This window comes from Suncus etruscus, chromosome 3 (genome assembly GCF_024139225.1).
Source record: "Suncus etruscus isolate mSunEtr1 chromosome 3, mSunEtr1.pri.cur, whole genome shotgun sequence".
Classification (NCBI taxonomy): Eukaryota; Metazoa; Chordata; class Mammalia; order Eulipotyphla; family Soricidae; genus Suncus; species Suncus etruscus.
The window spans coordinates 13,999,531-14,071,208 of record NC_064850.1 but is presented as its reverse complement, the minus strand read 5'-3'; the positions used below and the strand labels follow the sequence as shown (position 1 = coordinate 14,071,208).

Here is a 71,678-nt window from a genome sequence, read left to right as displayed (position 1 = left end):
AGACAAGGGTTAAGAATGGCCCATTAGGGCCCGGAGAGATAGCACAGCGGCATTTGCCTTGCAAGCAGCCGATCCAGGACCAAAGGTGGTTGGTTTGAATCCCAGTGTCCCATATGGTCCCCCGTGCCTGCCAGGAGCTATTTCTGAGCAGACAGCCAGGAGTAACCCCTGAGCACAGCCGGGTGTGACCCAAAAACCAAAAACCAAAAAAAAAAAAAAAAAAAGAATGGCCCATTAGGGCCCGGAGAGATAGCACAGCAGCATTTGCCTTGCAAGCAGCCGATCCAGGACCTAAGGTGGTTGGTTCGAATCCCGGTGTCCCATATGGTCTCCCGTGCCTGCCAAGAGCTGTTTCTGAGCAGACAGCCAGGAGTAACTCCTGAGCACCGCCGGATGTGGCCCAAAAACCGAAAAAAAAAAAAAAGAATGGCCCATTAGGGGCCAGAGCAATGACTCTATTGTAGGGCATTTGCCTTGCGTGCAGCTGACCTAGGACGAACCTCGGTTCAATCTCCTGGCACCACATATGGTTCCCCAAGCCAGAAGCGATTTCTGAGAGCAGAGCCAGGAATAACCCCTGAGCGTCACCGGGTGTGGCCAAAATAACAAAGCAAACAAACAAACAAAAAAAATGGCCCATCAGCACCAGAATTAACAGGGGTAAAGACCTTCCATGCTGCTAACCATGGCTGGATCTCTTACACCACATGTGATACTGTGAGGACCACTAAAGTCGATCCTGAGTACAAACTCAGGACAAGACCCTAAACACATGAGGAGTTGGGGGAGACACCCTAGGTGTGGAACACTAATGGACAGAGGAACCACCTTAACCTCTTGGTCTTTAATCCAGAGACTGCATGGGGTTGCCCAGGGCTTCTCAGCATGCACCTACCAGGATGATGAGCTCCCTTCCTCTGGCACATTTATAAGTCTGAGGAAGCAACTCAAGAAAACAAGAGAAGGGGCCGGAGAGATAGCATGGAGGTAAGGCGTTTGCCTTTCATGCAGAAGGTCATCAGTTCAAATCCCGGTGTCCCATATGGTCCCCCGTGCCTGCCAGGAGCAATTTCTGAGCATGGAGCCAGAAGTATCCCCTGAGCACTGCTGGGTGTGACCCAAAAAAAAAAAAAAAAACACAAAAAAAAAAAAAAAAGAAAACAAGAGAGCTTGGGGTTAAGACTGACAAGAGAGGCAAAAGCATTTTTCCCACCTTGATTCCACTCTCTACTTGCTCCCCTGTACAAATGCTCAACGCAGCGCTTCTACTGACAAAATCCTTTTGGGGGGCCATGTCCAGCCGTGCTCAGCGGCTATCTCTGGATTGATGCTGGAAGTCTGTACAATGTTAGGAACTGAACCAGGAACTCCTGCATGCAAAGTATGTGTTCTAGCTCCTTGAGCTCTCTAACTCTTTGCATTCAGAATCTTCTAGACTTCTTCGATTAAATTCTAACCTGCATTTATGGAGCCTTGGAAGCAGCTCCCACAGAATCCCGAAACTTTGGGGAGCACAGTTGGGCATCTTGGGCTTCAAATGTAGTTACCTCTGGAAATTACGGCTTTTGCTTTCATCGTTGTGCTTATCTTAATTCTGTGAGCATTCTAAACTCCACTGTACCACTTGTGCCACTTTGTTTAACTGGAAAGAAAATCAATGTTATGATAAAGGACTCTGAACCCTGTGACACTCTGCCCTGGGAACTTTAGTCTCTCCAGGTCTCTGAATATTTGCTTACCTTTACCAGTAGTAGCTGGCATTTCTAGGGTAAAGGCTACCTGCACTTCCCTAGCCAGCCACATTATCCTCAGGTGTGTGCAAGAATGTAAGCAAATTCCCTGGAGGAATAAAAGACCTCAAAGCTCTGAACACCTGGGAAGGGCGGCCGGCCACACATGGAGCGATAGTACCTGAATTTTTTGTAAAGGGGTAGTGAGAGGGTGATGGTCAGGAAGCCTTAGGCACCTGGGGACCATTAGAGCCGGTCAGAGCCTTCTCTCTCTTGCTTGAGGCCCATGCTGGCTCAGCAAAGGCCTTAACACTCCTCAGTCTCCAAATTCCCCAAACAGACAGCTCTGGGCTATCACTAGAAGCCACCTGAATTTCAGCATCATCATGAGAGCTGGCTGCTGTCTCCAGCCCCCAGACAGTGGAAGCCCGGGAGCTGGTTGTTCCTTCTAGAGCACCTGAGAGCTGCTCTAGCCCCTTTCCACCTGTTCACATTCAAACTGAGCAGGGATTTATCCTCCGAGTGACTAAAGCCAGTAAATGTCGTCCATAATGATGCTTTTCCTAGCTTGTTAGAACTGATCTCAGTAAACATAAACCAGAGAACATGCTTTCAATCCTCTCTGAACACCTTCTCTTCACCACCCATTCTCTGGCAGGTCACACCCACATACTGAAGGTAGCACTAGGATTTGGTACTAGGATCTGGTAGTCACTTTGTCCAGCGCCCCACTTGACACTTCTGGAAAATGGTTATCACTCCCAAGGCACATTATTTCTATTTTTAGATTTAGAAATTAAAAATTGTCTCTGTGTGAAACCAAAAGATAAAGTTGTTTGGCCAATTCTTCAGTTCCCAAACAAAATGCTCTGTAATCTGAGGGTTTTTTTTTTAGTAACTGTTTACTGAAAAGGGAAATCAGCCCCCCCCCCACCAACCTTGGCGGGTGTTCCACCCTTAAGGAAGTCGTCACTGCCTCGGCCCCACCTCTACCCCTACCTCACGAATCATTGGTGTTATCGTAGCGGAAGTCCAGCCCTCAAGGACTCTTCTTCCCCTCCCACTTCCCATCCTATATAAGGGGGTGACGAGGAACCCACGAGGTCTCTGGTCCCCTTTCTATTCTGGGGGAACTTTGACCCTGGCCATTTGACTGGTCAGTATTAAAGCACTTTTTGAAAGCATCTGCTGGAACTCATCAGCCTCTTCATTTCTCTGCGCCGGGTAACTAAATTAGGACTTTCGAACTTTTCATTTTGGCGAGCCAGCCAGGAGTCCTCATTCCCGGCATGGAGTTATGAACAGGTGTCTGGTGAGTTCTGATGTGTATGTGTGTGTGTGAGAGCGCGCGCTTTGCTCCGTGTCTGTGACCAGCGGGAAGCTGACTTTGTGGCGGTTTGGCTAATGTTATGAGCTCTTTGCTCGATGTGGAAACCGAGTAGAAGCAGACTTTGTTTCATAGGGGGGTTAGAGTCCCCCCGGGTGACTAAGGAATCTTCCATCTGATGCGTTTCCAGGTGTGTGTGGTTCCCCATCTGATGCGTATACCAGGTGGGCAAGAGGTTGACGAACTTTGGCTGCTTAGGTCACGACCCTGGTGGTACCCCAGGGGTTTAGTAAGAGCAGCTGGAAGACGTTCCGAGCTGCTGAAGAGGTTGTCTGTCTGTGATTTTTGGAGCTCAAGAACTTGGTCATTGGCATAGTTGTCTGTCTAGAATTTATTGTGGAATGCAGAGATTACTTGAACGCGTTTTGCTTGGTTATTTGTGGCGCCACGCTGTCTGTTTGTCTGTCTGTTTCTTGTCTGTGTGTTCTATGTTTTTTTTGGTCTGACCACGGGACGCAAGCCCGACCCCCTCTCAAGGGCCGACCCCTGGGGAAAGGGGCCGACCGCCGGTGAGCCCGCGTCTCCCTCGCCCGTCAGTCGTCCCAGCAGCAGAACGCGCGATCCCCGCCGCCCGCGGCGTGACAACAGGGCGCCCAAAACCCGTTCCCCCCCCAACCAGGAAGCGGGCGCGTGCAAGGTCCACGCTAGGGACTTGGCGGGGGGTGTTGGAAATTGCAAATCCCAGATTTCTCAAATGGCCATCGGGAATAAATTTTCCTGGAGAATTTCTGAACTTTGCAATTCCCCAACTATCCTGCCATGCGTTCAGGCCAAAAAGAGCAACTGGCCGTTTTTTTTTTTTCTAGCCGAAAAAAAAAAAAATGCTTTTTAAACTCACCACGTGGTGAAGAAATTCACCACGCCCCAGGGCAAACTATTGTCCTCCTAGCCTCACCTGGCTGGGAAATGTAGGTCATTTACATATCAAAGAAGAATCTAGCAAATGGTTTGGAAGTCAAAAATTTTTTTCTAACTTAAAGGTTTCTTAAAAAAAAAAATTAATAAGAGGATGTTGCAAATTACTGTTGTTATTTTTGTTTGTTTGTTTTTCGGTGCACATGGAAATTTTTAGCAGCGAAACCACTGCAAAAAAATGAGTGGCGAAGCTTAAAAAAAAAAAAAAAAAAGGGGAGGAAAAAGAGAAGGAGCCGAATGGTAGGGCGTTTGCCTTGCATGCAGAAAGAAAAGTGGTGTAAAAAAAATTAAAAATGTGTAATAAAAATGTGTATAATCAATCTAAATAATTATTAATATGTCTCTAGGTTAAAAAAAATGTAAATGTTTTTAAGCATGTTCTACCAAAAGTAGTAAGCATTCATTCTTTCTGGTTTTCAACATTAATTTGTGTAACGTAAATTGCTGGTATTTAGAATTAAGCATAATTAAAATATTATTTTGCAATTTTTCATTATATGTTACCAAGAACATTAATATTTGTATCACAGGAGGTTTTATAAAATTGGTCATGGTTTTATTTAAAAATGTATAAAATGTTTCGTTGCAGAAAAAAATTTTCTAGAATTATCTAAGTAATTCAAGTAATATTTGCTTTTTCTCTTCTCCCAGAACCTTTTAGTACTATTTATGTCATGGCATCATGTTGCTTTGCACAGAATACAAGCAAATGGCTTTTCTCTCTGCATGAGGAGTAGTCCTCATGCAAACAGAAAATCAAAAAATTAGTGAGGGAACCCCAAAAACCTCTTTTAGAGGAATAATTGGAGTTGAGGCGGTGTGACAAGCAGGCACCGGCGAAAAACTGAAATAAATGGCCTGAGTAAGGAAATTGAAGATTTTCCTAGAAGATCATCACAGCCTGCTCTCTCCCTCAAGCTCAGAAGAGAATTCGAGGTCAGTCTCTTCCAAACCTGGAGAGGAGTGGAACAGACGAATCACCTCTAAAATTCCTGCAAAGGGTGAGATGCCCAGCCAGAAGAACCTCATGCTGAACCGACCAACTCATCAGCCAAACCTGAGTAACTGTGAAAAACCTGCAGTGTCCACAACCTATCCTCAGAAAAGTTCTGTAAGTAATGGGGGTGCCCCAGATGGAGATTTCTCCAACAGTGCTGTATATGTGCAAAGGAAAAAGCCAAGTTATTCAAATACCTGGTAAGGTACAAGGTAAAGGTGGAGAGAAAAACCATTTTTGGTAGCTAATTAAAATCCTAGTGGGCCTAACTTAAAACCCACTTCTTTGAAGTAACTTATGTAAAAATGCTCTTACTAGTTGTATTAAACCAGATCATAAATTGCAAATGCAAATGTTAGTCTAACTGAAGTAACTCAAAACTGTTTATTCATAATGCTATTATGCTTTGTTTTCTGTTAATTAATTTGTGCTATCATTACAGACAATAAGAACAGCTATGCCATTCAAGTTGTGCTATTTACTGCTCCAAGGCCTGAGTGGGTTAAGTAATATTCCCCTGTATAATTAATCTAATCCTTTTCAGGTGTTAAAACTGCAAAAGTGAACCAGTTAACTGCTCCTTTAGGGAAATATGAGATTTCACCCTATCTAAAGATTGAAACTGCAGTCCCCTGTCAGCCTGAAGTAGCTACAGAAAATTGATCTTCGACCACGTTCCCTCTAATAACTTCTAGGGTAATGAAATCTCTAAAGCAAAATGGTCATCAGAAAAAGCTATAAGGGAAATAAGGGGAAAAGAAAGGCCACAGGAATTAATAAGCCAAGTTAACTACTAAGAATAACATTATGCCTATCTATCCCAGAGGTTAAAGCAGGTAGCAAAAATTATGCTTCTCTTGGTAATGTTAAAAGTAAAACAGTCATTAATAAAAATAAAATTTCTTCATCTCTGTCTAACCCAGTGCAGGAAAGGCAACTGAAGTTTAGGGCTCTCTACCCCAACAGCTGTTTAAGTTGCAGAAATGAAGAAAAGAAAGCAGAAACCTCCTTATTTTCGTTGTGGAATTCACAGCCTATGTGAGAAGAACTGCTGTCAAGGTGAACTGCATGCTTCCTGGGTTCACGCCTTCCATCTAAAACCTGAAAAGTGAAGCACACTGAGAATCCTCTCAAGATACGGGTCCGGCGGGCACACTTCAGCCCTAATGCACTCACTAACTCTGAAAATGCTCTCCCTGGCACTTGCTAAGGAAGGGCTCGAACTGCTTACCTCCGGTCCTCTACTTCCCATGTGTGTGTTTGGGGGAGCCGGAATGGGTGTGTAAAGCAAAACCTCAGCCTTTGCCTCCCTCTTGGGGGTAGGGGAAATTGGCCTCTGGCTGTCCCTGTCTGACTAGGTAATCTAACCTTTGCTTCTTCTAGCTGTACTTATGTCAAAAGGTAATCCCGTTTAGCTTCAAATCTTCTGTTTGCTATTCATAACAGCACCAAATCTGTAAACCTGGGTCAGGTAAAAGGTACTCAGTGCTTAGAAGTCCTGCCTGCTCCCTCTAGCCCAGGGTATTTACCTCCGGAACGGGTATAAATATGTGGTAAAAATTTGGCTTATGCATCCCAGCATTAGTGCTCCCCAACATTAACATCATCCCAGGAACAGAGCCCATCCCTCTGCCTAGCATACATTTCTTAGGCACTCCTAGGTCTGAGCACTCTACTGGTAGGGCTCAGAAGTTGCAGGTAAATTGGTAACTAGAACTAGCAGGGCTAAACAGAAATAACAAACTCTCACAAAAGTTAATTTCAAATGTGTGGGACAAAATCAAGCACCATCAAGAGTAGCTGGCCAAGATACAAAGCTATTAAATGGTCCCTTATGGTCTTTATGGAATGGAATTCTCCCCTATCTAATACTCCTACTGGGGCCCCTCCTAAGCCTTTTTACTTCTGGTAGCCATTGGCCCATGCAGGGTTAGCTCATGCAAATAATTATGACCAGTAATATCAGAAAGTAAAGGCCCCAAAATCACATTGGCTTCTAGGATTAGAAGCCTCCAGTACAAGAAGTGGGGATTGAAAAGGGAAATCTGCCCCCCCCCACCAACCTTGGCGGGTGTTCCACCCTTAAGGAAGTCGTCACTGCCTCGGCCCCACCTCTACCCCTACCTCACGAATCATTGGTGTTATCGTAGCGGAAGTCCAGCCCTCAAGGACTCTTCTTCCCCTCCCACTTCCCATCCTATATAAGGGGGTGACGAGGAACCCACGAGGTCTCTGGTCCCCTTTCTATTCTGGGGGAACTTTGACCCTGGCCATTTGACTGGTCAGTATTAAAGCACTTTTTGAAAGCATCTGCTGGAACTCATCAGCCTCTTCATTTCTCTGCGCCGGGTAACTAAATTAGGACTTTCGAACTTTTCATTTACAAAGTTTTGTTTTAATCTACATTCAGTTTAATTTACACAAATTAGTTATACTTAATTTCAAAAATTTTTGATATATTTGTGCTTTTCTTGTTCTATTTTATCTATATTAATTAAATTAATCTTAGGATCATCACTAATATAACATCCCTAATTACCTTTCACCTAAAGGTTGGCCAATGACCCAAAGATAAATTATCTTTACTTGGATTACCTATTGCATTAGATGTTTTAAAAACAGTGACTCAGAGGTTAGAGCAATAGCATAGTGGTAGGGTGTTTGCCTTGTGCACGGGTGACCCAAGACAGACCTGTGTTTGATTCCTGATATCCCATTTGGTCTCCCAAGCCAGGAACAATTTCTGAGCTCAAAGCTAGGAATAATCCCTGAGTGTCACAGGTGTGGCCCAAAAACAAAAACAAAAAAAAAACAGTGACTTAAATTTTTGTGTGCTTTTGTATTTCTGGTTTGTGATTTCCCTTCATAAAAGCAATTGTTGCATTCAATTTTGTTTTATTTGGGAGCCAGCAATGCTCTGGGGTCTTTCCCAAGGTTTCTTGGGGGACCATGCAGTGCTAAGGATCAAGTCTAGGCCTGCTTAGGAGCCGAAAAGATGGCACAGAGATAGGGCACTGCCTTGCACACAATTGACTGGGTCCAATCCCCAACATCCCATATAGTTCCCTGAGCATCCTCAGGAATGATTCCTGAGAGCAGAGCCAGGAATAGCTTGTGGGCATCTTCAGTTGTTGGGAACCTTTGCTCTTTTGATTGTATTCTGGACTTAATTTGATACCAGTTATTGCTCCTCATTGAAAGTTCAGTTATGTGCATGAGCTCCTGCAGAAGGGGTAGAAAGTTCCAAGCTTAGCTTGTTTCACTCACCATCAGTAGCCACAGACCTTGGCTGCTTGCTAGGACACTGCACGGCTATATGATGCTACATAACGCACATGTAGAGCATTAAACAAACCAAAGAGTTCCTGCTGCTACTCTTCCCTTTCGGAAGTGGACCTTACTCCCAATCCCTGCTTGGAATCTAGGATCTCTCAGTACCTTATCTGACAAATAGAATATGTTGAAAGCGATATTACTGGTTTCCAGAAAAAAAGGACCCCTCTGGGAGGAGATCAGAGAGGAAGTCCAATAGCCTGAAATTACACTGTTCAGAGGACATAGAGATTTCATGGGGAGATATCCAACCCCCCAAATTGGACACATCTGTAAAGATTTCCCATAACTCAGTCTAAGTTGACAGCAACTGCCTGAGCAACTCCAAGCCAAAGCCACTGCTAAGCCTACCCTGTCCCAGAACTGTGCTCAATGAAAGGAAGCTACTGTGTCTACCACCATGATGATGGCTGAAGCCCAAGCTCCACTGCTCAGAGGAGCTCTCTGGAGTCTGCAATGGCTTCTGCTAACAGCTTTGCAGATTCCAGCTCCTTTGTCATGACAAAGAAGAGATATCACTGTTGTTGAAGTTGCACCGTTTGCGATTCCCTTTGTTAGGGTTTTGTTTTTTTATTTGTTTGGGTTTGAGGCCCACACCCAGCAGTGTTCAGGGGTTACTCCTGGCTCTTAGCTCAGAAATCAGGGGACCATATAAGAGCCTGGGATTAAGCCCACGTTGGCAACTGCCCTACTACTCTCTGTGCTATTTTTATTTTGTTTATTTTTTATTGGGGGGCCACACCCAATGGTGCTCAAGGCTTACTACTACTTCTGCTCTAAGGGATCACTAAGAACACCAATCACTGTCATCTTTGGCTTCAGGACTCCAGATATCTGTGTGATGGTCTGCCTAGTGTTGTATAGTATGCAGTCTGCAAAACTGTATGCAGCAGTCCTGCAGGTATTGCTTTCTATTATAGGCCAGCAGACTCACTAGTTGTCTCCAGTGCCTATGAGGGTATTGAAGGAACAAGGATAATGCCATTTCTTGTCCTTCTTACAACCTCCAAATATGGGGTTGATGATCAATAAATCTTCCCTAGCATCCTGTACTTGGCACTCTGCCTGCCTTCCGTCAATTCTATGCTCCACCACCAGGTGTAGTCCTTATTAAAAAACAAAACTAGAGTCTCAGAAGGACTTCAGGTCACTCCACCAGCTGTGCTCCCCACATCCCCAGGAGGCAGCCTTTCAGTGGGCCTGAGGCACAGTCTATGGGGAATTTAATTAGAAAACTGAAATCATTCATGGTGGCCCATAGAGGGAGCTCTTACAGGCCTCCCCATTATTCCCACTGCCCCTTTTCACAGGAAGATGCTCTCCTGCTTCTTTGGAACTGCCTTAGCAGAAATTTCCTGAATTGCAATTCCTCTTGAAGTAAACCTGCTGTTCTGATGAAAAGAACTGGATTATTTAGGGGGCTGGAGAGATTGTACAGTAGGGGCAGGACGTTTGCCCTGCACACAGTTGGCCCAGCACCCCATGTGAACCCTAGAGCCCTCAATATATAATCCCTAAACTCAAAGCCAAGAGTTGCCCTGAGCACCACCCCAGGTATGTCCCTACAACAATGAAAAAGAACTGGGGGTATTCATTCTATGTAAATTCTATCACCAGTCCTTATCTTTGTCAGAGTCTAAAGAACCTTGGGGCAATGGAAAAGCTTATTCTAAGGGCAAATCTGTCCCACACTCATATAGGTACAATAGCCCTCCCATCTCCCCCAGCCATCTGAAATTCAATACATAAATTTACTAGACTTTCCCTCAACCTTGAGGACATCAAACCAGCCCTGGGACACTTGTTCTGTGGAAGACTGAGCCGCAGACACCCCCATGACCAAACTGAGATAGAGAAGCAGCTGTGTAAGAGTGATGGAAACCAAAGTTATAAAAATAGAATGAATTTCTTGGAAAAATAACCCTTGATAGGCCAGAGAGATAGCACAGTAGGCAGGGCATTTGCTTTAAAAGCAGCAAAGAAGGGCCGAGAGATAGCATGGAGGTAGGACGTTTGCCTTGTATGCAGAAGGATGGTGGTTTGAATTCCGGCATCCCAAATGATTCCCCAAGCCTGTCAAAGAAATAAATAAATAAAAATAAAAATAAAATAAATAAAATAAGAGCAGCAAAGAAGTTTGGTTCCTTTTGCAGATCCCTAACATCCCATATGGTGCCAGAAGTAAGCCTTGTAAGTATTGCTGAATGTGCTCCCCCAAAAAAGGGTATTCCCTTGAGATTAGGCTCTTACCTTCATGTTACTCACCTATATGAATTTACTGCACCACATATATTACACTGAGAACTGTTAGAGGTCACTCCTGAGCACAGAGCCAGGAATAGCCCCTGAGCAACAGTAGTTGTGACTCCCCCCCCAATAAAAATAAATAGAAATATGTTCTCAGTAGGAATCACCACTCCTTTGAAACCTAAAGTGATTTTGTAGAAAAGATTGTTACAAATAAGCATCAATAAAGGCAAGGACAGAGAAGACCAAAAACTCTTTGGAATAGAAGACCAACTGGATTCCAGAAAACTCAAGAAATGTGTGAGTGGGGAGGTGGGTATAAAGGAAGCTTCAGGCTCCAAAACTAAGACCTGGAGAGACATGGGTCTGGAAGCAAACATCAAATGTAGGAAATAATCCACACAGTGAAAAGGTGCAAGAATGGGTTCAGGAAATCCAACACTCAAACCAGGAATCCCTTCACACAAGCTTTCTGATCCTAAAAAGGAAAGCAACTTAGTGGAGGAAGACTGAAGAATGAGTTTCTGCCTTCCTCAGACCCCTGCTTTTATTAACAAGAACCAGGCCACACCCTAGGGTGGGAGAGGAATATTAAATGGGAATAATCCAATAATCCCATCACCAGATCACACCCTAGGTGAAGTATGAATATTTATTAGTGTGGGTTCAGTAATCCAAGATCTCCCAAGAGTTGACTTTATAGAAAAATAAAATTCACATCGGATGGTTCTAAGACTAGGGCAGATGCCTCTAAAGATAAAGTTAAAGGTGCAGGGGCCAGAGAGATAGCATGGAGGTAGGGCATTTGCTTTGCATGAAGAAGGACGGTGGTTGGAATCCCAGCATCCCGTATGGTCCCTGAGCCTGCCAGGAGTGATTTCTGAGCTTAGAGCCAGGAGTAACCCCTGAGCGCTGCCAGGTGTGACCAAAAAAAAAAAAAAAAAGAGATAAAGTGAAAAGGGACATGAACGAGTTAAAAAGTTTAAAAAGTCTCTGCATACACCTGAAAAGCCCCCAAAAGGTTAAGGTGACCGCAACTGAAAATTCACTGAACTTGTACAACCTGTTATTGTATCTGTGATAAATGTCCCAAATGTTCCCTGAAATGTAAAAGTCACTAAACTTCCTGGAATTAACAGTCATGCTGTATTCTGTAATTTTTCCATTGTACTGGAGTGTTATAAGACAATTTCTGAATTTGTGAATATGGCTCCCAGTCGTTATAGCCCATGATGGCCATGCTGGGTGCCCATGCACAAATTCTTGAACAATAAACCCTTTGCTTTTGCATGAACTTCGAGTCTTGGTGTCGTTGAACAGCTCTTCGGTCCTTTTAAAAGGTGCAGCAAAAGTTGAGAAAATAGAAAGAAAACACTTTTGGCCTGAAAACATCAGGGTATTCCTACCCACAAAGAATTCTGCCCTAAGACCACCTATAGACTCCAAGCACACTAATTTGTCTAACCCCAATGTCTTTCTTCAAGGTCCCAGGAAAGGTTCTCTCCCATCACAGTTTTTAATGTCAAGTTCCAATAATTGAAGATATTGGTGTTAGCACATATCCTGTGTCAAAGTCAGGATGTTCTGATGCATCTCCTGATTTCATCTCACTGTTATGTGGCAAGACAGAGAAATCTGTCTTCAAAGCAAATCATTACTGATTTCCAAGTAGTAGTCAGATTAGCATGTTAGCCCACCCTGGGGTAAGTATATGCTAAGACAGTTCCATTCATTCCTAGACAATCTCCAATTTCCCTAGTCCAATCTGCCTTTATAATCTCTCTTTTTTTTTTTTTTTTGGTTTTTTTTTTTTTTGGGGGGGGGCCCACACCCGGCGGTGCTCAGGGGTTACTCCTGGCTGTCTGCTCAGAAATAGCTCCTGGCAGGCACGGGGGACCATATAGGACAAAGGGATTCGAACCAACCACCTTTGGTCCTGGATTGGCTGCTTGCAAGGCAAACGCCTGTGCTATCTCTCCCGGCCCTATAATCTCTTTTTACATGCTAATCACCATATCACTTAGTATTCTAGCCTTTAATATTATGATTGTTTTAATAATGTTCTATGCATATTCTAGGGGTCTTCAAACTACGGCCCGTGGGCCACATAGTGTATTTATTCCCATTTTGTTTCTTCACTTCTAAATAAGATATATGCAGTGTGCATAGAAATTTGTTCATAATTTTTGTTTTTACTATAATCTGGCCCTCCAACAGTCTGAAGGACAGTGAATTGGCCCCCTGTTTAAAAAGTTTGAGGACCCCAATCTAAACCATGAACCCTTTCATGTCAAGGTTACCTAGATTTGGCGTATGTAAAGATTTGAAGGTTGGGGCCGGTGAGGTGGCGCAAGAGGTAAGGTGTCTGCCTTGCAAGCACTAGCCAAGGAAGGACCGCGGTTCGATCCCCCAGCGTCCCATATGGTCCCCCCAAACCAGGGGCAATTTCTGAGTGCTTAGCCAGAAGTAACCCCTGAGCATCAAACAGGTGTGGCCAAAAAAAACAAAAATAAATAAATAAATAAATAAATAAATAAATAAATAAAAATAAAAAGATTTGAAGGTCAAGTCAACAAAATGAGTCAAAAGGTTGCCTTGGGCCTCTCATCTTCTGTAGGACTGTCCTGGTAGGAGGGTGTCTGTTCCATCCCTCTTCAGGGTTGGGAGAGGCTCAGATCTCTGGAACTTTTCTTGATGTTGAAAGCAGAGACCAGACTGTGGCCAGTTGGTGTATATCCAGGGTCTATACTGGGAGAGGGCCGATTCCTGATGCAGGCGCAGAGAACGGTGCTGGATTCAGGGTTCATTGGTCATCAGCCAATGTCCAAGTGAATAAAGCCTCAGTCAAGTCACTATGGCAAGTGTTCAAGCTGAAATTCCCCCTGTAGCAAAAAGTTTCTGCGTTCTCATCCCTAATGAATAATTACTTCTCTTAGTATCTAATATTTTCCGATTTTAATGCACCCATGCAAAAGGAATAGTGCCATAGGATAATATTGGAGCTTAAGGGGAAGATAATAATAATAAACCAGGCAATCCCTAACCTGGTTCTATCAAAAGCACAACAATTTAAGGGTGCTAGATCTCTAACTCCAGAGACAACTGCAACCAAGCAGATCTTCTGGAAATATAAGGGAAGACTATTCCATGCTTCATCCTAGGATTGGGACAAAAACCAACTACAGAAGACTGATTAAAACAACAATGATGGAACAGAACTACTAGAACCATAAAGAAAAACTCCATCCTAGGTTCCATTCTTGGACCTGCGCAAATATAAAAATCTCTAGCTACAGAGGCAGGATTTTATCATCCACAATGGAGTGGAAAGTTTCCAGAAACCCGAAAGGACCAAGGGGAGAGTAAAAGAACATGTATGGAGGCCGGAGAGATAGCACAGCTGTAAGGCGTTTGCCTTGCATGCAGAAGGTCACTGGTTCGAATTCCGGCATCCCATATGGTCCCCCGAACCTGCTGGGGGGCAATTTCTGAGCATAGAGCCAATAATAACCCCTGAGCATTGCCGGGTTGAGACCAACAAAAAAAATAAGAACATGTATGGAGCCTGTAGTTATTCCCATGACAGTATACTTCAAGGGCGGAGAAACCCTGTATCTCTTAGGCCAAGGAAATTCCCTTTCTAATTTCCTCAATATTTACTGTGCCTATGCAAGAAGAGGGAGAGAGAGAGAGAGAGAGAGAGAGAGAGAGAGAGAGAGAGTGAGAGAGAGAGAAAGAGAGAAAGAGAGAGAGAGAGAGAAGTACAAATTAACTTTTTGCTTTGTTTTTGCTATTGTTATTTTTTGCTTGTTTTTTTCCCCCGTGGGTTTTCTTTTCTGTGTGTGCTTTGTTTTGTTTTTTTGTTTTTGTTTTTTATTTCAGGATTGTGGTTATTGTGTGGTTGGTATCTTTATTGCTGTGGTGCTTTTCGAGTTTTTTGTTTGATTTTTTTAAAAAAAATTTTAGTATTATTGTTAGGTTTCTCCCTTTTTCCCTTTCTTCTCTTAAACTGATATTTATAGCCTCTAGAAGGACTTCTCCCATTTTCTGCTTGTTTGATTTTTGCCCCATTTTATTTATTTATTTTATTTTATTCAAACAGAACCCCATAATTTGAACCATCTTATCTCGCCTCACAAATTGAGGGGGAAATAATGGAGGGCACCAAGACCAGACAGTCGTATGAACATTAAGTAAAATAAAAAAAATGACCAGACATGCTAGACACAGAGGGAACCACTTATACTAGAACCTGGGTGGTAAAGGAGGGGGATGTGGGATGCATGCTGGGAACAGGGGTGGAGGAAGACAACATTGGTGGTGGGAATACCCCTGATTCAATATCACTATGTACCTAAAAAATTACTGTGAAAGATTTGTAATCCACTTTGGTCAAAATAAAAAGAATAAAAAAGAAAAACCTTCAAGGGTGCTATCTATATTATCTTCTAAGAATTCCTACAAGCAAATCTAAAGAAAAGGGGGAAAGCTGTAACTACATAATGAAATATTACACCATAGAGAATATACATGTTGAAGAAATACACTTAAGAAGTATACAAAGGGGGCTGGAGAGATAGCGTGGAGGTAAGGCGTTTGCCTTTCATGCAGAAGGTCATCGGTTCGAATCCCGGCGTCCCATATGGTCCCCCGTGCCTGCCAGGAGCAATTTCTGAGCATGAAGCCAGGAGTAACCCCTGAGCACTGCCGGGTGTGACCCAAAAACCACAAAAAAAAAAAAAAAAGAAGTATACAAAGAAGGTATATATATATCCCCTAAGTCTTTTGAGATAGTCTGAGGAGATAATAAATTCTGGATCACAGGCCCGGAGAGATAGCACAGCGGCGTTTGCCTTGCAAGCAGCCAATCCAGGACCAAAGGTGATTGGTTCGAATCCTAGTGTCCCATATGGTTCCCCGTGCCTGCCAGGAGCTATTTCTGAGCAGACAGCCAGGAGTAACCCCTGAGCACCGCCAGGTGTGGCCCAAAAAAACAAACAAAAACAAACAAAACAAAAAAAAGAAATTCTGGATCACAACTTCAGTTGGCTTTTGAAATAGTCTGAGGAGGGAATAAATTCTGGATCACAACTTTAGTTGGCAACACAATCTTGTGGAGTCTGAAAAAAAGACTTGCAGTAGTCATAGATCAGATATGTCCTAGAGCTGAGGATCTCTCCAAAGCTGAAATCAGTGAGCAACGGTCTTTGGTGAAATCAAGTAGGAGTAAGTTGGGGCCGAAGCGGTGGCACAAGTGGTAAGGCTTTTGCCTTGCAGGTGGCTAACCTAGGACAAACCGTGGTCCGATCCCATATGGTCCCCCAAGCCAGGGGCAATTTCTGAGTGCATAGCCAGGAATACTCACTAAGTGTCACCAGGTGTGGCCCAACAACCAAAATAAATAAATAAATAAATAAATAAATAAATAAATAAATAAAATAAAAAAGATTATTATAAACAGAATAGAAATTAAGACACTAAAACATTCTAACAATGAGCACTATAGTGGGAGTTCGTATCCTGCAGCTCTGATCTTGTTGTAAAAACATTAAAACATTATTATAGGGGGCTGGACAGATAGCATGGAGGTAAGGCCTTTGTCTTGCATGCAGAAGCATAGTGGTTAGAATCCTGGCATTCCATATGGTCCCCAAGCCTGCCAGGAGCGATTTCTGAGCGTAAAGCCAAGAGTAACCCCTGAGCACCACTGGGTGTGACCCAAAAACAAAACAAAAAAAAAAATATTATAGGGGCCGGAGAGATATCATGGAGGTAGGGCATTTGCCTTGCATGCAGAAGGACGGTGGTTCGAATCCAGTGGCCCATTAGGTCCCCCGAGGCTGCCAGGAGTAACCCCTGAACGCTGCCAGGTGTGGCTCAAAAAAAATAAACCAAAAATCAAACCAAAAAAAATTATTATAGACATCTCTAAAGAACATTCAGTTAGATATTTGCTGATTTAAACAGCTGTATTCACTGCAACAGGTCTCTTTGAAGTATAAAAAAAGAATATAAGGGATTGAAGATCTTATAGATGAATTAGCTATTTTTGAAACTTCTTGATCATCAAATATAAATCGTTTTCTTGCTGTATTTTTACAATATGCTGTGCAATGACCCTTTTCCATTTCATAGTAATGTTTCAGGGGCTGGAGAGATAGCATGGAGGTAAGGTGTTTGCCTTGCATGCAGAAGGTTGGTGGTTCAAATCCCGGCATCCCATTTGATCACCGAGCCTGCCAGGAGCGATTTCTGAGCATAGAGCCAGGAGTAACTCCTGATTGCTGCTGAGTGTGACCCAAAAACCAAAACCAAACCAAAACAAAACAAAACAAAAAACATTGTAATGATTCAAAACAGAGAATAAATTGTAATTTTTGTGGTTGTTCTTAGTCTGTAATGTACTGTGATAAGTCAAGATTTTCTAAAGGAAAGTACATGTAGGATTGTAGTTTTTTCACCTTCTTGCCATCGTAGAAGAAGAGTTTCAAATATATTAAGAGCACAGATGGTATAACTACCATTCACTCAATTTCTGAGACAATCTTTTCCCCAAACCTTCAAGGCAAGTTCTCTGACAAGTCTGAAAACAGCACAAGGTAGCCTTTTCTGCTTATTTAATTCTGTGTACTCTCCTTCTCCTATCAGCATCTCATAAAAATGAGACTCCTGCAATGATACTTCCAGAGTGATATAGGATATTAATTTTACTCTTAGAGTTTTCAGACATCCACATTTTCCACTGTAAATATTTAGAAGCACTCAAACAAGCCTTTGCTACAACGTTGAAGTTCTGATGGGTCCAACACCCACCATCACTCTAGGTACCGAGAAATTCAACAAAAAATGGAGAGGACCAAGCATGCTTTCTTAAATCGATTGAGGTAATCCATATTTAAACCTTCATAGGTTGAAAATTGTTTTCTTGATGGGGAGAATTCATTTCTGATTCTGTGTTAGTACCAATTTCCATAATAACTAGCCCTTGTGGGGGATGTGGGTTTGTTCTCTAAAAAACTGTGGGGTGGGGTAAGAATCTTACAGATCTGCCTTCTGATGGGCCTTTTGTTTTTGTTTTTTGTTTGTTTTGGGGTCATACCTGGCAGCGCTCAGAGGTTACTCCTGGCTCTACACTCAGAAATCGCTCCTGGCAGGTTTAGGGACCATATGGGATGCTGGGATTTGGACCACCGTCCTTCTGTATGCAAGGCAAATGCCCTACCTCCATGCTATCTCTCCGGCCCCGTGATTGGGCCATTTTAATATCACTTGATTCACTTTTTAAGCCAATATCATTGAGTAGAGACTCTACTGGCTTTGGGCTTGACCACGTGTAATCACCAGAAATGCCTTTCTAATTTTTGGCTTTACAGGCCTTTCAGAAACATTACAAATCGCTTGAGAAAGTTTTAGTGCAAGGTTAGAGTATTCAGCTCGCAGTTTTTGCATTTCACAATAGTGTGAATAAAAAAAAAGCCACCACTAATGCAGTTTTTATGAGGAAAAGCCAAGCTTGGTCCTTCAACCAAAATTAAAGCCTTTGTCACCACTTTGAACAAAATAGACATAAGCTTAAAAATGCAGAATGGGGTGGCAGAGAGGTAGCACAGTGGTAGGGCATTTGCCTTTCGCATGCGGCCAACCCAGGAGGGACCGGTTTGATTCCCAGCACTCCATATGGTCCCCAGCCTGCCAGGAGTGGTTTCTGAGTGCAGAGCTAAGAGTATCAATAATAAATAAAGTTTTAAAAATGCAGAGTGGTGAAATCCACATAAGAAGCCATGAACTTAACATCTCACCAATTGACGGCAGAGTCCCTGTTACAGGTCCCTGTTCAGACATCATCTGTGAGGGAAGCCTCAGGCTCCAAAACTAGGACCTGGAGAGATGTGGATCTAGATCTACACAGAAATAATCCACACAGTGAAAAAGTGCAAGAATGGGTTCAAGAATTCCAACACCAATACCACTACACAAGCCTTCTGCTCCTAAGAAAGAAAGGTTAGTGAACAATGAGCCTCTGCCTTCCTAAAACCTAGGCTTTATTTTTAAATCAAGAGCCAGACCACACCCTAGGGTGGAGAAGGAATACCAAGTAGAGAGGGACTCAGTAGTCCAATCACCAGATCACACTCTAGGGTAGAGTATGAATATTGAGTAGGGTAAGACCCAGTAATCCAACAGATTGTAGGATGACTTCAGCGCCATTACTCATTCACCACACTTCCACAAAGGACCAACACTCACCAGCATCAGGACAATCTGCAGTGGCTGTCACAACCCCCAGAAACAACCAAGTATGGTCAGAACCTGAATAGTACCATGACTGCAGGAAATCACCGAGTCCTCCTTCCTTCCCGAAATACATGAATTTTCTACTTCTAATGAATTTGCCTATTGCTCTATATACATAAAGAAGAAATGTGAAGAAACAGTGCTGCTCCAGGTGCAGGCCCACCTGTGGCCCCTAGGAGTGTGTCTCCTCACTTTCGGAAACATCTTTCTTAGAGCAAGGCTGCTAGTCCTCTCAGGACACCAGCACCTGGCTTCTTGAATGGACAGTCATCTTTGATAAACTTGTCCTACTCTGTTTCTCTGCCTCATACTCGAGTTCATTCTTATGTGGGTCCCATGAGTCAGGGCATAAGGGGGAAATGCAGGATGGCCTTGTACACTGGTGCGGATGTTCTCTAGTTACTGTGGCTGCTCCTAGACTCACAGCCAGTCTGAGAAAGTGAGGAAATCAGAAGACCTTATATTCTGCTTCCTCTTCTGCAAGCCACAGGACTCTTAGGCTGGTGGCATGAAGTGTAGGCAAAAGCAAAGCTTGACAGCCAGGGGTTCCTTGTGGCTACCTTTTTATTGGGGACGAGGGGTCACACCTGAAGGCACTCAGGGGTTACTCCTGGCGCTGAACTCAAAAATTGCTCTTGGCAAGCATATGGGATGCCAAACCACCATCCATCCTGGATCAGCTGTGTGCAAAGGAAATGCTCTGCTGCTGTGCTGTCTCTCCAGCCCTGGGGTTGTCTTTTTTATTCTGTTTTTGGACCACACCCAGCAGTGCTCAGTTGTTACTCCTGGCTCAGTGTTCAAGTTACTCCTAGATCTAACCTCAGGGGTTTCCCCTGACTTTGTGCAGACTCTTAGCAGTGCTTAGGGGAATCATATGGGATACCAGGGATCAAACCTGGATCAGCTGTATGCAAGACCAAGGCCCCTAACCACTCTCCAAACCCCTCGGGGCTGCTTTTTGGGGCAACATCCCTTGGCCTTCCCAGCTGTGGACCTGACCCAAATCTGGGAAGACCATGGTTTCTCCTTGTGCAGGGGGCATACTAATCTTCTCTGTATCATTCCAATTTTAGTATATGGGCTGCCGAAGCACAAGACCATGATTTCTCCAGCAGGAACCACACAGCCTGACTCATCTTTGGAGGTGATCTCTGGATGTATCTCCTCTTAAATCAGTGCCCATTTGGAAACCCAGCAAGGAAAGGTAAAGTAAGCCTGTGGGTTTGGGAGCAGAAGGCAACTCTCTGGGCATAAAGGACTGAATTGCAGGGACCATCCGGTCTTCCCAGATTGCCTGCAGGGAAGGCTCAATGTGGAATGATGGAAATACCCTCTTATTCCAGAAGTGGCCTGAGTGGTCCAGGGGAAAGTGGAAGGTCGTGGAGGTGGAGTCCTTGGGAAGATGGGACAGATAAGGCCCCGGGCTTTGTCCCCTTTGAGCAGCAGCCAGAGAAACTGCACTCCTGTTGCATAATCTAGCTGTTTGCCCAGAGCCAGGTTTGTCCTGCAGCTCTCTGCCCTGGGAAGTAACTGAAAACAGCACCAGTAAAGAGAGCACAGGGGGGAGAAGGCAGCAGGCGCCACAGTGGGCTGCGTCCTGGAGGCACAGGATGGAGGCCTTCAACACGTCTGCACCTCTCAACTTCACCCTGCCACCCAACTTTGGCAAACGGCCCACAGACCTGGCTCTGAGCATCATCTTGGTGATCATGTTGCTCATTATCATGCTTTCTCTGGGCTGCACCATGGAGTACAGCAAGATCAAGGCTCACTTCTGGAAGCCCAAAGGGGTGACCATCGCACTGGTGGCACAATATGGAGTCATGCCCTTGACAGCCTTTGCCCTGGGCAAGATCTTCCGGCTGAACAACATTGAAGCTTTAGCCATCCTGGTCTGTGGCTGCTCTCCGGGGGGAAACCTGTCCAATATCTTCAGTCTGGCTGTGAGAGGGGACATGAATCTCAGGTAGGTGAGGAGAAAAGGGGGCTGGGGTGGGGGGCAGGCACTGTTATGACCAAAGTCACAGAGAGAGGAACCAGAGATGGTGAGGTGGACACCAATGCAGGCTACCCTCCCACACCACACAGTTTATGCTGGCTATTGGTAGGAGCAGGGGTATTTAAATGCCTGGAAACTTCCTAGAGATCCCCCTTACTGCAAGCAGGGTCTCAGGTGAAGTCTGAGTAAGGTCTTACGGTGCTGATTTAAGCCAGAGCCTCCAAAGAGGTGGGCAGGTGGCCTGCTTGGAGTCCCTCGATCTGGAAGGGGAGACAGATTGGCTCCAAACATCACTGTGGAAGCCGAACACAGAAGCACCTTTAATTACTGCAGAGCCAGGTCAGGAGATGTCACCCAGGGACACAGGTCAACTGCAGAGTGAGTTTTATTGCACTGCAGCCTATGGGTCAGGAGAAACCTGGAAGGCATCACATGCTGGCCTAGCAGGGGCACTGCGAATGGGAGCCCAGGGTGCTCTCAGGGCATTGTTGGGCAGCAGAAAAGAATGAGCAGCATGAAAGACCTCAGGGCAGTTCTGTAGTGAGTGACCAGATGCCCCATCTTAGCCTGTGCATGCTCGTCATATCCCTCCAGTCTGGCCTGCATTTGACAATCTTGCCTGCATTTGAGGGGCTGTAAATCCCACCCCCCCCAACAGTTGAGACTCCAGCAATTCAGACCTCAGATTCTCTTGCTCAACAGTCTTGTCTGGACATCTGAGAATTGTCACTTCTATCTACTTCTATCTATTTGCCCTGGCCAGCCAAACTCCCTGCACAATAAATCCTGTCACAGACCCTACTGGCAGGCAGGCGTGACCCTTAGCACATACCAGAATGTGCTGGTAGAATCTGAATTTCAACTGTAGTTCCTCTGCATGTGTAAGACCTTGAATTTTGGACCCAAAAAACGCCTGACAATGTACCAAGCATTTGACCTGCAGAGTCCTCATTCCACTTCCTGCAGGGAGAGCCTTTGAAAAATATTTATGGTTTCGGGGTTTTTTTGTTTGTTTTGTTTTGTTTTGGGTCATACCCAGCAGCGCTCAGGAGTTACTCCTGGCTCTATGCTCAGAAATCACTCCTGGCAGGCTCGGGGGACCGTTGGGATTTGAACCACCGTCCTTCTGCATGCAAAGAAAATGCCCTTCCTCCATTATATCTCTCCAGCCCCTTGGTTGGGTTTTTTGTTTTTTTGTTTTTGTTTTTGCTTTTGGTGTCAATCATCAGGGATCATTCCTAACGGTGCACAGGGAACTATATGTGGTGTGGAACTAGAGTCGATCACTTGCAAGGCAAGTTCTTTAATGCCTGTACTATCTCTCTAGCTCAAGAACCCCAAACTAGAATGAAGAAACTGAGACTTAGACTAGCAAGGTTTGAAGGTGGGAGGCTGATAACAGTTCACATACAGATGTCTTCAGGGTCAGGCAAACACCATGAATGAAATGGCTAGACTGGCTGGACACACAGTTTCCCCTAAAATGGCAGGTAGGGAAGCAGCCCACCTGGTGTTCTCCACCATGATGTTCTGTGAAACCCTACCCCATTACTGCTCCCTGCATCCCACATTTTTTTTGGGAGGCCATACCCGGTGATGCTCAGGGGTTGGGTTACTCGTGACTATTCGCTTAGAAATCACTCCTGGCTAGGGGAACCATACGGGACACCGGAGGATCGAACAGCGGACTGTCCACGTACAAGGCAAACGCCCTACCGTTGTGCCATAGCTACGGCCCCCCACAACTCCACTTTTTAAAATATTAGATCTCGATGTTTTAAAATACTGATAACTCATTTAGAAATGGAAGGACACTCAGGGGCCGGAGAGAGAGCCTGGTGGTAAAGCTTTTGCCTTGCATGCAGAAGGACGATGATTCAAATCCCGGCATCCCAAAGGGTCCCCTGAGCCTGCCAGGAGTGATTTCTGAGCATAGAGCCAGGAGGAACCCCTGAGCACTACTGGGTGTGACCCCCCAAAATAACAAAAGAAATGGAAGGACACAAGCATGTCAAAGTGCCAGCAGCGGTGCTATAAGGCCACTATTGGACAATGGCCCACTTCCCACCTACCTGCTGGTCCATTCCTCCCCTCTTCCCCCACAAAGGGAGCTGTAGTCAGATTTAGTGGAGACACCGCCCCTCACATTCCATAAGCGGGTCCCTCAGTGAACTTGCAGCAGACAGGAATGATTGTTTCTGCCTGTGGGTACCACGAAGTGGGGTCCCTGAAAATGTGGGTGACCCACAGCAAGAGAAAGTATGCTCCCAGTCAACGGCTCACTTAGATCACACAGGAAGTCAATGGCACCCCAGAAAACCCTGAGGCTCATCTGCTCCCACCCACTGCCCTGTATGGAATTGAGATGAGAACCAATGGCTGTGGGGACCACTCTAGACAACCCATGGACCTCACTCCCATCCCAGACCTATGATGCGGGTGTTTCCAGAAGTGTCCCCTTTTACCTCCCACACAGCCTCAAAAGCCATCCCTTAAGCAGGCATACACACGAATGACCAAAAGCATGGAGGATGCAGCACTTATAAGCTAAGGAACTGAGCATGCTCAGTTCCCCCTTCCGGCACCCACCCAGGCAACCAGGTCCACCATGGTAATGAGCAGGCTCCAGCCTCAGAGGTGGACAAGTCACCTCCCACCTGTCCCTCTGGGTCCTGTGAGGACTACATAATAGTTACAGACACAGGTAAGAAGTCAGACACTGTCCTGCACATCAGCCTGTGTTGGGCACACCAAGTCCCAGAGCAAATTCCAAAACTCCTGACACAACAGGCCAAAGTAAGCATGTATCCTCGGCTCAAGGCCACCCAAGGCCCACACGTCATCTGCAGTTTCTCTCCTAAAAAGAGAACAATAATACTTGGCCCTGTATGGTCTGACTTTCACCCCCTACCTCTATCCCCAAGGAAATATCTTAGAATTAGGTAGTGTCTCCCTGGCCCCCCATTCTGACTACCTGTGTCCAAACAAGATGCTCTGTGTGTTTTGCAAAATTCTACCATGCTATACTTATAGCTTGATAAAAGGGCTTTCTTGATGTTGTACAAGCATAGAAATAGCAACTAGTCATTCTTCTACTGGCAACCATCCCTGTGGCTCACTTGTCTTACTGGATTCACTCACAGGTGAGTCTGAAAGTCATACATACAGACATACATATAAAGTCTGAACATGCATTCCCCACATCAGAGGTCAAAGAACCACTTTCTCCACATTTGCACCCATGCTTGGAATAGCTGGGGTGTTTTTTTTTCAGCCCTTGTCACCCAGTGTGGGTCAAGTGGATCACATTTCCTTCTGTGTCTGCCACCTCTTCAAATGTTTATTGGCCATTTAAGGGTCCTTTCAGAATATGCCATTTTTCTTGGAACTGTGGTGGTTTTTCTTGTTACTTTTCAAGTTGTTTATTTTTTGCTATCTAAAGCACTCAAACTTTTCACTTTTTTGTTTTTCTGGAGGGGGGGGGGTCACACCCAGCAGTGCTCAGAGGTTCCTCCTGGCTCTATGCTCAGAAATTGCTCCTGTCAGGCTCAGGAGACCATACAGGATGCCAGATTCAAACCACCATCCTTCTACATGCAAGCCAAATGCCCTACCTCCTTGCTATTTCCCCTGCCCTAACTTTACACTTTAATAATGTCTTATGGTTCTTTTAATTTAGTCAGATTTACCAATATTTTTTTTTCTTGAAGATTTCTCGTTGGGGTGGGGGGAATTTAAGAAATCTTTTACTGACCTCAAGATCACAAAATTCCTTTGCATTTTTAAAGTTCTGTTTTTCACGTGGGCAATGTTAGTCAGCCTAGAACTTATATTTGTTATGATTTAGCTTTATTTTTTTTTAACATGAAAGAAAATTCTCTATCATCTTTCTCATAGCTCCCTGCCTTTTGTAGTCTCTTTGGCTCCCATACAGACTTTCAATTGTATTATTTTGTGCTCTCTCCTTCCCCTTGATCAGTCTTGTTAGCAGTGTCTTGCCTATGCAAACAAACCTGCTGAGATTATCATTCAGGGTCTGATTTTTATTATTAATGTAAATAATGTTAAGGATAAACCCCAAAGTAAAGACATGAGACTTAGTGCTAGGGAAACTATTCAGGACAGGCAGGTCAATGACCATGTAATCTCGAGTTCTCCACAAAGTTGACTAACTCTTGTTACCTAATTTTCTGCTCCACCATTAGGGTCATTCAGTAAATAAATTCCTTGTTTCCACTGCTTTGTTTTTTTCTTTGAATGGTGTTTGAATTTGACTGTTCCTCCTGTGCCACTGCTGTCAAAATATTGTCTCACATTCTAACTCCCCAGAAAGAAAAACACTCCATTTTCTTTTGGCAAGGGAGGTAATGGCTCACACCCAGTTCCTGGGAATGCTCAGCAGTTCATCCTGGCTCTACATTCAGGAATCACTACTGACAATGCTTAGGGACTTTATAGGATGCTGGGAATTGAATCCAATCAACCAGGTGCAAGACAAGCATCTTACTCACTGTGCTAGGTCTCTGGCTTCCAAGGCTCTTCACGTTTTTTTTGGGGGGTCACACCCGGCAGTGCTCAAGGGTTACTCCTGGCTCTATGCTCAGAAATCACTCCTGGCAGGCTCAGGACCATATGGGATGCTGGGATTCAAACCACTGACCTTCTGCATGCAAGGCAAATGCCTTACCTCCATGCTATCTCTCTGGCCCCAAGGCTCTTCACTTTTACCTTCTCAGTAAGAAAAGGCAGTTTGTGCAGCCATTCCCCAGGTGCCAGTAGGTACGTCAGCAAGGAGCTTTTCTAAAATCCTGCTAGCATCAAAGTAAATCTCTTTAAAACTGGCTGTGCTGATGGGGCTGGAGCTGTGGCACAAGCAGTTGGGCATTTGCCTTGTACTCAGCTAACCTCGGACGGACCGAGGTTCTATTCCCCAGCGTCCCATATGGTCCCCCAAGCCAGGGGCAATTTCTGAGTGCATAGCCAGGAGTAACCCCTGAGCATGATCAGATGTGGCCCTAAAACAAAACAAACAAAAAAAAATTAAAAACTGGCTGTGCTGGTAGCAAGTGCACAGAGCAAAATGTTCTCTGCCTTGCCTGCGCTAGCCTAGGACGGACCGCGGTTCGATCCCCCGGCGTCCCATATGGTCCCCCAAGAAGCCAGGAGCAACTTCTGAGCGCATAGCCAGGAGTAACCCCTGAGCATCACAGGGTGTGACCCAAAAACCAAAAAAAAAAAAAAAAAAATGTTCTTTACAGTAGAAACCAGAATGGCTTCTTGGAAGAGTTTGACTGGCCTGGATCTAAATCCTGCCTGTCATTACTACCTAAATGACCCTGGCAAGTCACAATTCTAGGCCCCTCTGCAGCAAGTATGCTTAACTCCGAAAGGCAGAAAAAAAAAATACTGAGGTCGAGGTGTCTAACACATGGCAGGCACTCAATGGACACCTTCATTAATGGCTCTGTACTATCTATTCCTGTCTCCCACCCAGCATTGTTATGACCACCTGCTCGACCTTCTTTGCTCTGGGCATGATGCCCCTCCTCCTGTACCTCTACTCCAGGGGGATCTACGAAGGAGATATGAAGGACAAGGTCCCCTATAAAGGCATCATAACATCACTGGTCCTGGTTCTCATTCCTTGCACCATAGGAATCGTCCTCAACGCCAAACGGCCACAATATGTGCGTTATGTCATCAAGGTAAGAATGAGTCACAGGCAGACAGGAATACCACTACCATCAGCGCAGGGTTTCAGGTCAGTCATTCGGCCTTTGCTGTTGGTTTCATTCCTTGTATATGCAAACAAATGTTTTTCTGTACACTTTGTAGGGTTGGAATGTACATGAATACTTGTGAAAAGTTAGGAGCCAGGTACAAAATACCACAAGTACAAAATGAAGTTGGGGACCAGAGAGATTGCACAGCGGTAAGACATTTGCCTTGGGGCCGGAGAGATGGCATGGAGGTAAGGCGTTTACCTTTCATGCAGAAGGTCATCGGTTCGAATCCCTGCGTCCCATATGGTCCCTCATGCCTGCCAGGAGCAGTTTCTGAGCACAGAGCCAGGAAAAACCCCTGAGCACAGCCGGGTGTGACCCAAAAACCACAAAAAAAAAAAAAAAAAAAAGACATTTGCCTTGTATGCGGCTGACCCAAGACAGACCTGGTTCGATTCCTGGCATTCCATATGGTCCCCCGAGCTTGCCAGGAGTGATTTCTGAGCACAGAGCCAGGAGTAAACCCTGAGTACCACCAGGTGTGGCCCAAAAACCAATCAATTAATGAATAAACCTTAAAAAAAAAAAAACAGATGAAGTTGAAAAATGTTACCAGACTACTGTGAACATAATGCTGAACTGCATGTGATAAAATGGATTCCAATTCTTGTACTCTAATTCTCTTAAATAGTAATGTTAAATGTTAAATAGCATCTCTTAAATAGCAATGTTAAAATGCCACATGTGTATTGGAAGCTAAGCCAATACACATAACCATTCCAAGATAACATGGAGAATTTTGCTTTGGATGAAGAGTCTTAATTTGGAATTTTTGGCTCTTGGATCACATCCAAAAATGTTCAAAGGCTACTCTTGGTATGTCAAAGAAGGGCTTGAGAGACCATCCTGTGGTAGGGATCTAATCTAGGCCTCCTACATGCAAAGCAAGTGCACTAGCTCTTTGAGCTATATCCCTGGTCCCAGATGTTTGTTAAACTTATGCACGTATTTTGTTTGGAGTAGGGTGTTAATTTTCTAAAATGCAGACATGTTTTTTTTGAGGGGACCACACCCGGCGGTGCTCAGGGGTTAGTTCTGGCTCTGCGCTCAGAAATTGCTCCTGGCTTGGGGGACATGAGATGCTAGGGGATGGAACCTGTGTCCGTCCTGGGTCAGTGACATGCAAGGCAAATGCCCTATGATTGTGCTACCACCCCAACCCCAAATATATAGACATATTATTTAACTGCTCTTTGAAACATCTGTATGGCTAAGTGTTTAAAATTCTAACACTGTAACCTCTTAAATATACCAAAGGCAATTTTGAAATGCACTGTAAATTAATTCAGTTTTGTTTGAATACTATTCAAATCTAAATATTTAAAGCAATGTTTTTACAACTTAACTGGGGTAAGACAGACCTGCTCTTTTTTGTTTTGGGGCCACACCCAGTGGTGCTCAGGGAGTATTACTTCTGGTTCTGTGCTCAGAAATCACACCTCGCAGCCTGAGACAGTATGGGATACAGGGAATCAAACCTGGATCAGCAGTGTATAAGGCAAAGACCCTATCCGCAGTGCTATTGCTTTGGCCCCAAGCTGCAACCTCCTGTGGGAGTCCCCCCGACCCTCGGGGGTGTGGAAATGAAGGTTGCTAGTTATTAGTGGGTTCACTCGAGCAGAACCGACCTGTAAAGAAGAACTAGAGAAATTAGTAAGAAGGGCCCTCAAGACAACGCATGCTGTTCAAAAAGGGATTTATTGCTGGGGGGGGGGGGGGCATCAGCTTTTAAGGGCTGAAATACGTCAGAGGGTGTTACAAGTTTTCCACCAATTACAACTGTGAGCACTCATTAGCATAAGCTGGGGGCAGGTAATAGGGAGGGGCAAAGAGGTAGACCTGAGCACATGTTTATACTAAGAGAGTTTATATAGAAAACACAAGATCCAAACAGAGTCCCACAAATTCCACTCAGCAAGCACAAATAAAACATCAGCTGTAATCCTAGTAACCTTTTGCTAACACAAAGACAAGTGGCTCTATATTTTTCTTTCTGGCTGGATGTATTAAGCTGCTTTGAATTACTTAAGTATTTGTCTATTTCCTTTGTTCTCAAGGCATGGGCGCCTTTGGTCACGTGGGTGACCAGATTAGAATTACTGAGGTGTCCTATGTTCTAGGTTTCATTAGCTAGGCTCCCCACACCAAGCCCTGTATTGTTTTGATCCTCTTAGTGCCCATACTACTTCCTGAAACTCCTATGGACTTCCTTTATAGCCAATTCGCAGGTCACTTCAAGAAAGCAAGTGCATGGGGCCAGAGTGATAGCACAGCAGTAGAGCGTTTGCCTTGCATGCAGACAACCTGGGATAGACCTGGGTTTGATTCCCGGCATCCCATATGGTCCCCTGAGCCTGACAGGAGTGATTTCTGAATGCACAACCAGGAGTAACTCGAGCACTGCTGAGTGTGCCTCCCCCTCAAAAGCAAGTCCATCCTTTTCCAGATCCTTATTATTATATATTGAACTATTATGTACCATGATTTGACAGCACCCATCATGTTTATCAGTTTCACTTCAAATGAATCTTGGTAACTTCTGCATGTAAAATTCATTCAAAAATAGAAATCCTGGGCCAGAGTGGTGGCGCAGCTGTAAGGCGTCTCCTTGGGAGCAATATCCTAGGACGAACCACGGTTCGATCCACTGGCGTCACATAAGGTCTCCCAAGCCAGGAACAATTTCTGAGTGCATAGTCAGGAATAACCCCTTACTATCACTGGGTATGGCCGAAAAAGAAAAAAGAAAAAAAGAAATCCTTACCTGTAATAGGGATTTTTGTTGTTTTGTTTTGGGTCACACCTGGCAGCACTCAGAGGTTACTTCTGGCTCTATGCTAGAAATCGCTCCTGGCAGGCTCAGGGGACCATGTGAGATGCCAAAATTCGAACCATCGACCTTCTGCATGAAAGGCAAATGCCTTACCTCCGTGCAATCTCTCTGGCCCCCTATAATAGGAATTTTAAGTATGACATGTTCTAAGGAAAAACCATGTTCCAAAAATATTTACAGCAGTTGGCAGCATTATAGGAATATACAAGCTTCAGCAATAACTAAAAGAAAAGCTGTGCTTGGCCAAGTCCATAGTAACCTGAATTGTTTTTAGCTGCTCATACAGATCTCAAAAATAGGGTTTTTGTGTTTGGTTTGAGGCCACGCCTGGCAGTACTCAGGGGTTCCTCGAGGCTCTGCACCCAGGAACCACTTCCTGGTGGGCTCAGGGCCCACATGGAATGCCAGGGATTGAACCCGGGTCAGCCATGTGCAATGCAGGTGCCCAACCTGCTGTTAACTCTCCAGCCCCAAAGATACCAGTTATTTTTAAGGACCTTTTATCCTTGTCATCATTCACAGGTAGGAACAATCATCACCATTGTGCTGAGTGTGGCTGTCATCGTGCTCTCTGTCCTCAACGTGGGAAACACCATCATCTTTATTATGACACCACAATTCCTGGCCATCTCCGCCATTATGCCTTGCACTGGCTTCCTGCTGGGCTACCTTCTCTCTGCTCTCTTCCGCCTCAATGAGCGGTAGGTATTCCCTGAGTCCAAGGTTAAAAGTCTGATTTAAAGAATCCATTTTTCGGGACTGGAGAGATAGCATAGAGGTAAGGTGTTTGTCTTTCATGCAGAAGGACAGTGGTTTGAATCCCGGCATCCCATACGGTCCCCCGTGCCTGCTAGGTGTGATTTCTGAGCATAGAGCCAGGAGTAACTCCTGAGCGCTGCCGGGTGTAAACCCCACCCCCCAAAAAAAAACAAAAAAAAACAGAGAATACATTTTTCTAGCAATGTGTTCAAATCCATACATTAAACAAGGAATTCTAAACTGTAGAAATACTTGGGAGGAAAGATACTGAAACAGAAATAACCCAAGAGGGGCCGGAGAGATAGCACAGCGGTCAACCTGGGACAGACCCGGGTTCTATTCCTGGCATCCCATACAGTCACCCAAGCCTGCCAGGAGCCATTTCTGAGCAGAGCCTGGAGTAACCTCTGAGCTCCATGTCACCAGGACAGTATTGCTACTATTTTCTTATTTTACCTTCTCTGTTGAGGTGTAAGTCTTGACAATGACACTTGCATGTCATTTTAGCTCAGGGACACTCAAGAGTTGAACTAGGAGTAGGCCCTCTCCGTAATTTTATTCCAATTCATATTGGGGAGGAAATCAGCTTGAGAACCTGATGTGGTTCTCAACTTCATGAACTTTGTTGATAAAGAGCAGTCCAATTTAACATTATCATTTAATCTAAACATTAGATGAATTCCCCTTTATTCCCACAAAACAAGCTAATCTAAGATATAATCCATAATGTCAGTAAGCCAGTGATCACTGTCAATCCGATGGCAGAACAATACATCTAATAACCAAGGCACAATGACGTAGTTGTTACGATGCGCTATGCCAGATTTCTGTTTTAGAGGAATGAGTGGGCCTGTGAGGTTTTTTTTTTTTTTTTGGGGGGGGGGCCACAGGTTGAGCCACAGCCAGAAGTTCTCAGGTGTTCATAACCCTGTACTATCTCTTCAGCTCCTTGAGAGTATTTTAGCATGTGCACAGTGAAGTAAAAATATTCCATTCTGGGGCCGGGCGGTGGCACTAAAGGTAAGGTGCCTGCCTTGCCTGCGCTAGCCTTGGACAGACCTCGGTTCGATCCTCCGGCGTCCCATATGGTCCCCCAAGCCAGGAGCGACTTCTGAGCGCATAGCCAGGAGTAACCCCTGAGCGTTACCGGGTGTGGCCCAAAAACCAAAAAAAAAAAAAAATTCCATTCTTAGAGTGAGTATAGTGTAATGGATACAGCAACTGCTTTGAATGAAGCTAACCCCAGACAAACTACGGTTCGAATCCCGACCTCCCACATGGTCCCCTGAACTTGACTTCTGGCTGAAGAACCAGGAGGAACCCCAGGAAGTCACCCAGTGTGACTCCTAAACAAACAAACAAAAAACAAAAGAAAAAAAATTCCATTCTTGAATCCATAAAATGGAAAGCAAATCCAGGAGAATGTGTTCCCAAAATAGATAATGAACAGAAATCTGGGGGCAGAAGGCTTGCATACCAGGTGGGGCCCAGGGAACAGATCAAACCATAAATACACCACATCCCTGTATTGTCTCCAACACTGAAGTCAACTACTAAAGCATCGTATTCATTAAAACTTTCAAATAGAGGGGCCAGAGTAGTGGCACAAGCGGTAGGATGCATGCCTTGCATGTACTAACCTAGGATGGACCAGGGTTCGATCTCCCCCTGGCATCCTATATGGTCCTCCAAGCCAGAAGCAATTTCTGACCATATAGCCAGGAGTAGCCCCCTAAGCGTCACTGGGTATGCCCCCCCCCAAAAAAAAACCACAAAACCTCCAAATAGAAACTAGGCAATACTGGGGCCCCACAGTTTTCAAGCATTCCTAATGCTGAACTTAATTGTCCTGAATATAAGGCAATAAATATATGGCTCATAGCTTCCTTTCATATCCATCTATTTCTCCAAATTTCAATTCGGTAATTTTTTTTTTTTTTTTTTTTTTTTTGGTTTTTGGGTCACACCTGGCAGTGCTCAGGGTTTACTCCTGGCTATCTGCTCAGAAATAGCTCCTGGCAGGCACAGGGGACCATATGGGACACCGGGATTCAAACCAACCACCTTTGGTCCTGGATCGGCTGCTTGCAAGGCAAACGCCGCTGTGCTACCTCTCCGGGCCCAATTCGGTAATTTTTACAAAACACGTTCATGCTACTCAAAATTCTCACAAAACTTCCTGCCATCAACCTGCTACAAGGTTCAATAAAATTTTAAGAAATGAGTCAACTTTTCCCTTGAAACTATGGCATATGTGCTGGACTGCTCAGTGCCTTAAGACTATCTGAAGAGATGGGCCGGAGAGATAGCAATGGAGGTAGCATCCCATATGGTCCCGAGTCTGCCAGGAGCAATATCTGAGTGTATAGCCAGGAGTAACCCTTGAGCACTGCTGGGTGTGACCCAAACCCCCCCCCCCAAGAAAAGACTATCTGAAGAGCATTTAAGGCCATGCTTCGTGTCTTCTGTTAAAGTACACGGGTTGTTTTCCACCTACACAGGTGCAGGCGCACTGTCAGCATGGAGACTGGATTCCAGAACATTCAACTGTGCTCCACCATCCTCAACGTGACCTTCCCACCTGAAGTCATTGGACCACTTTTCTTCTTCCCGCTGCTCTACATGATTTTCCAGCTTGCAGAAGGACTTCTCATCATTGCCATATATAGGTTCTATAAGAAAATCAAGCCTTCCAAGAGTAACAGTGAGTACTGCAATCATTCCTCTAGTTCTACTCCCTTAAATGTTTTTTTTTTGTTTTGGTTTTTGAGTCACACCCGGCAGCGCTCAGGGGTTACTCCTGGTTCTACGCTCAGAAATCGCCCTGGCAGGCTCGGGGGGGGGGGGGGGGGAAGGGCCCAAATGGGATGCCGGGATTGGAACCACCGTCCTTCTGCATGCAAGGCAAATGCCCTACCTCGATGCTATATCTTCAGTCCCCAATCTGATTGATTTTTTTCAGCAAGATGCTGGCAAAAGTCTTTTGGATCATACTTGAACTCTTAGCAAATCACTGAACCAAGTAAGACCAGAACATAGTAAGGACCGGAACTCTAAGAGCCAAGGATACTTTTGTTTTCTTTTTCTTTTTTTAGTTTTTTGGGCCATACCCAATGGCGCTTGCGGGTTATACTTCTGGCTCTGCGCTCAGAAATTGCTCCTGGAAGCCTTGGGGGACCATACGGAATTGCCGGGAATTGAACCCAGACCCATCCTGGGTTGGCCGCACGCAAGGCAAATGCCCTATCTCTCAGGCTGCACCAAGGCTATTGTCCTAACTGTATTCCACTGTCTTCTAGCAGAGCTGAATCAATTATGGAGGGAGACTGCCTTTGGTTGAAAGTAATTTTTGCTGCTTTTTTCTTTTAGTATCAGGAAAGAGGATAAGGGGATAGTTTTAATTTATTTTGGATTTGGAGCCACACGTGGCAGCCCTCAGGGGTTAGTTACTCCTGGCTCTGTGCTCAGAAACTACTCTTAGCAGGCTTCGGGAACTCTATGGGATGCTGGAGATTGAACCTGTGTCAGACTGGGTAGGCCACGTGCAAGGCAAATATGCCCTACCACTGTGCTATCGCTTCAGTTCAATTTTGACTGACTTACCTAGATAAACTATATAGAATAGTGAATGAGGATTCAAGATAGATTTCAGATAGTTGTGAAATTAGCAGTGCCAAAGGCTTCTATTCACAAGATTCCACTACATTTGCACTCCTCTTCAAGGCTAAATGTATAAAACCAGGTCAGAGTCCTGGAACCAATGGTAACCCGGCAGTGGTCCTCAAACTATGGCCCGCGGGCCACATATTGTATTTGTATCTGTTTTGTTTCTTCATTGCAAAATAAGATATATGCAGTGTGCATAAGAATTCATTCGTAAGTTTTTACTATAGTCAGACCCTCCAATGGTCTGAGGGACAGTGAACTGGCCCCCTGTTTAAATAATTTGAGGACCCCTGATCTAAGGGGAAAAGCTATTAAAGCCATGCAGCCTCATAACCCAGAATTTTTACAAAAAAGGTATCCATGGCTGGAGAGATAGCACAGCTGTAGGGCCTCTGCCTTGCACGCATCCGATCCAGACAGATGATTGTTCAAATCCCTGCAGCCCATATAGTCCCCCCGAGACTGCCAGGAGAGATTTCTGAGCATAGAGCCAAGAATAACCTGAGGACTGACGGGTGTGACACAAAAACAAAACAAAACCAAAAAAGGTTCCGAACAAACAATTGCATAATAAAAAAAATTTAAGTAGATGTTACTACCATTAACACCAAGAAAGTGAAATTCTTCAAAGTCTAACAATTCTTTTTAAGGCCAGAAAACTGGGCCGGAGAGGTAGCATAGAGGTAAGGCGTTTGCATGCAGGACAGTGGTTCGAATCCCAGCATCCCATAGGGTCCCCTGAGCCTGCCAGGAGCGATTTCTGAGCTTAGAGCCAGGAAGAACCCAAGTGCTGCCGAGTGTGACCCCAAAACCAAAAAAATAAAGACCAGAAAACCATACTTCGTACTATATTCCAGGCACTGCAGCACATAACATACTTGAACAAAAGACTAAAGAGAATATACTGTTTCCCATAAACTTATTTGAAGGTCACTTAAAAATGACACTTCTAGATCCCAGGGATTGGTTTAAAACCCTCGGAGAGTGGGGCCGGAAGGTGGCGCTACAGGTAAGGTGTCTGCCTTGCAAGCGCTAGCGTAGGACGGACCGTGGTTCGATCCCCCGGCGTCCCATATGGTCCCCCCAAGCCAGGAGCAACTTCTGAGCGCATAGCCAGGAGTAACCCCTGAGCATCAAACAGGTGTGGCCCAAAACAAACAAACAAAAAAAAAAAACCCTCAGAGAATAATACCATTTTGCCTCCTAGAATTCAGTATCTTATAATAGCAAGATATTTAGAAATAGTAATCTTAATTTTCAAGAAGCCAAAGAGGAATCATTAAGTATCTGAAATACTCCCAAACCACTTTTAAATCTTTTTGCTTTGGGGCCACACCTGGCGATGCTCAGGGGTTACTCCTGGATCTGCACTCAGAAATCGCTCCTGGCAGTCTTGGGGGACCCTATAGGATGCTGGACATTGAACCTGGGTCTGTTCAGGATTGGCAGTGTGCAGGCAAACGCCCTACTGCTGTGCTATCACTTCGGCCCCACTTTCAAAGCTTTTGTCTCATACTACAGTGGAGTATTGAATGACAGTAGCTGGTAGAGTATTTGTGCTGCATGTGGCTGACCCACTGATTCAGTACCTGGAACCCCATAAAGGTCCCCCTGAGCCTGCCACAGTAATTCCTGAGAACAGGGCGAGAGTAAGTCCTGGTCACCATCAGGTATGACCAAAATACAAAATAAAACAAAACAAAACCTGAAAAACACTGAAATTTGGTGCTCCTGCCATACAACGTGTGCCATACAACATACCAAAAAAACTGCCAGACATACAAAAAAACAGACACAGCCAATAGTTTCTAAAGCACCAGGTTCTCAGGTTTGCATTTCACTCCCGGGATATACTAGGAGTCATCATGCTATTAAGAGTAGGGGTCCTCAAACTGAGGCCCACTAGGTGTTTTTGCTGCTGCTGCTGCTTGTCCTTAGCTGCCAACTAGCCCCAGGCCATCAATGCATGTGTGTGGGATGTACACCACTCTCCAACTCACCTCCTTTGACTCCTCCTTTCAGTCTCCGTTAAGGAAGGGGTCATAAAGCAGGCCCATAGTTCCCATTGAAATACTGTGTTTGTTGATGTAATTTTACTTGTTCTTCATTTTAAATAGTTTTTAACCCCCCCTTTTTTAATTTCAAATTATATCACGTGCAGTGTGTGTAGAAATTTGCTCAAAACAATTTTTATTTTTTTGTTTTTGGGTCACACCCAGCAGCGCTCAGGGGTAACCCCTGGCTCTATGCTCAGAAATCACTCCTGGCAGACTTGGGGGACTATAGGGGATGCTGGGATTCGAACCACCGTCCTTCTACATGCAAGGCAAATGCCCTACCTCCATGCTATCTCTCCGGCCCCTCAAAAAAAAATTTTTAAGCTATAATCCAAAAGTCTGAAAGATAGAGAACTGGTCCCATTTAAAAAATCTGAGGACCACTGATTTAAAGGATATGCCTCTGAAGACATAGAAAAAACTTCACTCTAAATGTACTACGAAATGTCAGGGCTGGTGCAATAGCATAGCGGTAATTGGTTTGCCATGCACATGGACAACACAGGACAGACCTGGTTTGAATCTCCGCATCCCTTAAGGTCCTCCTCCGAGCCTGCTGGTGTGACCCAAAAACAACAACAAAACAAAAAAGATCATTGGGGCGGGGGAGGGGGGCTGGAGAGATAGCATGGAGGTAGGGCATTTGCCTTGCATGCGAAGGCCAGTGGTTCGAATCCTAGCATCCCATATGGTCCCAAGCCTGCCAGGAGTGATTTCTGAGCATAAGAGCCAGGAATAACCCGATCGCTGCTGGGCGTAAACCTAAAACAATCAAAAAAAGATCATTTGGGGACGGAGTGGTGGCGCAAACCGTAGGCACCTGCTTTGCGCAGCCAAGCTTAGGACAGACACAGTTCAATCCCCTGGTGGCATCTCATATAGTCCCCCAAGCCAAGGGCGATTACTAAGCACACAGCTAGGAATAACCCCTGAGCGTCACCGGGTATGGCCCCCGTAAAAAAAAAAAAAAAAAAAAAAAAAAAGGCACTACAAAATGCATCTGATGGAAAAAGTTTCCTTTCCCCCACTCTCAGCCAAGATATAAGATGAACTCCCTTACTCTATTGTAAGCTAAAGGTGGCTTCAGCTTTTTTCAGTCCATTTTTTTTTTTTTTTTGGTTTTTGGGTCACACCTGCTGCCACTCAGGGATCACTCCTGGCTTTGGGGGCCATATGGGACGCTGTCGGGGAATCAAACCACGGTCCATCCTAGGCTAGTGCGGGCAAGGCAGATGCCTTACTCTTTGCGCCACCGCACTGGCCCTGGATAAGTCCATATTCTAATGTATGTCATGACTTATACTACCATTAGAGCTGCTGAAGTAAAACACAACTTGTCTTTAGTATTCTTTTTTTTTTTTTGGTTTTTGGGCCACACCCGTTTGACGCTCAGGGGTTACTCCTGGCTATGTGCTCAGAAATCGTCCCTGGCTTGGGGGGACCATATGGGATGCCGGGGGATCGAACCGCGGTCCGTTCCTTGGCTAGCGCTTGTAAGGCAGACACCTTACCTCTAGCGCCACCTTCCCGGCCCCGCCTTTAGTATTCTTAATTTCATACTGACGACTGTTTTCCTTTTTTACATTTCAGATAAAACAAAAGTGATCTATAAAGCTACCCCAACTGAAGAAGGGATTCAAGCTCTGGGAAATGGTTCTCACATTAAGAATGAGCATATTGCACAGCCCTGTCTCCCCAATGGGACTGATTTCAAGTCAGAAGACAGCCCAAAAAGCCAGCGAAGTAAAAATCAAAGGACAGAATGATGGCATGAGAATAATGTCTAGTGAAGCCCCCGTATTTCTCTAGAATTACCAGCAGAAGCCATCAGAAATCTTTCCTGAAGGATAGAATGAGGCCTATCCAAAAAGAAAAAGAAAAACTTCACCTATACCTTATTGCAACTTAAAATTCGGTCATTTAAAAACTACCAAAACTTTTATACTAATAGACCCATCTAGGGGCCAGAGTGATATCGCAGCAGTAGGGCGTTTGCCTTGTACATGGCTGACCCAGGTCGGACCAGGGTTCGATCCCCCAGTGTCCCATATGGTCCCCCAGCCAGGGGCGATTTCTGGGCACATAGCCAGGAGTAACCCCTGAGCATCACCGGGTGTGGCCCCAAAATAAAAATACTAACAGACCCATCTAAAAGGCATGACTAGAGGCCCATACAGCCAACCCAGGTTCAATCCCCGGCAGCCCATATGGGCCCTCAACCCTGCCAGGAGTAAGCCCTAAGCACCAGCAGTGTGGCTCAAAGACAAAAGGCATGGCCAAGCTGCCCTTCCTGTCTTCTCTGGAACAATATATTTCTAAAAGGCATATGACACTCAACTTCTGAACACTTTAACCCTAAAAATCAAATCATCCAAATATTTGACTTTTGTATCCTAAAAGAAAATTGCTGACATGCTTTACAACACAGTGGGTTCTTTCATCTTACTGATATTGAGGGTCAGAGTGATATTCAATGACTTGTCTTGCACAGGGCCCACCCAGATTCAATCACCAGTACTCCCGAAGGGTCCTCCTCCAGGCCCCAACACTACCAGGTATTATCCCCGAGTGCAGAGACAAAAGTAAGCCCTGAGCACCATCAGGTGTGGGCCTCCTCCCTAAATTTCCAGATCCTGGCAAGGCGGAACAGAAAGCACAGTGGGTTAAAATGCTTACCTTGCAGACGCTGACCCAGATATGGTCACCTGAACCACAGATGGTTCCCTCAGCACTGCCAGGAGTGATCCTGAGCACATCTGGGTGTGGTCCCAAAACAGCAAACATTCAGATCCGGAGCCAAGGACAATCTCCAGCACTACATGCATCCATGTCCACTCCCCACCCCATCATCAGTTATATATGGAAGTATGTCGTCCTCTAACCCCCCGACCAGGACAGCCCAATGGTTCCAGGCACTCACAGGGCCAAAGTAGTGCTGCTTTCTCTGACCCTATCAAGAGTAGAACCTATAGTACTGCTTGAGAGGCTGCCCCATCCCATATTAATGTTTGTGTGTGGGGAAGGGTGAATCAGATTCCATTTCTTCCCTTGAGATTATGGATATTAAAATTCTTAAGAATACACAAACGTGGCATTAAATATACAGAAGCAGACAAGTAAAATGCAAAAGCAACAGGTAAAGCAAACTTAAAAGTTCAGGGGGTCGGAGAGATAGCACAGTGGTAAGGTGTTTGCCTTGCACAAAGACGATCCAGGATGGACGGTGGTTTAAATCCCAGCATCCCATATGGTCCCCTGTGCCTGCGAGGAGTGATTTCTGAGCAGAGCCAGGAGTAACCCGAGTGCCATTGGGAGTGACCCAAAAACCGGAAAAAAAAGAAAAAAGTTCAGCCATCAAATGTAAACTACTGAGAAAAACAATCCCAACCACTATCTGCTCTGCCCCCAATGATTAATGAACTTAACTTGTACTATCATAGTTCCTCAATTTTCTTATTTATAAGGACTAAATACAGAAGCTGTTCTGTATTTATACATGTTCATTTCTGTGTTCAATCTGGCAAATGATATATCATATATAGGACTAGCAATCAAGAACAAAACTATTTAAGTGGCCACAAGAGATCACAGCAGGAAACCTGGGTTCAATTACTGGCACCTTATCCCCCTAAACACCACTGGAAATAATACCTTCATTCCATCCCACCCTCAGAGGAACAGAAGATGGAAACAGCACTCTGAAAACTGTTGGTTATGGTCCAAAAATTACCAAAAGTTGCTAACATGCTGCTGGCAACACAACAGTATTTTTATTCACAGCATCTTTTTTAAATAGTAGCTGGCAATACCAGTTAAAAGGAATTAAACAGATTGCTTAATCTTTTTATTTCTTCTTGGATTTGGAGCTACAACTGGCATGGCTCAGGGTTGCTTCTGGCTCTGCACTCAAGAAATCACTCCCGGCAGGCTTGGGAGACCATATTGTATGCCGGGAATCGAACCCGTGTCTGTCCCAGATTTGGAAGTGTGCAAGGCAAATGCCCTACCACTGTGCTATTACTCTGGCTCCTAATCTTTTTTTTTTGGGTGGGGGGAACCACCCAGTGACATGACGCATATTGTATGCCGGTAATCAAACCCGTGTCTGTCCCAGATTGGCAGCGTGCAAGGCAAATACCCTACCACTGTGCTATTACGCCGGCTCCTAATCTTTTTTTTTGGGGGGGGGAGGGCACCCCCAGTGACATGACGCTCAGAAATTGCTCCTGGCTCAGAGGACCATATGGGACACCTAGGTCCGTCCATCCTGGGTCAGCCATGTGCAAGTCAAACTCCCTACTGCTACTGAGCTCTTGACCTCCCCATATCTCCTTTTTGAAGCAGTTGAGGCTAGACAGAAATATTACTACCCTCAAACGTTAAAGAACTAAGCAGAAAAAACATATATACAGAGAAAAGAATGTCTTATCCTGCAAAAGCTGGCCTAAAAACTTTAAGGATTATACATACTCCCTTATCTCTTCTCAAATCTTGATTTGGACACATATTAAAATTTGGAGCCAGGGGCCAGAGAGATAGCACAGCGGTAGGGCGTTTGCCTTGCAAGCAGGACCTAAGGTGGTTCGAATCCCAGCATCCCATATGGTCCCCGGTGCCAGCCAGGAGCAATTTCTGAGCAGAGAGCCAGGAGTAACAAGAGGGCCACCAGATGTGGCCCAAAAACAAAACAATATCGGAGCCAGAACTACAGCACATCAGGGAGGGTGTTTGCTATGCAAGCACTCATCCCAGGTTTGATCCCCAGAATCCCAAATGATTCTAAGCCTGCTGGACACAACAGATTCTGAAAACAAGAGTGTCAAGGGTGTGGCCCAAAAACAAAACAAACAAAAAAAACCTACTAATTTGTTGGTTCAAATCAAACCCCAGCTACGTCTGACATTTCTTTGCATTAAAAGTTTAATTTACGGGGCCGGAGAGATAGCATGGAGGTAAGGCGTTTGCCTTTCATGCAGGAGGTCATCAGTTCGAATCCCGGCGCCCCATATGGTCCCCTGTGCCTGCCAGGAGCAATTTCTGAGCCTGGAGCCAGGAATAACCCCTGAGCACTGCCAGGTGTGACCCAAAAACCAAAAAAAAAAAAAAAAAGTTTAATTTACTTTTTTTTTTAAGTTTAATTTACTGCCTTGCCTCCATGTATAGCAAATATTTGCAACAGTAAAGTTTACCTGCTGACACAATCTATTCAAGACATAACCAGTAGAAAAATCCCAGTTCTGCCTCTCCAGGTTCCTATAAAGCCCAACGATTAACACTTGACTGCCAATACTAAGTATATTGAAAAAAAAAAAAAACTGAGGACCAGGTTTTAAATAAGCTGTGTCTTCCATCCATGTAAGCTAACAAATACATTACTCAAATGCTTCCCTCTTCCAATCAGCCTTATGTTAAAAAAGATCAGCTTCATCTAGTTCCAAGGTTTAATGCAAATGACCAAGCTAAAGCATTTAATTTTGGGGTCATACCCAGAGATGCTATGCTGTACTCCTACATCCGTATGGAATGCCAGAGATCAAACCGAGTTAGCCTCAAACAAGGCTGTGCCCTATGCTCTGTGCTACTGCTCCAGCCCCAACCAAAAGCAATCTTTCCTATACTTTTACTCTTGCTTTGAACTTCCTGTAAAATTGACAAGAGTATATAAAAATCAAATAATATGCCTCAAAGGCTCTAAAATTACCTTTCCTGTATCCTAATGTCAAGTCAAGCCACTTGAGTTTTTCTTAGACCATATTTCCTTTTGTAAAATGGTGGCATTATTGGGCTGGAGAGACAGCACCGTGGTAGGGCGTTTTGCCTTGCACGCGGCCGACCTGGGTTGGACCCAGATTCAATTCCTGGCACTCCATATAGTCCCCAGAGCCTGCCAGGAGCAATTTCTGAGCACAGAGCCAAAAGTGTCACTAGGTAGTGGCATTGTTTACTTTTTTAGTTCTGAAGACTAAAGCAGCACTTTAAATTATTTAGATAGCACTTATTTCTATACCAAATAGTCTTCAGTGAATGTCAGGATAGGGTATCAGACTATCTAGGACAGTGATAGCTAACCTTTTTGAGCCTGAGTGCCCAAACTGTCGCACAATGCCCGGTCCTTCCCATGGCCAGTCCGGCCCTGTTGCCAGGTGAGCTGCAAAGTATACACTGGCACACTCTTCTCCCGCTTCGCATGCTTATCTTAATTGCGGCCTTCCTGCGTGTCAGCTGCAAGGCCTTCCCGTGCCAGCGTGGCACGAATGCCATAGATCCACCAAGTGTTTTGTTTACTTTAAACTTTTTTGGGGGGGTTTTGGGCCACACCCAGCAACGCTCAGGGGTTACTCCTGCTACGTGCTCAGAAATCGCTCCTGGCTCGGGGGACCATATGGGATGCTGGGGGGGATTGAACCGCAGTCCATCCTAGGTCAGCTTTGTGCAAGGCAAATGCCCTACCTCTGCGCCGCCTCTCGGGCTCACTTGAAACTTTTACATTGTTTCCCAAACTGTCTTGGAAGCCTAAATCGCCTGATCCAGCATTATAGTCGGACAAGAGCACAGAAAGGTCACACACAAGGGACTCTATCAAACCACAGCTGTAAAACTGCCTTCCTCTGCCCATTTGTTGACCAGCCAATAAATGTCAAACTAAATCTATTTTTAATTGAAAAATGGAAACCAAACCACAGGCTCCTCTCTATGAAGTGGTTAGTGTTGAATGTAGATGGGGAGTAGTAAATAACGTATTTCCTTCAGACAGACAAAAGCACTTTTAGAATCTTTTATTATCAATAACAAACAGCTGCTTTTATGCCTTTGCTTGGCAGCTGTTAAAGGGAGGATGAGGACACCTTTGGCCCTTACAAGAAAAACTCAAAGCCTTTATGTACAAGCAAAATGAGAGCTCTTTTAAGTGTCCAAAGCTATTAGTTTAATTGAGCCATTAAAATAATTTTGAATCAACTTATTTGAAATAACCAGGAACAAAAACGTCCAAACTTTTCTAGTACAAAAGAATTAAATTGGCTTTAGTTATAAAAGAGCTCTGTCAATATACACAAACTATATACTTCAGACATTCACAAAAATGTGAGCAGAAGGCTTATCAAAAGACATTTAATACAATTAGTTTTCAACAACCCCATGGTGGTCCACATCTACAAAGATTTCCAGCCCAACCCAACCACCCTCCAAATCCCACCCCCACAGAAAAGCACATACTTACCAGAATTTTTAGCAAGTATGGTTTGGGAATTGGTTTTTAAAAACGCCCCCAGGGCAAGTTATTCAGTTTTTAATTGCCACTGTCAACTGATCTGGACCTTGACCTGGACCTGGACCGGGACCTCTGGCGATCCACAGATGCTGGAGATTTAGATCTACTTGAAGAACCACGTTTCTGGCTCTTCTCAGGCACAGGAGACCTACTAACAGAACGGGACTTGCTCCGGCTCCGGCTCCTGCTCCTGGACCTGCTGTAAGACTTGCGACTCCGGGAGCGAGATCGGCTACGAGACCTAGAGGAGCTTCTGGTCCGAGAACGAGACCTGCTTCTTGACCTACTAGGGAAAGCAGGAAAAAAGGTTGAAGTAGCAGGTGGTATGGCACCATTAAAATTTTTTTTTAATAGAATTAAAACATTAAAGATACCTGTGCCTTTTGCTGCCTTCGATTAATTTTATTTTTCTCCCATTTATTTCCTTTCCAGAGAGCTTTTCAATAGCATTCTTTAAGTCACCGTAAGAGGCAAACTCAACCACCCTACGTTAAAAGAAGACCGTTATGAAGTTACACACATCTACTTCTCACAAACTAATTTTATCAGTCTAGAATAAGTTGTCATTCTCCTTTAATCATATGCTAAGATTTTTATCTTTTTGGGAGAGAGGAGAGGCAGCCCCAAACCCAACAGTCCTCAAGGGATCAGATTGCACAGCAGTAGGGCATTTGCCTTGCACGCAGCTGATCCAGGATGGATGGTGGTTGATTCCCGGCAGCCCAAATGGTCCCCGAGCCTGCCAGGAGCGATTTCTGAGCACAGAGCCAGGAGTAACCCAAGCAGCACTGCGTGTGACACCCCCCCCCAAGTGCTGCTTAGATCTTGGTTCAGATTACTTGGGTCAGCTCAGTGGAGACTCTCCAGGATTGCAGTTAATGATGCTGGGGAATCACATGATGCCAGGGATAGCAAACCAGGTTTGGCCACATACAAGGAGGCACCTTAAGCCCCTAGACTATCTCTTAGCCCCCAAAGATTCTAATCGTTGCAGGATAACAAACCCTCAGAGTAACACTTATAAAAATTACTTTTGCGCCCCCAAAAATTCTAATCGTTGCAGGATAACAAACCCTCAGAGTAACACTTATAAAAATTACTTTTGCGTTGTTTGTGGATGATGGGATCAAACCTAGGACTGCATTGGTATCACTGAGCCACATCCCCAACTGTTAAATTTTGGAAGTCAATTAACTCCAAGGGGTGGGCCAGGCCTTCCTGATGTGCATTGAAGGCTACTCCGTGGCATCCCTGGCCCTCACAAGAGGCCACGTAGCAGCCTCAACCAGACAAAAAACATGTCTCTAGATGCCAATCATCCTCTGGTAAGAGACACATCGCCGAGTGGAATCGCTGCACTCAACAGTGTCCAAATTTTAAGTATTCAGGAATTTTAAGTATTTTAGTAATTTTAAGTATTCAAGTAAAAAGTTCACGGTATTTTGAGAAGCACATACTCACCCTTCATTTAATTTAGGTCGATGTGCATCCGCAAAGGTTACTTCCCCAGCTTGTCTCATAAAATCTTTAAGATCCTTAACACAAGATAATTGTGTTAAGCCAAGAAAAGGAGACACGACACACAAACAACCACATGGCATAAAAACAAAGACTACTGGAAGAGAAGATGTTAGATAAAGTACAAACATGGCATTTACCACACTTGTATTCTATCAAAATTCAAAAATTCACTATGTCAGGGCACGAAATAAGCGAATAGCATAGTGCTTTTAAAGCAAAATGCTAGAGAAAACTCAGATTATAGGTTTTAACATTAAAGTAGTATTAGTCAATACTGAGGCTCAATACAAAGGAGGGTGAAACAAACGAAACCAAAAATAAAAACAAAATAAAAACAAAAAGAAACGGTACGTATTTTTAAGGTACAGACTGAAGTAGAAATTCTTATTTAAAAAAAGAACATTTACAAGACACCAGTTATTTTGTGCCCCATATGCCATTAAAAAAGTTTACTTTACCTTTATTATTATTTCCCTAGGCTAGTCAAGCAGCAAACCATTAATCGGTCGGAGAAACCTTCAGGACATTTGCCCGACTGGCTCTTCGCCACCCACTTGAAGGACACTACCCAATCGATGGAAGCTTTTAATTGCACAGCCCTCCCTATCGGCAGACTACTGACGAATGCAGACACGTTCTACGCTTGTGCAGTTACCAAGGACCACTTTACTGCGATCAGGATTCCAACGATCACCTAATTTCGTATCTTTGAACTCTTTTCCACCAGGACCTCTTATTCGGAAGCGTTACAGGAAGACAGCTCTCAACTTAGGGATCAGATCACGTTATCAACGCTCTGGGATCGCTGCAACCTGGCACTTCGTAAGTGCACCGATTACGTCTAGACCGGCAAACACAGATCTAGAGGTGGCCAACTGATCACTGTAGGAGCTGACTGGCAAAGTCAACCAGGCTCAACCAAGAGTGACCAAGACAACGATTAGGATAACCCACAGGTACTCCTCGTCATAAGGCCAACGACACAGATAGGCTGGCAAATAAAGGGTTTAATATTTGGTTAAAATTGATTTTAAAAAACAAGAAATCAATCCTCAAAACATTAACATTTGAACACTAACATTAAAATGTTAAACATCCCCCATTTACAATTAACTACATTTTAAAATTAAATTAATCCGTTAATGCAATTAAAAATAGACTACTTTTAATAAAACATTTTAAGTTACCCACTAACTTTTTAAAAAGCCACATCAAAATATCTCAAAACTGTATGTCAACAAACCTGCCAGCTGACTCTTGAAGATAAATTTTCAACTATAAGTCGGTTTTCTGTTCTTACAGGTGGAGCATTTCTGAAGAAGAAAATGAGCACTCACAATCAAAGAAATGCAGCATTTTCTGTGTTCAGCTGTTAACAATGTTCATGCAATAAGGTATAACAAGTCATTAAAATTTCCACCATTATTTTATATAATCGTATTAAAGACTTATCAGGAACAGTGGAGTAACAGGAAAATAGAATTGCCTATAAATACCAGAACCACGGTTACTAGTGGTTTTTAAACAGTTTCTATGGAAGAATACTTTCAAAAGCAGTCATCTATCCATCACGTACCGTCTATCATTTCGAGGTCTGCGACTACTAAAACGGTCAGAGTAGCGTCCTCTACCTCGTCCACCTCGAGATCGAGCCCTAGCATGCTCAATAGTAACCCTAGAGGAAGAAGGAAAGAAAAACCTATTCAGACGGATCAAGAAACCTGCTTTTGGAAAATAACCCAACTGTCCTAGTCTGCTCTGTTTCACAGCACCCAGCGGGTCATACAACAGACACTTAAGGTTGTTTTCACCTTTCACTGCAGAGTTCTTTTCCATCAAGTTCATATACGGCATCATCTGCATCCCTGGGATCCTCAAATTCCTAAAACAAACGCAGGAAGGAAGAGTACAACGCTTTAACAAGACATTCAAAAACAAAACAAAAAACAAAAAACAAGGACTTACAAGTGCAACTTACAACTCACTAAGGAGCAGTTCCAAAACTTTTTTTTTTCCGGCCACACCCAATGACGCTCAGGGGTTATTCCTGGCTTGGGGGATCATTTGGGAGGCCGAGGATGGAACCGAGGTGCATCCAAGGATAGCATGCAGAAGGCAGACGCCTTACCACTTGCACCAAGGCTCCAGCCCCACTTTGAAAACTTTTTTGGTTTTTGAACCACATCCCGTGGTGCTCAGGGGTTACACCTGGCTATGTGCTCAGAAATCGCTCCTGGCAGGTATGGGGACCATTGGTCCTAGGTTGGCCACTTGCAAGGCAAACGCCCTACCTCTACGCTATCTCTCCGGCCATTTGAAAACTATTTGGGGGGGGGGGTCACACCCGGCAGTGCTCAGGGGTCACTCCTGGCTCTATGCTCAGAAATCGCCCCTGGCAGGCACAGAGGACCATATGGGATGCCGGGACTCGAACCACCGTCCTTCTGCATGAAAAGGCAAACGCCTTACCTCCATGCAATGTCTCCGGGCCCTGGAAAACTTTTTTAGACAGTTCAAGAAGCATCCTAGTGCGGGCAGGGACACGGAGGTGAGTGAGACTAACTGAACAGCAACCTGGAGTAAAAGGTTTCCCTTTGGGCAGCAGCTAGGTTCCTTTCATCCCTCAAGGAGAGCCTAGTCCCACCAAGCTGCAGAATACCGGCTAAAAATGCTTGAGCCACCTGAAAACTCGGGGTCAGACTAACCACAGCTCCGCTCAGCTCTTCCCAGCCCTGATCGAAGACACCCAAGCAAGCACCCACCCGCCTACCAGGTGGGATCCTTAATACTCACCACAAAGCCAAAGCCTCTTTTCAGGTCAATATCTCTGATTCGGCCGTAGCCCTTGAAGAAGCGCTCCACGTCTTTCTCCCGGGCCGCTGGATTTAACCTCCCAATGAACACTCGACAGCCACTCATGGTGTCCGGCTACAATTTTCCTGTCGTGACAATAATCCAATATATACTAGTGAGTTGCTGTGGGGTGGGTGGGGAAGAGATCATAAAACACTAAAACGGCAAAAAGAAATACAAAAAATGTTTACCCGGTGCTGTTTATAAACCAGAGTGCCCAGAGGCGCCACTTAGCCGGCCGCTTCCCTTGCAGATTTGCAAAAGGTAAAACTCGGCTGCCAACAGGATCCTTCCCCGGGGGCCTAAACCGCAGCCACTGCAACGCCCACTGCCGCCGCCGCCGCAACTGCGCAGGCGCAATCCGGTCCGCGGCTCTTCTGGGCCCCCTCCCCTCTGCGGCAGTTAGGAAAGGCCGAGAAGGGCGGACGGAGAGGGGCGGGGCGGAACCGACCCCGCCCACTCCGCCAGAACCGGCCAATGGAGGAAAACGCGCCGCGCATGCGTCGTCGCCACCCGGAAGCGCCGCAGCGAGCAGAAGCCGGAAGTGTAGCGACGCCGCGCATGCGCAGGCGGCGGCCAACGGTCGCAGAGGCAGGCACAAAATGGCGGCCGCGGAGTCGGCGGTGAGGAGCCTCGCGGGCCGACTCGCGGGCCGACTCCCCGCCCGCCATTCCGGCGTCCAGCCCCCCTCGAATCAAACCGCGCTCGGTGGACGCCGTCGTCCTCCGCAAAAAAAAGAAGCATCCCTCGCCCCATCGCGAGCTGAGCGGTATCGATCCCTCAATGTGAGACACTCACCTGCCGGCAGCTGAGGCGGCCCAGTGAAAGAGCGAGAAAGAAGTCCGTAAGTGGGCGACGGGACTCGCCGTCCGCCTCCGCCCTCGCAGACCACGACTGCACCCGTCTCCGAACTCGCCACAACTGACGCACTTGCCTCGCTCGGGCGCTGGACAAAATGGAGGGTGCTGTGTGACGTCACTTCCTGACCCGCCCCCTCTCCCGAGGCCTTTCTCCCATTGGGCCCGGAGGCGGAAGTGGCCGCGAGAACCGACACTTTAAGGGAGGGGCTGGACCGCCGGCGCGACGCCCCGCCCTCTGTGGGCGGGGCTGTGGGCGGGGCCTGGCGTGGGAGCGGCGGTCAGGTGGCTGGGCTCCGGAGTGGCTGCTGCTGGGGAAGATAGGCCTAGAAAAGACCCTCGGGGGGAAGAAGAGTGAATCCCAAAATTTTAATATTAAAAAAATAATTTTATGAATTTTTATTTAAAAAATCTGTAAATAAATTTAAATAATAATAAATTATTATTGTTGTAATCAAATAATAAATGTTTTAAATGATATGAATTTTACAAAAATTTTAATTAACTTAAATAAAAATACTATTATAATAATGAATAATTTTAAGTGTGATAATTTTTAATAAGATTTTAATACCAAAGTATAACTATTTTTTCGAAATGTAGTTTTAAATATTCTATTTAAATAGTTATTTTTATTTATTTATTTATTTTCTTTTGGTCTTTGGTTTTCAGTTTTTGGGTCACATCCCGCTTTGCTCAGGGGTTCCTCCTGGCTCTACGCTCAGAAATGGCTCCTGGCAGGCTCGGGGGACCAAATGGGATACCGGGATTCGAACCACCGACCTTCTGCATGCAAGGCAAACACCTTACCTCCATGCTATCTCTCCAGCCCCTACTATTATATTTCAGAGTTAATATTATAGTTAAACATTTACTATTTACTATTATGTTTAATGTTTAAAATATTTGTATTTAGCGGGAGAGAGAGCACAGCGGTAGGGCATTAGCCTTGCAAGCAGCCTACCCAGGACCAAAGGTGATTGGTTGGAATCCCAGCGTCCCATAGGGTCCCCCGTGCCTGCCGGGAGCGATTTCTGAGCAGATAGCCAGGAGGAATCCCTGAGCACCAGGGCCAAAAAACTAATATATATATACAAATATATATTTATATTTAATATAAAATATAACCTAAAGGAATGGTTGTTTGCATTGTTATGGAGCCGATTCTGGCCTCACTTGGGTTAGTCCTGGCTCTGCATCCATAACTGACTCCTGACAGGCTGGGGGGAATGGAACCTACATCAGCTGCGTGCAAGACAAAGGCCCCACCCGCTGTGCTCTCGCTGCGGCCCTACTGTAAACGGCTTTTGAAGGGTCTTCAAATACGCTAATGAGTAAAAGAAACTCAGGCTTTGCAAAAAAAAAAAAAAAAAAAAAAAAGTCCACCATTTCGTTCCCTTGCATTGGGGGGGGGGGGGTTTTATTGGTTTTCTTGTGGAAGTACCAGGTTATTAGAACTAGTTAGCTCTCCTGTCTACAGAGCAAGAGCTCCACCCTCGAGCCACTTGCAGTTTTGGGGCTAGGGAGGAGCCTCTCCGAAAGGTTAATCAGCAAACCTTCCAGGCCGAGTTCCTGGTTCGATACTAATGGATCACTCCTGGGTTGCTTAAAAGAGTAGCAGACGGTGGCAGCATGCCAGGCAAGCAGCCTACCCGCTGTACTAGTCATCCGGCCTTGAATTTTAAGGCTGCACTTGGGAAAATGCTCCTTGGTCGCTTTGTAATTAACATTCCATGGATGGGGGTTTAGAATAAGAAGACTGGAGCAACGTGGTGTGATAGCTGAGACTGTGGCTGTAGCTGGGAGGCCATCTTGAATTGAAGCCAGTCAAGTTTTCTGCATTCTCGTGACTCTTCAACTGTGCTAAGCGAAAAAAGTTGCGAGCTGTTTTTAAGTGCAAATTATATTAGTAAACTGTCTCTGGCTAGGTTTTCAAAATGGGGCATGGTAAAGTCTCTCTTACTTCACAAAGAGAAAATGTTGAGTTACCAAGGTAGGTGTGAAACAGCCCTCAGCATTCCAAACTCCTGTTTTCTCAGTAAAAATGGTAGGTTTAGGGATAAAGAGTCACACCTAAAATATTCCTACTAATGTTATTATGTTCACACAGAGATAAAACCCTTCAGAAGGAAATGGAGCAGCTTTCCTCGTCTCTGGCCTTTGCGAACTCAAAATTGGAACGTGGATAATTTGTGTACCGTGCGCTTTTTCATTCATACATATGCATTTTGTTTGTTTGTTTTTGGGTTACATTCAGCAGCGCTCAGGGGTTCCTCCTGGCTCTACACTCAGAAATCGCTTCTGGCAGGCTCGGGGGACCGTATGGATTTCTGGGATTCGAACCACTGTCCTTCTGCATACAAGGCGAATACCCTACCTCCATGCTATCTCTCCAGCCCCACATTTGCATATTTTTAAAAAGTACCTCCTCAGATATATAACAATTTGAAGATGGTTATCAGATAAGGAATTGAAAGATTATGTTTAAGGGCAGTAATGTATATATTAAATACAATACCTTGCACTGCTATCCTGATTAATAGTGACCTTTATAATGCACAAATTGCCCCAAACCAGTAAGTACTCAGTCAATTACTTATTTGCTTTCTACAGATTTAAATAAAATCAGGTTTCAACTATTTTTACATTTTTGTGTTGATCAAAGAATACAACTGCCCATGATTTTACTGAACATATAGGAGATGGGTACCAGGGGATCACATCTAGCATTGCTCCAGGGTCACTCCCTGTACACGAGGTTAAACCTGTGCTTCACCAAGCAAAGATGTGCTCTGGCCCTTTGATTTATCATTCCAGGGGTTCCTCCTGGCTCTAGTAGGCTCAGGAATCGCTCCTGGTAGGCTTAGGGGACCCTATGGGATGCCGGGATTTGAACCACCGTCCTTCTGTGTCTAACGCCTTACCACTGTGCTATCTCTCCGGCCCCCACTTAACATCTTTAATGCAATGAAGTAATCTGGAAAAAGGACTATTAGGAGTAGAAATTACCCCCCAAAATAGTTGCTCTCTTCAGCCCATGTTTTTTTTTTAATGTGGACTAAGTCCAGAATCTTACATATACGAGGCAAGCACTCTACTACTGAATTACCTTCCAGTCCAGGACGGTTTTATAAAGATTGTTTTCTTAAATTATTTACTGCTTAAAGGCTGTGCTTTCCAAAAAAGGTATTTTTCATTAATAGTACTTAATCTATTGTAAATTAAAACATTTGTCTTGGGGCCGGAGAGATAGCACAACAGCGTTTGCCTTGCAAGCAGCCGATCCAAGACCTAAGGTGGTTGGTTCAAATCCTGGAATCCCATATGGTGTGTGTCCGTCCGTCCATCCCCCCCTCACCACCTGCTATTTCTGAGCAGATAGCCAGGAGTAACCCCTGAGCACTGCGGGGTTTGGCCCAAAAACAGAAAACAAAACAAAACAAAACATTTGTCTTGGGCCAGAACAATAGCATGCCTTGCATGTGGCTGACCCTGATTTGATCCTTAGCATCCCATTTGGTTCCCAGTGCCTGCCAGGGGTGGTTTCTGAGAGTTAAGCCAGGAGTAACCCTGAGTGCCACCAGGTGTGGCCCCCAAACACAAAAATTAAAATAAAACATTCATCTTGTGCAGTGTTTTTTTTCCCCATAACTACAGACTCATATCTTCCTGTCATATGTTTTTACCAATTTCTCCAATAAACACAGTCATCCTCTTTGGATTTTGGAGTATTCAGACTAAAAGGGACTCTTATAAGCATGCAGCCATGAGTTGGATTTTTGATGCTTTTACATGCACCAAGCTCCATCTGTGATCTGACACACAGGCACTGCAACAGAGTATGAAATCTCAGTTCACATCCCACTGTGTATATGCACTGCAAGAGATAAACAAGAAGTGAGACACCCAGCATACAATGCAACCAAAATGTACATGGGCATCACACCTAAATGGAATAACCCAGTGAGCACCAGCACCACAGACACACAACCCTGGATCAGCACCACAACCAAGTAATTCTTTTCATCACAACAGCAGCAAGATAAGGTAAGGAAAGGCAGAGGGAGAAAATAATCATTCATGAGTAGTACAACAGTCTGTGCAATTTCAGAATATTCCTATAATTTCTATATATTCCTAAAATTGCATCACTGACATAATAAAAATACATTCTATTTATGTTTTTGTTTTCCAAAAATGCCTAGCACAAAATAAAAAAAAAGTCAACATTTGTAGGCCTGGATTTGCTTTAGTATTCTTTTTCTGGACATACTCTATTCTTATGTTAATGTTTCCACAAAATGAGTTCACATTCTTTTCCTAAGCTCTCAAAGTGAATAGCTAATCTTTAATAAAGAACCAACGATAGGGATGAATTACAGAGAGAAAATAAATGCACTTTTATTCGACATCTCTCTTGGGACTTCCAGCATAACGGTTGAGTGATTCGTTCATCATATTCCTGATTTCATCTAACAGATCATTAAATTGTTTGGATTTACTGTTTTGAAAGGCCTGAGAATCTTTATACTTTTTTATATTTTTGCTGCTCAGGAGCAAGAAATCTTCCAGGCCACCCTGGCAGTCCTCAAGGAACTCCAGGAACACACTTTTCAATGCTTGGGAATTCAGTTGGTGCCATTGATTGAACTAGGGTCAGATAGAAACAGTATATATGCACCTTAACCTTTGCACATGGCTGACCCAGGTTTGATCCCCTTAAGCCTGCCAGGAGTAATTCCTCAGTTAGGAGGCAAAGGTAACCCCTGAGCACTGCCAGATATGACCCCCAAAAAGTAACATTTTATTACAAATTAAATTTAACAGTCATTGTCAAAGTTTCTTCAGAACATTACGACTCCCACTCATTCACTGACTGAATATATCTATTACCCTGCTATAGTATCGAGGCAGACTAGTTGTATTTGACACCAGTGTTTGCTGACCCCTGAGGTAACTGATTCCTTGACCCTAAACAGCTCTGTAAAGTCTCTACTCTGCACCCTTTGTCGAATTATAAACTGAGAACAGACACACGGGATTTAATATTCTGTTTTGAGTGCTGGAGATTGAAGTCAGAGTCTACACATATGACAAGCATGCACACTCCCACTGGACTTTCCCAATGACTCCTTTGGTCATTACATTTGAGAGTAGAGGGTGTGCATAGCCAGTAGCACTCAGTATACTCCTGATTCTACTTGGGTGTCCATGTGGTACTATAGATAGATACAGAAAAGCTCTAGGTGTGGTAAGTGCCTTAACCCCTACTTTCTCTCCAGAACTTGATAATGCTCTTAAAATAAGAGAGCAAAATTATAGCAAGAAGGAAGCTTGACTTGCACACAAACAATCTGAGTTTCATCTCCAGCATCCCATACGAGCCCCAACAAGAGTGATTTCTGAATGCAAAGCCAAGAGGAACCCCTGAACATCACTAGGTGTGGCCTCAAAATATAAAGACTCAAAAGGATGAAGCATATGCAAGGTATGCTAGAACTCCACTGCACTGAATTCAGTCCCTTGACAGTATGACCCTCAAGAACCTCTGAGGTGGCTTTGGTGACTGCCCCCCATCCAGCACTGCTCAGGTGACTCTGGTGCCCCCAGTCCACTTAAACCTGAGCACCAAAGTATTTAACCCAATCACTAAGCCATCAAACCCACACAAACAGCTGAGTATAACAAGGAGTTTTAGGGAATGTCCCCTAAATCCCAAAATAAAAAGCTCCCATCTCTACTCCAGGTGACAGCAAAAACCCTCTGGACCTTACAGACAGGGTTCCCCCAAAATATTCAGTGAAACTGGTTGAGCTAACGTATTGGGCAAGGAGGATCCTCAGTGGAGGATGTTTTCCTTGCATGGAGTGAGACCTTGGGTTCGACCTCCAGAACCGTACGTGCAAAAATATAGTTTATTTTATACCAATTGTAGAAAGGACATGTGTTCATTATAAAAAGAATGTTCAACCTGGGGCCAGGGTGATAGCACAGCAGGTAGGGTGGTTTGCCTTGCATACAGACAACCCAGGTTCAATCCCCAGCATTCCATTTGGTCCCCAAGTCTGCCAGGAGTGATTTCTGAAAGCAGAGCCAGAAGTAACCCCTGAGTGTGGCCCCCAAAACAAAAATCAAATCATCTTTTTTTTTTCCTTTTGGGCTACATCTTGTGGCATTCAGGAATTACTTCCGACTTTTGCACTCAGAAATTACTTCTGGCAGACTTGAAGACCATGTGGATGGTGGAGGTGAAATTGGGTTGACCACAAAAAAAGGCAAATGCTCTATCTGCTGTGCTATCAGTCTGGTCCCACAAACCAACTTTTAAAAAAATATTTTATTATATTTCCTACTTTTTGTTTGTGCCACACCAGGCTGTGCTCAGGACTCCAGGATCTGCTCACAGGGAATCACTGTTGACAGGTTGGGGGACTATATTGGGTCCTGGAGTGTTGGGGATAGAACCCCCGTGTGCTAGGCAAGTGCCCTACCTGCTTCACTATTGCTCTAGTTGTGTGTGTGTGTGTGTGTGTGTGTGTGTGTGTGTGTTTAATGTTTTCCAATTCAAAGTAATTTTGTCTTGTTTTATTTCTGAGCCACATTTGGAGTTTACCTGGGTCATATACTTGACCTTTTTTTATTTGTTTGTTTGTTTAGGGGTTACACCGGGCAGCACTTGGGGGTTCCTCCTGGTTCTGCACTCAGAAGTGGCTCCTGGCAGGTTCAGGAGACCATAGGGGCCATCGGGATTCGAACCGTGGTCTGTTTGGGTCCACCACAGACAAGACAGGCGCCTTACTCTTTAGACCATTTTCACTCTGTTATACCTGACCTTTTATTTATATCAAATAAATTATTTCATTAAATCACCATGAGATACAGTTATAAAATGGTTTATTCTTTTTTTTTTGTTTTTGTTTTTTGTTTTTTGGGTCACACCTGGCAGTGCTCAGGGGTTATTCCTGGCTCCAGGCTCAGAAATTGCTCCTGGCAGGCACAGGGGACCATATGGGGCGCCGGGATTCGAACCGATGACCTCCTGCATGAAAGGCAAACGCCTTACCTCCATGCTATCTCTCCGGCCCCAAAATGGTTTATTCTTAAGTTCAAGTCATAGAATGTCCAACAACTATCCCTTCACCAGTTCACATTTCCCACCATCAATGTCCTCAGTTTCCCCCCTTCCTGCTGGCAAACATTTTTCTTTTCTCTCTCTCTCTCTCTCTCTCTCTCTCTCTCTCTCTCTCTCTCTCTCTCTTCTCTTTTCTCTCTCTCTCTTTCTCACTCCCTCTTTCTTTTTTCCTTTTATTTTTCTTTTCTTCTTTTAGGCACTGTGGTTTGCAATATTGTTTACTTCCTTTCAGTACCCAGCTCTTGTCGAGAGTGATCATTTCCAAATACCAAATATCATTGTCATAGTGATCCTTCCTCTGTCCTAACTCTACTCCCCACTATTTGTGTCAAGCTTTCTACCACGAACTGATCCTCCTAGCCTTCATCTCTATTGTCTTTGGGAATTATTACCATATTATCTTGCTTTTTATATCTCACAAATGTGGGATCATTTTGTCTTCTCCCTCTGATCCATTCCTCTCTTTCTGACTCATTTTGCTCAGCATAATACTCTCCATATCCATCCATATATAAACAAACTTTGTGACTTCATTTTTCCTAATAGCTGTGTCAGTATTCCATTGTGTAGATGTATGTACCAGAGCTTTTTTTTTTTTTTTTTTTTTTTTGGTTTTTGGGCCACACCCAGCGGTGCTCAGGGGTTACTCCTGGCTGTCTGCTCAGAAATAGCTCCAGGCAGGCACAGGGGACCATATGGGACACCGGGATTCAAACCAACCACCTTTGGTCCTGGATCGGCTGCTTGCAAGGCAAACACTGCTGTGCTATCTCTCCGGGCCCCAGAGCTTTTTTTTTTATCCACTTACCTGTTCTCGGGCACTTGGGTTGTTTCAAGATTCTGACTAGAGAACAGTGCTGTAATGAAAAGAAAAGCCATTTCACATCTAGGTCAGTGTGCCCCAAGAAGAGCAGGCCATTCCACTTTGCTCTGAAGCCATTTATTTCTTCCAGTCAATAAGCCACACCACAGCACATAAAAACCACCACCACACTGCAACAGTCACAATGGGAAAGCAATGCAGAATCTCACCACACTAGTGAATGAAAACGGTAGTTCTGAAGACACAACTAGTATCAACCACCTATATAGTCTCTCTGATAAGGACTTTAGAGAGGAGATGTTGAGAATGTTCAAGGAACTCAAAGAAATCAATAAGACTCAAGAGGGTATGCGAAAACTACAAACAAAAATGACAGAGCTAAAAACTTGGTAGTGAAATGAAAAACTCACTGGAAGGGTTCACTGTCAGAATAATAGCTGCTGAGGACAGAATCAGTGAGCACATCTCCAGGCAATAGCAGAAGATAGAAAAAGGGAGGGAAAAAAGGAAGGAAGGAAGGAAGGAAGGATAAGCTTCTCACATCATAAACATGTTAATTAGGGCTGGGAGAGATAGCACAGTGGCCTTTGCCTTGCAAGCAGCTGATCCAGGACCAAAGGTGGTTGGTTCGAATCCCGGCGTCCCATATGGTCCCCCGTGCCTGCCAGGAGCTATTTCTGAGCAGACAGCCAGGAGTAACCCCTGAGCACCGCTGGGTGTGGCCCCCCCCAAAAAAAACAAACATGTTTTTTTTTTTTTTGGTTTTTGGGCCACACCCTGTGACGCTCAGGGGTTACTCCTGGCTATGTGCTCAGAAGTTGCTCCTGGCTTCTTGGGGGACCATATGGGACGCCGGGGGATCGAACCGCGGTCCGTCCTAGGCTAGCGCAGGCAAGGCAGGCACCTTACCTCCAGCGCCACCGCCCGGCCCCAAAAACAAACATGTTAATTAAAAGTGGATTCAAAACCCTGATTTTGACTAGAATCTATAAAATACATCTAGGGAATATAGGGAGAACTCTCCAAAATATGGGCCTCAAAGTTGTTTTCAATGACTTGATTCCATTGACAGTTATAACAAAAATAAATATAAACAGGACTATGCCAAATTAAAAGTTTTTTGTTTATTTATTTGGGGGGGCCACACTCAACAGTGCACAGGGCTTACTCCTAGTTCTGCATTCAGGAATTACTCCTATTGGTTCTTGGGAGACAGATGGGATGCCAGGGATTGAACCCAGTTTAGCTATGTGCAAGACAAACACCTTACTCACTATACTATCATTCCAGGTCCTGAAATCAAAATGATTTTATATGAAAAATAAACTCAAGCTAAAAATGAATAGAGACTCTACTTCATGGGAGAAAAGATTTGCATGGAATATATCAGATAACACGATATATACCAAACAACTTTAAGCCCACCAAAAAGTAAGAAATTGTGGGTATATCTTTCCATCAGGTTCCAACCTGTTGCAGAAGTCTGGACAGGCAATCTGTGGTGAACACCTGGGACAGATCACCTTCCCCACATGCCTTCCCCAGGTTATCTGGAAACTGGATTCCACTATAAGTTGCCCCCAGCTACCCAACCACCTGCCCTCATGACCTTCTAAGTCCTTGTCTTAGCAACAAAGGCTACTACACTGAAGCCATAAACTGGGCAGCTAGTACACACTTCTGGATACCTCATGGTTCTGAGCTGCAAATTCCAGATCAAAAGGTCAGGAGAAGTGATATGTAAGCGTTAAACAGCAGTTTTCTGTTCTGTTTCTCCTATACCCTTTGAATTAAGATATGCCTTCTCGGGGCTGGAGAGATAGCATGGAGGTAAGGCGTTTGCCTTTCATGCAAGAGGTCATCGGTTCGAATCCCAGCGTCCCATATGGTCCCCCGTGCCTGCCAGGAGCAATTTCTGAGCATGGAGCCAGGAGTAACCCCTGAGCACTGCCGGGTGTGACCCAAAAACCACAAAAAAAAAAAAAAAAAAAAAGATATGCCTTCTCTTGATGTATTGTTATTGTGATGGGGAAGTTAGAAACATGAGCTGGTAGCTAAGCACAGGTAACTAGGGAAGCAGCCTAGAGGCTGGGACTCTGAATGGCCCATTCTGGGAAGTGGCAGAGATGAATAGGTCATAAATCACAAAGCTGACCAGAAGAGAACAGAAGGACCCACACCCAGCTGTGACCTAAGCCGGAAGGGAATGAGGAGTGGGGCCAATGAAACAATTAGTAAATTAACGAATGCCTCCATGGGACCTGACTCCGAATGCATCCACCACAAAGATTTCCAGCCCCATTTTGTGCCCTCTTTTGCCTCAGAGCACAGTGTACTGTGGTTAAAGTAACAATAGAGAAACTCCATTTCATTGGTTTGTTTGGTTTGTTTTTGGGCCATACCCGGCAAGTGCTCAGAGCTCACACTTTTCCCACCATGACCCTCCACCAGAGTGACCAATCTGAGATAAGTGCAAGGGAAATAAATGCCTTGCTGCTACTCTCTCTCTCTCTCTCTCTCTCTCTCTCTCTCTCTCTCTCTCTCTGTCTCTCTCTCTGTCTCTCTCTCTGTCTCTCTCTGTCTCTCTCTGTCTCTGTCTCTCTCTGTCTCTCTCTCTGTCTCTGTCTCTCTCTGTCTCTCTGTCTCTCTGTCTCTCGCTCTCTCTCTCATGCTCAAATGTAACTCCACCCTGGATTTAGGTGTACCTACCTGAAACCCGCCCTTTTCTGGGAGGGGTCTTGGGAACCGGATATTAGGTGTAACCATACCTGCAAGACCCCACCCATTCCAGGGAGTGGTCTTGGAAGGTTATATAAAACCTTTGACCCTGGGGATTAGGGTCTTTGCCCTTTTGGCCTTTGGCGGGGTCTCCCCTTTTGGTCTTTGACCAGCATGGAGGTCAAAGGAAGATGGCTGGAAGGAGTTAAGATGCAGGGCTAGATAAGAATGGCTGAGTGCTTGAAAGGTTAGGAGATAGGCCACACACATGTGGTGAATAGGGCAAGAATAAAGTTGATGCTTCCTGATGCCTGCCTGTGAGTGAGTTCTATACCCGTCGCTTTCCTGGACCCCAGACCCGCCGGTTGATGGGGGATGAAGCCACGTGGCTGGGGCCTAAGAACAAAGGCCTCCATCCTTCACCATCCATCACCATCCTTCTCCTTATCTAATTATTTAACACAACACTCAAAGATCTATTTTTTTTTTAAATATTTTGTTGGACTGGAGCAATAGTAAGTGGGTAGGGCACTTGCTTGCATATGGCCCACCCAGGTTCAATCCCTGGCACCCCATATGATCCCCTCAGCCCCCAGAAGTGATTCCTGAGCACAGAACCAGGAGTAACCCCTGAGTACTACTGAGTGTGGCCCCAAAACAACAACAAAAGTTTTGCTGAGGGACTAGGGTGATAGCTTAAGAGCTGGAGTGCATGTATGAGACCTCCAAACATGATCCCTGAAAACACATCCAGGCCACCGACCCAAGCACTAATGCTCACACAGCTGGGAGAAACTTTCCTGAGAAGGCTGCCTGAGCACTGTTTGGGAAGCTTCTCCCACCAAGCACAGGACAATCAGTTTGGGGCCGGTGAGGTGGCGCTAGAGGTAAGGTGACTGCCTTGCTGGAGTCCCATATGGTCCCCTCAAGCCAGGGGCAATTTCTGAGTGCTCAGCCAGGAGTAACTCCTGAGCATCAAATGGGTGTGGTCCCCAAAAACCCAACAAAACAAAACAAGGACAATCAGTTCACGCACTGGAACTTAGAAACCTAGCACAGCAAAATCTGGACTCAGAGAGTCCTGCTCCAGTTCAGTGCATAAAACCACATTCTGGGTGAGGCTGAGGAAGTTGCTGCACCCAGCACAAGCTGGACTGGAACTCGCTGGACTGGTGGAAATAGTCGTTCCTTTCCAAAACAACGTAGTTTTTCTGAAAAACCACTTGGGTCTTTTTCTATGGACTTCCATTTGCCTGAGGGCATTTGATGGGAGCTCATTCAAGAACTTCAGGACCTTTCAGTACTCCTAGGAGGATTCCAGTCATCTTGGTTGTTGTTGTTTTGGGCCACACCCAACAATGCTCAGAGTTTAATCCCCACGCTGCTCAGGGGTGGCAGGGATTGAAAGTAGATTGGCTCCAGGTAAGGCAAGTGTGCTCACCCTCTGTACTATTGCTCTGGCCCTGGGCACCAGTCATCTAGACCTGCTCTCCTCTCCTCCCCCTCATGATATCTCTCCTCCATTTCTCCTCCTCTCTCTGGTCCATAGTCCTCTAAATGTGCACTCTGGGCTAGAAGGAAAATGGCAGGCAGATGCAAGTCGCAGATATAATGAAAACATTTCTGGTAGCCATAATTTTTAGGAAGATAAAGTGAAATAGGTAAATTGATTTTTAATAATATATGTAACGCATCATGCCCAAAGTATTATTTGAATATGCAAGCAACATAAAAGCAATAAACATGATGTTTTATGTTTTTACCTTATTAATTCTTCACAATCTCCGTGATTTACACTTTGAGCATCTTTATTCTGATTTTCACATCTCACATGATCCATGCCCATGTATGGCATGTAGCTGTGGAACAGTGAAATGGAACAGCTGGAGATTTAAGCACTCTTACTTTTCTCCTTTTTTTTTTTTTTTTTTTTTTTGGTTTTTGGGCCACACCCGGCGGTGCTCAGGGGTTACTCCTGGCTGTCTACTCAGAAATAGCTCCTGGCAGGCACGGGGGACCATATGGGACACCGGGATTCGAACCAACCACCTTTGGTCCTGGATCGGCTGCTTGCAAGGCAAACGCCGCTGAGCTATCTCTCCGGGCCCTACTTTTCTCCTTTTGAAATGATTCTGCTAAGAAAGAAGTTCTTGAATGGGGACTTTCTAATTTAGAAAGCCCTCTTCCTTGCAACATGTTTGAGAAAAACCAAAACAAAACTCTGACACATTTGGAATCCATGTCTGGAAAGTGTCATTAACTCAAAGGGACGTTAGAACTCTGTACTTCAATAACTCCTGTTGATGATGCCTGTGCAAACCTGCTTGAATATGTTTTTCTGTTTTGCTCTTTGGTACTGGAAATCAAACTCAGGGCCTCACACATGCAAAGCAGGTATGCTAGCACTGACCTATATTCCTGGCCCACACACTTCTGCTTGGGAAAATCACTTTTTTTTTGGGGGGGTCACACCCAGCAGTGCTCAGGGGTTACTCCTGGCTCTATGCTCAGAAATCGCTCCTGGCAGGCTTGGGGGACCATATGGGATGCCGAGATTCGAACCATTGACCTGCACGCAAGGCAAACGCCTTACCTCCATGCTATCTCTCCGGCCCCAGGAAATCACTTTTTAATCTCATCTACACTTGCTTCCAATTTGCAAGAGTAAATTGGTAAGTTGGTAAATTCTTACAAACTCGATGGCCATGACTACCACATGGCTTATGCTGGGTTACCTGCATCAATAAAGCACTGGCACGCCCCTGACTTTTGCTCCCTGTCACAGCAGAGAGCTCTGAAACAAGTACCATGTGCATAAAAAATAGAGTGTCTGCCATGTGTAAGGAGCCTGGCTTCCGAGTCAGGTGCTACCATGTAGCAAAGATGTGATGAAAAGAGGCTGGATCAATAATACAGCAGGGAGGACAATTTGCCTTGCATGTGGCCAACCCGAGTTTGATCCTCTCCATTTCATATGGTCCCTCGAGCCTGCCAAGAGTAACCCCTGAATACCATCAAGTGTGACCCCAAAAACAAAGAGATGTTGATGAGAACACGTGGTTGCAGGCATGCCACAGTAAATACTGGGATGATAAGATCCCTCTTCTATATAGTTGCACCCATTAGAAAAGCCCATTAGGGGCCCAGAGAGATAGCACAGCGGCGTTTGCCTTGCAAGCAGCCGATCCAGGACCAAAGGTGGTTGGTTCGAATCCCGGTGTCCCATATGGTCCCCCATGCCTGCCAGGAGCTATTTCTGAGCACCGCCAGGTGTGACCCCCCCAAAAAAAACAAAACAAAACAAAAAAAGAAAAGCCCATTAGGACGTGCTTACTAAACTCAAGAAAGAGAGGCAATCCAGAAGCATTTGGCAAACCTCAAGCATGGCAACAAAAATGACTCAGAGGGATTTAAATAGGCTTCTGCTCAGGTTCTGGAGCACGAACGAGAGCCCATTGGAGCAACTGGGGATGTGTCAGACGAAATGGGGACAGTTTAGCTGGTGAACATCTCAGGAGCCAAAAGGAACAAGTGTGTCATTGGTAAGAAAGTCAGAATGATTCAGGAGAGAATCAGGATCCCAGTGAAGATTTGCTTTTAATTCTCTCAGAGACTTTGCTAAGGCCAGAGAGAGATGGCTCAAAGGACTGGACTCCATCTTGGAGGTTCCAAGTTCTCGCTTCAGTATTCCATGGTCCCCAAATCCCGCCAGGGTCCCTGAGACCTGTTGGAGTGGCCCCTGGTATACACACACCCATGTGCACATACAAACTTTTGCCGGGTGCTTGGTTTCCTCTGTGCACCACCCACACATGTGTCCCCATGCTCCTTCACACCTGAGAAAACAAAGCAGCCCTGGGGTACCTGATTCACCTCCAGGTCTTTGTCAGACAGGTTCTTCCAGCTCCCACACCTTTCTCTGGGTTGCACTTCTTGCTTTCAACCACCATGAGTGGATTTGAAATGGGACAATTCTATACGCACTCAGAGTGCTTCATGGCCTCTTGACTGGTGCTTATTTAGCTCAATCCATCTCACAGGAAAAAAGAAAATTCCTTCTGAAGAATATCAAATGCAAATTTTAGCAGATACAGACTTCCCCCACTCCAAGTATCATTGCTAATAGAATAGAGTCCTTCAGAGCCTTCTTACTGGAAACAGTTTTAAAAATCAAAGATAGAGGGGGCCGGGCGGTGGCGCTAAAGGTAAGGTGCCTGCCTTGCCTGCGCTAGCCTTGGACGGACCACGGTTCGATCCCCCGGTGTCCCATATGGTCCCCCAAGCCAGGAGCAACTTCTGAGCGCATAGCCAGGAGTAACCCCTGAGCATTACTGGGTGTGGCCCAAAAACCAAAAAAAAAAAAAAAAAAAAAAAAAAAATCAAAGATAGAGTCACCCTGTTGGCAGGATTTTTTTTTTTTTTTGGTTTTTGGGCCACACCCGGCGGTGCTCAGGGGTTACTCCTGGCTGTCTGCTCAGAAATAGCTCCTGGCAGGCACGGGGGACCATATGGGACACCGGGATTCGAACCAATCACCTTTGGTTCGTTTGCAAGGCAAACGCCGCTGTGCTATCTCTCTGGGCCCCTAATGGGCTTTTCTAATGGGTGCAACTATATAGAAGAGGGATCTTATCATCCCAGTATTTATCATCTTATCATCTTATCATCCCAGTTGCATGCCTGCAACCACGTGTTCTCATCAACATCTCTTTGTTTTTTGGGGTCACACTTGGTGGTATTCAGGATGTTTTTCTTTAGCAAAAATAAATCTCAAAAAGAAATAAGATATCACACACACACACACACACACACACACACACACACACACACACACACACACACACACAACCCAAAGTGCTGGAGTAGTAGTACAGAAGGTAGTACAAAAGGGTGTTTGCCTCGAAGTTGGCCAATTCTTGGTTCAATTCTCAGGACCCTCGTTGGTCCCCTGAGCCCACCATGAGCAATCTCTTGAAGTATAGAGCCAGGAGAAACCCCTGAATACTGCAAGGTGTGGTTCAAAAACCAAAACAAATAAATAAGCCCCAGCTAGAGTGATAGTACAGTAACTAGGTCACTTGCCTTGTACAAGACAACCTGGGTTTGATCCCAGGCACCACATATAGATCCTCGAGCCCCGCCAACTGTGATCCCTGAGTGGAGAGCCAGGAGTAAGTCTTGAGTGTGGCCCCCAAACAAACAAACAAAACCCCAAAATACAGAGCTTCTTCCTCAAATAGATGCTCACAGAGCGAGTGATCATTCACAGATCCACTGAGCTACTGAGCGACTGTCACTTTTCTTCTGCCATATTTTCCAACACAAGAGAGGGGAAAGCAAGTGAGCAATTGCATGGCTTCCATCTCTCTATCCTATCCAAGCTCAGGGGTGGCCTAGAAAGATAGCTTAAATGACTTAAATGACAACTGGTGTGCAGGAGACCCACACCAGTTCAAGCCCCAGCACCACATAGGATCCCTCTTGGGCTGGAGCAATAATAGCACAGCAGATAGAGAATAGGACGTTTGCCTTGCACGCAGCCCAGAAGGTTCAATCCCTGGCATCCCATATTGTCCCCGGAGCCTGCCATGAGTGATTCTGAGTGCAAAGCCAGAGTGCCACTGGGTTGTAGCTCCAAGACAAAACAAAACAAAACAAAACCAAAAAACATGATCCCTCTTCCAAAATCAGCTGGAAGTAATCCCTGAGCACCACCAGGTGTCGTCGCAAAACAAAATAAAGACATGCTTGAAGTCAGTGACAACCATGCATTTTCTGGAACCACACAGCCAGCCAGCACAGCAATCAGTAATGAGACAAAAGCAGAGTGACGACTTGCAGTGACAACTTTGTGGCTGGTTTTGAGTTCCCCTGAGACAGAGTACTCTCTGAGAGTTTTTCCTAGTCTGTCTAGCGCGTCCCAGGGCAGACTGTCAGGACAAGGCCAGGTCTTGCAGGTTGGCACCTTCTTTGCCCCACACCAGCCCTCCCTCCATCCAAGGTAGGTGGAAACAGGCTGTAGGCCCAGTGAGCAGCTAATGGCACCCCCTGGTTGAAAAACTGCACCCCGCGTAGCCTCACTAATGTTGCCAACGTCCCAGAAGTCAGAAACTCTTCAAAAGGCTAAGAAATAAGTCCCATTCCAGTGCATGGCTGACCACTGCTTTGTAAACCTACAGCCATTTATTTATTAGTTTTTCTGGTTTGGGGGCCACATCAGGCAGTGTGCAGGGCTACTCCTACCTCCAAGCTCAGGAAGTTGCTCCAGCAATGCTAAGGGGACCATGTATGAACCCTGACCTCTTGCATGCAAAGTTTTTTGCTCATTCCATTCAGCTGTCTCTCTTAAACTCAAATCTAGCCTTTCAGCAAGGTTATTTAAATTTAAATTTAAACAGGGAATAATACCACGTGCCTGAACAAACTCCCCAGATGGAAGCAAACAAAGTAGAGTTGGCATTAAATTTAGATCAACAGAGACCCGAAGGGTAGATAGACAATAGATAAGACGCTTGCTTTGCACTTGCAGCTGAGCCCAGTTCAATCCCTGGCACTCCCTTGAGCTCACCAGGAGTGGCCTTTGAGCAAAAAGCCAGAAGCATGCCCTGAGCACCACAGGGTATGGGTCCATAAACCAAATATATAAAATTAAATAAGCATGCTGAAAAATCAACCCAGTTTACAATAGTCCCAGGAAAGCTTCTTGCCTAGAGCAAACAGCAAGTGAGAAAATTTTATGGGGAATTAGGTAAATACACAGTCATACTTTGAAATGCTACCACATGTTTGTTAAAGAGGTATTAGGAATAGAAAAATGAAATCCCAGTTGTATGTAGTAGTGTGTGCAAGGGGCAGGGAAGAAATACATGTTCTGCCTGAAATATGCGACATTTAAAACAATGTAATAGATAGGGCTGAAGTGGTGGCGCAGCAGTAGGGCGTTTGCCTTGCATGTGCTGACCTAGGATGGACAGCGGTTCCATTCCCTGGTGGAGTGATTTCTGAGCATATAACCTGGAGTAAACCCTGCGTGTCACTGGGTGTGGCCCAAAAACATAAAACAAAACAAAACAAAGCCAATGTAATAGGGGCCTGGAAGTTGGTTCTATGACTTGAAGTGTTTGTCTCTAGACATGAGGCCATGAGCTCAATCTCCTGGCTTAGCTATCCTGTGCCAAAGTGGTCTGTACTGCTGCACTATCTGGGATCCCCAGCTGAGGCCAGGAACAACAATATGTGGATTTTTATTATATTTTGGGATCATATCCAGCAATGCACAGAGCTTATTCATGGATCTGTGCTCAGGGATCACTCCTGGCAGGCCCCAGGGATCATATGCAATATGAGAGATCAAACTTTCATCAGCCACATGCAAAGCAAGTGCCTTAACTTGTGTACCATCTCTTCAATTCAAGCCTATGGTTTTAGAAAGTCTTTACAAATTTCAAATGTCTTTACCAATCTTTATGCTATAAAAATAATGGGTGTATATATCTCATATGTATAACATAATATGTGCATATTATATAATAATATATTATGTAACATAATATGTAAAACATAAATATGATGTATATTGTTTGTATGTACTAATATAATGGAATACTACTTAGCCATAGAAAAGAAAATATTGCCATTTTCAGCAACAAGTGGAACTTGTAGGCTATCTATTAGTGTGTTAGGTGAAATAAGTCAGATAGCAAAAGACAAGTGCTATATATTCTCACATATAATTTTTTATTAAAATTGTGTTTATTGTTTTTCCTTTTTTAAAAAAAAGTTAATATCTTTATTTAAACACCTTGATTACAAATACGATTGTAGTTGGGTTTCAGTCATGTAAAGAACACCCCCCTTCACTGGTGCAACATTCCCATCACCAATGTCCCAGTTCTCCCTTATCCCCACCCCAGCCCCACCTGCACTTGAGACAGGCTTTCTACTTCCTTCATTCATTCACATTGTTATGATAGTTCTCATGTAGTTATTTCTCTAACTGCACTCACCACTCTTTTTGATGAGTTTCATGTTGTGAGCTGGACCTTCCAGACATATAATTTTTTTAATTATAAAAAAATAAGGGATTTTTGATTTCCAAAGAAGGGAGGTAAAGTGGGAAACTGAAGAAAGATGATCAAAAGGTACAAACATACATTTACAAGATAAATAAATACCAGGGATAGAACATGTAACATAGTGATCATAGATAGAACTGCTATTGGCTGTTTGAAAGTTAATAAAGAACAGAGAAGATCTTTTCTGCTGAGCCAGCCTACAGACACCAAGGACTGTAATCTCTCCAAGGACCCACACCCAAAAAGCGCGGCCGCTCCACGCTGAATTCCATTTCTGCACATTGTAAGAAGCAATCTACAGCCTTACCAATGGAGTAATTTTGCAGTACACCCCCATATTTACAGAAATCAAGATGGCTCCTCTAATAATCTAAAAATTAGGAAACAGCTAGCTCTTGCCAGGTATAGGGTTTGTGGAGGCCCCATACCGGGGCCCTTATCCCTAGCCTGAGGAGTGCTGGGAGGCTTGGCAGGCCCCCAGCCATCCTTGTCTTTTTCCCCTGACTCCAGGCCTTCCCTGGGTGCCAACTCAGATGGCCAGAAGTGGGTTCAGGTGGACTCTTAGTGGTCCTCAGGCTTCCCCCCTCCCTCTGTACTCCAGCGGGGGAGGTGCATGGGGAGGAAGGCGGGCAGACATCTGGCTTCCGGTTTCCTCCTTGATTCTGGAGACCAGCTCTTGCCAGGTATGGAGTTTTTCTCCCTGGACTTCAGTCCTTCCCTGGGCGCCAGTCTAGGTGGACTCTGTAGGGGTCAACAGGCTTTCTCCCTATCTCTCCCTACACTAATGGGAATGTGCTCTGGGAGGAGGGCGGGCCTTTCTAGCACTGGTTTATGTTAGGACAGTCAGTGGAAATTTTTTCTCCTTGTTTTCATATTGATAGTATTGTATGCATATATTCTCTATATCCATAATATCCATATTGTATTGTGACCTTGATACTGCCCTACAAAGCTCATTTCTAATATTTTACTGCCTCAGTCCCAACCCTTACTTCCCCCCATCTTCCCATGTAGGTGCAGCTAATGACATGAAGCTCACCACATAGAGTGATAAGTGCAGTTAGAGAAATAAGTACACTGAAAACTATCATAACAGTGTGAATGAATGAGGGAAATAGAAAGCCTGTCTTGAGTAATAAGTACACTGAAAACTATCATAACAGTGTGAATGAATGAGGGAAATAGAAAGCCTGTCTCGAGTACAGGTGTGGGTGGAGTGGGGAGTAGGTAGATCTGGGAAATTGGTGGTGGGAATCCTGCACTGGTGAAGGGGGGTGTTCTTTACATGACTGTAATCATACAACTACAATTATATTTGTAATCACGGTGTTTAAATAAAGATAATTAAAAAAAAAGAACAGAGAAAGGCATGTGATAATTCTGCATCTCTATGAGATGATGACTGTTAAATTAGCCAATATTGGGAATCATTTCACAGTAAGTTGAAGTCATTGCTGTATGTATTTTACAAAGCCCTAGAGCTTTTTTTGTATCTCAGTATCATGGAGGGCTGGAGGAGATGGGCTTGAATGTGGGTTAAACTTAGCGATCACTTTTTTTTTTTTGGGCCACACCCGGCGTTGCTCAGGGGTTACTCCTGGCTGTCTGCTCAGAAATAGCTCCTGGCAGGCACGAGGGACCATATGGGACACCAGGATTCGAACCAACCACCTTTGGTTCTGAATCGGCTGCTTGCAAGGCAAATGCCGCTGTGCTATCTCTCCGGGCCCCTAGCGATCACTTCTAAAGAACCAATAAACAATGCCAGCATGAGGGTAGTAGGTCTCTCAAGTCACATCCAAGAAGATAAATCACTGCCCTGAAGATCCTCCAGCTGCCCAGAAAGGCCCAAGCAAGGAGGACACTGACCTGCCCACCACAGCAGGATTGGGAAGCAGATCCTATTGAGGGACCTGCTGACAGTCGCACTCGAGTTGGCCCAGAGCAGAACTACGGCTGGAAGCCATTTCTTTGCAGCTTCCTAGAGAAGGTGAGAGTGAAAAATACTGTTGAGTTTGGATAGGTCATTGGTTATTATACAATAGATAATAGATAAGATGATCTCAATTTGTAGAAAGCAAAAACAGACTTAGCTATGAGGAACCCATTCAATCCTAGGCTTCATGAGAGATTCTAACAGCATGTTTCATGCAGAGAAAAAGAGAATAATGTTAGTAAATAATGATAGTGGGTATGATTGGATATTTTCATTTTTTTTCTAGAAAGCTCTCTGGACTCCTTTGTCAGGTCTCTGTGCAGAAATCTATAATTACCTGGGTAACACTGATACTTTAAGGCAAAGGGGGAAATCCTCATGTGTGTGTGTGTGTGTGTGTGTGTGTGTGTGTGTGTGTGTGTGTGTGTGTGTGTGTGTACTATGTGTGGTATACTAAGAAAGCTGGAAACAGTAGTTCATTTAATCAGCATAACAGGGCTATGGGACAGAACTTCCCCTCACAGCAGGGGTCTCAAACTCGAGTCCCGCGGGGCCGTTTGCGGCGTTCCATACAACATTTTGTGGCTGCCCTAGAGGAACCTTTTTTTGTTTTGTTTTGTTTTAGTTGTTTGGGTCACACCCCCCAATGTTCAAGGCTTACTACTGACTTTGCACTCAAGGACCACCCCGATTTTGCCTCCTGCGGCCCCCAGGTAAATTGAGTTTGAGACCCCTGCCTCACAGGATTTGAATTAGGGGATGGGGACCATGTGTCAAAGATGTCGAAAGGGGCAGGAGAGATTGTACATGTGACAGGGCACTTGATTTATACATGGCTGACCTGACATCCCTGAGCCCTGCTGGGAATGATTCTTGAGCACTACTGGGTATGGCCCAAAAGTAGGAAAAGAAAAAAAGAGAAAGAAAGAAGGAAGGAAGGAGGGATCGAAGGAGAAAAGGAAGGGAGGGATGGAAGGAAGGAACAAAGGAAGAAACAAAGGAATGAAGGAAGGAACAAAGGAGGGAAGGAGGGTGGGAAGGAAGGAAGGGAGGGAAGGAAGGAAGGAGGGAGGGAAGGAAGGAGGGAGGGAGGGAAGGAAAGGAGAGAAGGCAGGAAGGAAGGAGGGAGGGAAGGAAGAAAGGTGGGAAGGAATGAAGGAAGGAACTGAGGCACCAGTGGAAGTAACAACAACTCCACCCAGAGTGCTCTTGTTTTTGTTTTGTTTCTTGTTTTGGAGCCACACATAGTGCCAGGTCTACACAAGCTGTGCTTTGGGTGGGTTTAGGGAGTGAGTGTCACTCCCAGCTGTGTTCAGGGGACCGTTCAGTGCTGAGAATCCAACTAGGGACAAATGCATAATACCTTAGCTGTGCATTATTTCTCTGGTCCCACCCAAACTTTTTAATTCTCAAGTCCTAAATTCAGGGCATGTTCAATGGGCCAAACCCATGCACAGTACAGGCACAGCCAAACTGATGCAGCCCGGGAAAGTAATGGGGGCCCTAGGCTAATAGCACACTACACTCAGAGCCACTGTGCTTCTGCTGTGGGGCTGTGTCATTCAGCACAGTGTTCAGAGACATAAGCATGGTCCTAAGAGCTCTTTACTAGTAGTCTCAAGCCAATGCCACTTGCGTACACACACACACACACACACACACACACACACACACACCATCACCCCCATTCCTTTTCCAGCCACATCCAAACCACCCTGCCATTGGCCACCACTTGTTTCTGTGACATTGCTCATCCCTCAAGGCCTCCTCTCTCTCTCTCTCTCTCTCTCTCTCTCTCTCTCTCTCTCTCTCTCTCTCTCTCTCTCTCTCTCTCTCTCTCTCTCTCTCTCTCTCTCTCTCTCTCTCTTTCTCTCTCTCTCGTCTTGTGGCTACATCTGGCAGTACTCAGAGGTTACTCCTGGCTCTGCACTCAGAAGTTGCAGACTCAGGGAACCAAATGGGATGCCGGGGACTGAACTCAAGCTGGCCACATGCAAGGCAAATGTCCTCCCCGCTGTATATAATGCTCCGACTCCATCTTCTCTTTTCTTTCTGGCAAACTCCATTTGATGTTGCTGGCTCCTCGGCTCAGTTCAGAATCAACTGTTCTGGGCTCCATTCTCCCTTCTCTACCTCTGGGCAGGCCTGGTTCTTTCCACCCTCCTGCCTTCCTCTGCTCAGTCGCATCGTTGGTAATACCCTACATCTCGGAACAGCCTTACTGAGTGCTAAGAAATCAGAGCTTTAGGACAGTGACAAGGACCCACCATGTCTGCTGGTTACTTGGCAAGCCCAGACATCCGCACTTACTTTGAGGGACCTGAAGGACATTTGTTGAGTAAATGGAGCCTGTTGTGGGCCGAGCTGTGTCCCAGAAAGACATGGTGTCCATACACCTGAGAAAGTGACCCTATTTGGCAGGTGATATATATGGAATCTAGTGGAGATGAGCTCATGGAATCAGATCCTAATCCAGTGATGGCTGACTTAGT

General features: G+C 44.9%; 2 protein-coding genes and 1 non-coding gene across 4 annotated transcripts; 1 reads left to right on the top strand and 2 right to left on the bottom strand.

Annotated features, from left to right (window-relative positions):
• Window positions 1–19,892: 19,892 nt before the first annotated feature.
• On the bottom strand, window positions 19,893–19,997 carry LOC126004885 (U6 spliceosomal RNA). The gene has a single exon (XR_007494110.1). It is a non-coding gene; the product is annotated as a U6 spliceosomal RNA (small nuclear RNA).
• Window positions 19,998–20,470: 473 nt separating this feature from the next.
• On the top strand, window positions 20,471–37,830 carry SLC10A1 (solute carrier family 10 member 1). Its single transcript, XM_049770548.1, is given in 7 exon segments — window positions 20,471–20,870; window positions 26,398–26,608; window positions 30,042–30,220; window positions 32,780–32,982; window positions 34,557–34,559; window positions 37,592–37,672; window positions 37,675–37,830. Coding segments are annotated over 7 exon segments (1,068 nt in total). The 5' UTR covers window positions 20,471–20,514; the 3' UTR covers window positions 37,710–37,830.
• A 4,931-nt stretch (window positions 37,831–42,761) lies between these two features.
• Window positions 42,762–48,608, bottom strand: SRSF5 (serine and arginine rich splicing factor 5). Of its 2 annotated transcripts, none has more exons than XM_049770480.1 (8): window positions 48,444–48,608; window positions 47,586–47,731; window positions 46,604–46,674; window positions 46,369–46,467; window positions 46,036–46,105; window positions 44,733–44,806; window positions 43,646–43,756; window positions 42,762–43,554 (listed from the first exon to the last, which is right to left on the bottom strand). In XM_049770480.1, the coding sequence occupies exons 2-8, from the start codon at window positions 47,709–47,711 to the stop codon at window positions 43,290–43,292; spliced, it is 816 nt and encodes a 271-aa protein (XP_049626437.1). In that variant the 5' UTR covers window positions 47,712–47,731; window positions 48,444–48,608; the 3' UTR covers window positions 42,762–43,289. The 2 variants fall into 2 exon arrangements, with proteins under 2 accessions (XP_049626437.1, XP_049626436.1); XM_049770479.1 differs by having other exon boundaries at window positions 42,762–43,557; window positions 48,444–48,607.
• Window positions 48,609–71,678: the final 23,070 nt, after the last annotated feature.

Coding starts and splice junctions, on each gene's coding strand:
- SRSF5 (XM_049770479.1), bottom strand. CDS start 47,711: ATGAGTGGCTGTCGAGTGTTCATTGGGAGGTTAAATCCAGCGGCCCGG. Junction 46,468..46,603: donor AAAGAACTCTGCAGTGAAAG/GTGAAAACAACC, acceptor TTCTTCCTCTAG/GGTTACTATTGAGCATGCTA. Junction 44,807..46,035: donor CTTCAAGAGTCAGCTGGCAG/GTTTGTTGACAT, acceptor TCTTGTGTTAAG/GATCTTAAAGATTTTATGAG.